The sequence below is a fragment of the Dicentrarchus labrax genome, unplaced genomic scaffold (assembly GCF_905237075.1).
Source record: "Dicentrarchus labrax unplaced genomic scaffold, dlabrax2021, whole genome shotgun sequence".
NCBI lineage: Eukaryota > Metazoa > Chordata > Actinopteri > Moronidae > Dicentrarchus > Dicentrarchus labrax.
In genome coordinates, this window is record NW_026136713.1 from 7,345,381 (window position 1) to 7,416,530 (window position 71,150).

Consider the following 71,150-nt stretch of genomic DNA (forward strand, 5'->3'; position numbering starts at 1 on the left):
TAACTTTTAATGTTTTGCACAGATTTCACTTCTAAAAACAAAAAAGTCACAAAATATCCCAGTTAAAAAAATGTAAAAGCGACAATATCTTTGTTGTAAACTGTTCTATGCTCCAATAAATGAAGACTGAGGGGGCACCTGAGTCCTAAATGGAATGTTCTGGAATGTTCTGGAATGTTCCAGAATGTTCTGGAATGTTATCGCCATTGTTTTTTGCTCCAGAGAACTCAGAAAGGACCCGCCCACAGGAACAACACAGTTGCCAGGTAACAAAGAAGCCTTGATAACGGCTACATTGAGGCCTGTTAACTGAGGAGTGGAATCCAGGCAGTGTGTGTGTGTGTGTGTGTGTGTGTGTGTGTGTGTGTTTGCACATTACATCTCAGCCCCACGAACACAACAAAAAGAAATAGGCTAGAAAATTGTCTTTAAGATGATTCAATTTAGGCGTTTATTTGTGAGTTTCTTGTTTTATTTCTTTAATCAGAGCCAACGTTTGTGGCACTGGTGGTTTTCATCCTTGGTGCCCTGCATGAAGCAACACAAGATGATCCAGATGCAGCTCTGACAAACAGAGCTGTGGGGCTGCCAGATCCCTTCACTCTGCTGTTATCCAGCAGATGCTAATCCTCACAGTTACATGCAATATTAATTTGGTGACACTGCTCTCCAACAAAACACAACAGCAGTGTCCATAATCATTGTCAGGCTCACTAAGCAGACATTTCCTAGGCAATATACTAAACAACGTGTTTGTGAACAAAGAGAAACAAGTCTTTTTCAGCCAGACACACCCTGCCAACAAACTAATTACGGCTTCTAACCAGGGCTAAATTATCAGTGCATGTGTTGAGCTGTTACTGCATTCCCTCAGTAAAATGAAACCATTTTTCCACTGCTCACCTCTTTCCCCCCAGATATCTACTACAGGGCTTTTTATGATCTTAACTCTGCCAGCGCTGTGCAAGTGAATGAGGAGCTGAGCAAGCCAAAATACTGCACTGGGAGGTTTTCATGGTTTCTGAAAAAAAAGAAGAAGGAAGAGAACGTGGCTTTTCGTGCTGCATTCTTTCCTTCATCAGGAATTCACTGAGGTTTGGCCATGCACTTTTTACTGGAGCCTTTTCCTCTTCGCCTGGGAATAACAAGGCCATCCATTTGTTGTCCCTGTGCTCTTTGAACAGAGAAGCCACAATCTGGGCTTCAGAGCTGTCCAAGTGCTCAGGGCTGCCCACACACACACACACACACACACACACACACACACACACACACACACACACACACAGTTTAATCCTTTAAACATAGCATATCACACAGAAACAAGCCCCCACTCCCAGTGTCCAAAACAGACCCCTGAAAGCCATGCAGTTCATTTTACTGCGAATAATACTCTTTATGTAGATCAGCCACAAGCTCAGGTTCAGGGCTTTGCCCCCCCCGACTGGTTTTCTTTTCAGTTGCGGACAGATTGATGAAGCAATGACGCTCATAATTAGATTCCAGCATGGCACATCTCTGCTCCTTGCTCAGCTGGAGCTTATTGTTTCTGAGCAGCATTTAATCCACGGGTGATTGGGGTCTATACATTCAACAGACAGGAGATGGCACAGGGATTTACAGCTCCAAAAAGACATCAGAGCTATGACAAAACATTCCAAGCGACAACTGTTTAATTGTAAACGTATCTAAAGGTTATCCACAGCCAGATGAACAAAAAGCCCACAGGACATGAGTGCCTGAGAATCTTGGATGATCACAAAAGCTTTGCAAACGCATGTCTGTTTATAATAAGCGGTAGAATCCAAAACACCCCATGCAATGCCAAGGAAAACTTGGAGAAAAACATCAACTGTGTCTGACACCAGGGATCCAGTTGGAGGAGACCTAGAAAGAGACGTTCTATAACAGGAAAAAAACCCCAGTAAAAACAGTTCATGAATGTCTCGGTCGTCTCCACCTGTCCTTTTTTTCTTGACTCATAAACAACTTTTCTTTAATACACTTACATCTGCTTTCACTGCCCTCTCTTATCTGACTCATTAACTTAACAACTAATATTGATCGTGTAACCCTGATAAAAAATTACAACCTGTTATAACCACTTTAGACATGCTGACATCTTACAACAATTGTTCTGGTTCTTCCCTGAAGCATGCAAGGCAGAACAGACCTGTGGTGGCTCAGTGCAGACAGTGGGACGAGTGACAACGACGAGAGAGAGAGAGAGAGAGAGAGAGAGAGAGAGAGAGAGAGAGAGAGAGAGAAGCACATGAGGCGGCTGAGATGGCCAAAGTCTGATCTCAGTACAGACAAGGCTGGGCTGCAGCTGTGTGTCCTCACGTTCAACTCCCATCTAGATCCAGATTAGTAACACCATTACTCAGCCAAGACCTGCTCCCACTGACACTTGGGGATAAGTACACTTTATCTATTCTATCTATCGATTTACAATTCATAAACAGCTGTATCCTTTGCAGTGACAACATTTAAAGGTACCTAGTAGAGTTTTCAACCACTAGTGGTACTTTAAAGGCAACGTTTTGATGAAAGCATACCCTTGTTGTTTTGTTCTTTGAGTTTTACCACCACATGAGGATGCACAGTTAGACCGCAAGCATGGGGCTTAATGCGATACACTCTCCTGCTGAACAGTAATCCATGTTGAGAATTGGTGACGCAGTAATGTAGTGTAACAGGTAGAAAAGCATCAACAAAAGAGGAAAAGAAGAAGACCACAAGCCATAGCTGGGTAAAAAATCTATATTATCAATTACTGACCTTCAGTTGATCTGTTTCATGATATTGTAATATTCCATACCATAAATGGGCAATATATATATATAATGTGCAATATTTATATATATTTAACACTGTATATAGCACCATATTTATTTGCAAATGTACATACTCCTCAGGACTGTGCATCTTACCTTTGTACTATTACTTTATGTCCTATGTTTATATTGTATATATTTTGATAATTGTACTGTTTTTTGCACTGCTATTGGAGTTGGCTTTCTAATCTCATCGTACATTTGTACTGTGATAATAAAGGCATTCTATTCTATTCTATTCTATTCTATATTGTGTTTGTGTTTTATAAAACTCTGTTTAATATAAAAAAATTAAAAATGATTTCATCAAAATAGCTGAAGGTTTTGTTTACGTATGTTAAAAGTTTGGTCTAATGTTATTCATAGCACATTCCACTGCAGTGTATCAGTTTGGTTTGATAGTTCATTCAAATAATAATAATCATAATAAACAACTGAAAGCTTTTGTAAGTAAGTGGACTTGTGATTTATATTTATATTAAAACATTAAACAACTTAAAAAACATTCAAAATGAGGTTTTGCAAATGTTTTATGAGGAATTGAATCTCATTCAGCAAAATGCTGAAAGTTTTCACTTTGCTGAACTGAAGTGGTTTAATTTCCCACCTAAAGTGTACTCCAGGGTGTGTCAGTACACTGTTGGGTAGTTACAGGTGCAACAGAGGGCAGTCAAATACTGCTGGTCACTGTTTGTGATGATCAGTATGTTGAATGTAAAAAAGGTTTCAATAAGAACTATACCTTTAATTTAGTGTGTGTATATTTTCTCTGTTATGTTGCCCATCGTGTGAAGGCCATTTTATGTCTCCACTATCTTCTTTCCTGCGTACAGTATGTGTTGCTGTCACTGCGCTCATGCAGGGGGCGTGTAGACAGAAGGTGTTGTTAAATTATGACCTGGCAGGGTGTTGAATGACCGTCAGCTTATAGAGGCGCCGGTTCACCAACTCCAACGCAGAAACCAAAGGAACTCCACTCAGCCGCCAAAGTCCCAAATGCCCTCTCGTCACCCACAACAAACCCCCCGAGGACACATGAAAACCTCAGAGGTTTTAACTTGAGCTCTGCTGTCATTAGGTTCCCTAATATTTAGATTTTTTTTTACCCCTTGGCACATAATGCATAACTATTATTGCATTTTGCACGAAATCACCCCATAAAAACAAGAATGTGCACTCTTTTCCAGCACAGTTACAGTATTTTCACAGTTGACAGCTGCCGATTACAGCTCCCAAGAGGAATAATGAGTTTCACTAGAGCTGTGTGAAGGTAGGTGCCTTACACAAGGTCATTTCACGTCATATTCCCAGTGACTATGAGGTAATAAAGCAGAAGCTCTGACATAAGAAACCTGGTCCTCTACCTTGTACACAGAGTTAAAACCATTAGTTGATTCACTGATTCAATGATTACTATTTTATAGTTACTATTACTATTTTGATAACAATAATTTTCAAATCAATGCCAAACATCTTTGCCAATGTGATGATTTGCTGGTTGTCTGTTAAATTTAATGTTTTTTTGGATGGGATTATTGTGACTTTTTTCTGATATTATATAAGCAGCTCAATTAAGGAAAAAACTACTGACAAATTAATCGATGATGGAAAATAACTGTGATTTGCAGCCCTATATGCTGCAGTGTCTTCAGATTTACAGCAGGAAGAGAAGCAGAAGCAGCGGACACTGTGCAGAACACAGTGATCTAAATCATATCTTTCTCTTCCTGTATATAAAACAAAAATATGGAAACAGTGAGTGAGTTAAGGCACCACAAACAGTGTGAACCTGCTGCCCATAAATCTTAGACCTGACAGCTCTATAACAATGGACTCCACCTGACCTTTCCTTGTTGCTGCTCTCAGCACCAGAGCGGCTGCTGCTGTTGTTACTGCTGCACGGTGGTGTGAGTCTGTACGACTCCAGCAGGGCTGCAGAAAAGAGCACCGCTGTTTCAACACATAACAAGGAGAAAAAACAAATAGCAATCAATTCTAACTAAATGTCGGAGTATGGTTTATCACATCTGGCTGCTCAAGTTGTCATTATCAAAGACAGGACACAGGAAATCTCTTCCTCTTGTCACCAGAGGTTTAAAAAGCTTGATGAATAACATGGAAACAAACAAGCTGAAGGCGTGTGGAGGCAGCAGCAGAGGTGGTGGCGGAGTTGATTTCATGTGGTTTCTGAGCTGTGTTTCTTTTAAAGAGTCGCCCAGACGCCATGTGACAGACAGATTGAGCGTTAAGTCGTGACTCACACAGACACTCAGTTCCAGTGACCAGTGATGAAGGTTTAAAATACAAAAGGGAGCACAGAGACAAGCTCAGAACACTGCCTGCTATAATATCTCGATAAAAAGACAGATTTTCTCAGCCAGCCCCTCCTTCACAGCTTTTTCTCACTCCTCTCTTTGTGAGGCCTACACAAAGAGACGTGGGACTTTTTCCACCCTCAACTCTTTATTCATCCTCCAACTTCAGGTTTTCTCACTCCGTCCTCTTTCTTCTACTTTGGCTGTAACGCCGGGAAACTCCAAAGCATATCCAACTATGTCATTTAAGTCAAGCAGGGTAGAAAGTTAACATTCAGTGTTGTCTCTGCGGCCTGAGCGGCTCCCAGCTCTCCATCATCTGATACTCTCTCATTGAGTTGCAAACGGTGTCAGATTCAACTGGGTCAAGGCTGAAATGCTGCAACTGGAGGGTGAACACAAGACAGATCCCTGACAATTTGGGTGTGAATGCAGACGCATCAACCTCCAAACATTGATTTCTGTGGTTTTTTTGTGTATCTACAGATATAAACGTTGCTGCAGCAGCCTCGGCATGTGCAACATATTTGCTGCGCCCCACATGGTAAACGGCGCGTGGGAGCGAGGCCAGGTATCTTAATCCCCATCACCCTTGGGATTCCCCACCAAGAGATCCCATTAGTGAGGATAAAAGCTGTAATGTAGTCCGGAGAGGCTCGGTGGACTTGTGGTGCCGGCAACCCCCACAGGCCAGCGGTGACCTCCATCTGATCCCTCACTAACTGGAATTACAGCTCCGGCTCCAGCAGGCAGTGTAAAAGAGCAATGAACTGTAAAGCATTTTGATGTCTTAATGAACAACATACACACAGCAACAAATCCAATAAAGGGCACCTATAAATTTGAAAAGAGCAGCAGTATTTGCAGGTACCGTAGAAACCGCTCCAAACATTTGAAAGCCAGCAGTGTGGGGGATAGGAGGGATTTTAACACTCAGAAACACTAAATTACAAAATAATGTCAGCTGTTTGGAATGACGCTGCACAATGCCACAGAGTTATAAAATGGCAGAAATAGCAGCTATGTTTGCCCAAATGTGTTTTTAAGTGAGAAAAGCTGAATCTTGGTTGTTGAAACTGAGGAATCTGAAGGGAGAAAATGTGTCTACATTCTTCTGAGACATACAGTACAGCACATAGCCTTGGGTCAGCATCTGGTGTCACTGAGCAATAATCACACACAATATGAACACGTGAAATAATTCAATGACTAGATCCGGAGAAATTTATTCACTTTAATGATGTCTGGAGAGCGATCAGAGCGGGTGTCGGAGCGTGAAAATGAAGAAATCTGAGACACCTGAACATGAATTGCAACCTTCATTCCAAATGTAAACAGGGATGAAAAGAACAGGTCTGATCACGAGTAATACAGACGAAGCAAATGGAGTCAGTTAATGATCAATTGTCTCTATTGCCAAAATGTAAAAGATTGTAGAGTTACATTAATCAACATGAGAGGGAAATAACTTGAGGCCTTTAGCAGGAGGACGCTGATTACACAAAATATAATGACCGCTGTAATAATAAGTAGATTCAGAGATCCAAGTTGTTGTATCATCACAGGTAAACAAACAACACAGTTCTGGAGGAGGTTGTGTGTAATTCTCTGGACCACATTCACCGTGTTTTGGCCTCAGTTCTGTGTGTAATTACTTTAGTATGTTTCCCTTCATTTTGTGCTTTTCACTTTAAGTGGAACTAGAGGAAGAAAGTTTGCTCAGAAGCCAGTGCCCTCCAGAGACACTTATCGTAACTAAACAATGAGCACACGGTCGCCTGAGCCAAGAAATCACAGAAAAATGTTACTGTAAAAGAAACGATATGTTTATGCATCACCTGCCTGAGCTGAGGTTACTAAAATCATACGTACTGGGACAAATGTGTAAATACCAGGGGGAAGAAGATGGAAGATTAGGGAATAAAGAGGTAACAATTTTAACTTATATTACTTACTAAAATTAGACTTTAATTACTCAGTATATTTAATTATTACACAGTGCAGCAGTACTGTTGCAGGAAAATAGATCAACTGTGCTCAACTGTGCTCAAAGTTACAATATACTAAAAACTTCTTTTTGATTGTAATGTGAAGCATTCATGTACACTGTAATGATTTAATATGTACTATATACTTAATACTATATTTCATATTAATGATTTAATTTAACTTACAGTTTCAGTAATATAGAACTGAAGTTGTTACCCTCTTATTACTTGTATTCCACCCTTGTACCTACCAGTAAGTATTTCATTGGTACCTTTTTATCTAATTAGTGTGTATGGAGGCTCTAAAAAGTTATCTTATTTTAAAATTCTTTGTACAGGACAATGCAGAGGACTGATAAAGCCAGTACTCAGAGTTAATCATCCTCTCTGTGCTGGACTTACAGACTCGTTGGCCAGAGTACAGATAGAAGCTGGAACAGTCTATTGTTGAGATGGTGAAGTGACATAAATTATTAATACTTTATGACTATAATGTAGTAGAGGATACACTTCTGGTCATTTCCTGTTCCTCTGCTAGCAGTAAATATTTCATCCTCTGAGAATATCCAGGTCTTCATTGTGAACGAGCTCTGGATGTTTCTTTTCCATCTCTCTCATTTTAATGTGCACAGAGATGATATTGTTGTCAAAGCTCTGGCCCTTTACAGCGACAAGTTACAAGGACCTGGGGAACATCTGGTAAAACAACAGTCAAATAAAAAGAGGTTAACAGACCCCGCCCTCAGTCCGACACACCTCTTGTACAGCTCGGTTATGGACAGCTATAACACCTCCTCCTCCTCTACAAACAAACACACACCTGGTCAAAAGTCCCCGGCCCTCCCGGTTATGATCCCTTCATGTGGAAACAAACAGCCACATAAACCAGTGTCGTTTTCCCAATTAGCAGAAGAAAGGAGGTCTGGAGATGAAGAGAGACAGCAGCAGCTTCTGGAGTCAGCATGAAAACTGCTCATTTGCGAACACCCTGCTGGTTTAATTCAACCCCTGCATGAGTGTGTATGTTTTCACACTGGCCTACTGAACTCTTTCATTTCATGCCATCAGAGGATCTCTGGTGCGGATGAACAGACTTAAGGGAACGCCGCATGATAACACACATGTAGAGTCACTCTTTATCGTGAATGTTGAATTAAGAAGCTCCTTTCTAACGACAACACTCATTTCTTTATTTAAGAGTCAAGAGGTATTAGTAGCCTCCTACTACTGTATGTGCTCGCCTTGTGTGTGTGTGTGTGTGTGTGTGTGTGTGTGTGTGTGTGTGTGTGTGTGTGTGTGTGTGTGTGTGTGTGTGTGTGTGTGTCTGTGTTCACAGCTGGTTTTAATACAGCAGTAACTGGCAGATAAGAAATGGTCAGAAGCAGTGAAGGGAAAAGGGGATTTAGAGAGCTAAATGCCATATATCACAACCCCGCTGACTCAGGCATTCACTTACTTTACTGTAATCAATCTATTCAAAACAGAGCAGAGGAGACCAGCAGAATTAGATTTTAAAACACAATACCAAGGCTAAGCTCTGTGACCACAAATTACATTTGTTCTGAGCATTTTTGACTGAAATGTTGTGATTTTGTCTGAACAGTTTGAAAATAGTGGACTCTCAAAACTTGCTTGAGTCATGTAACTCACCACAATGAACACTGAGTCTGCATTAAAGCAATAGTTTGACATAATGAGAAATAGTATTTGCTTTCTTGACGAGATAGTTTCCTCTCACAGATGCTAAATACACAGCCAGCAGCCTCTTAGCTCAGCATAAAGACTGGAAACAGGGAAACTGCTAGCCTGGTTCTGTCTAAAGGTAACAAAATCAGTCTACAAGCACTGCTAATGCTCACTGATTATCACATGATATCTTGTTTGTTTGTTTGACCCAGATTAGCCATTTCCCCTCCTGATCTGGTCTTCATGCTAAGCTAAGCTAAGCTAACAGCTTGTAGCTTTATAAACATTAAAGTGGTATCAATCTTCTCATCTAACTTAACTAAACTTATCTGAAAGCTTGTTGTGTTTTGTGAAATGTAACATTGTGTGTTGACCCTCAGAGCCACCGTACTAGTCCTTTAAATCTGAGCTTCAGATCCTGTTTTCAACACAAGCAACCCTACTTCTGTTTAACTCATGTAACAGTACGTCTACTTGAGCAGGATTCTTACACTCTAAGTACATCTCTGTGGGACGTACTGCTGCCAAAGTGGGAGTTAAGCCCTCCATATCAGGACCAAAGGGAGGCAGCTGAGAGTGCAGACCCACCAGGGACAGACAGACCAGCAGTCAATGCTGGATGGACTGCAGCCCACTGCAGCACACCCAGAAAAACTGGCTGCACGCGTGCTTTGAGTCATGTCGACCACAGAAAGCAATTCATCCTGCACCAGCTCTGAATGTGGTGCACTTAAGTAGCAAATATTTCAACAGATTTCTTCCCTGGACTCTCATTTAAACACTGCTTATCACCTCTGTGGTCAGCTGGACGCTCCTGTTTAGACATTACTTTCCACTGAAATCTGTCAAACCCCACTGGTGGCAAAAAGCACATCAGATAAGAGCAAGTGGAAAATGTGAAGAGATGTAAAATGACAAGTCGTTTCAACACAATAGCAGGTTTGAAAGTACAGTATGTTGAGAAAGATGTGGGTTGACTGCACTTTTCCTAAGGTACGGTGCCAGTGTCAACTGGAAACCTGGACGTCTTGCAGCTACACGTCAGGAGCAGATTCCTGAGGCAGACAGGAAGAAAGCTGCTGAAAATCAGCTCAACGCAAAGTTATGACCCAATTACAACAACCGAATGACTGAATATGAGCTGAAGTGACTTCATATATCACCAAACTGTCTACAGATAAATGCTGTTTCCTTTAAGTCTGTACAGTTGGGTTGTTTCTGTCAGACTCATCTTGTAAATACCAAGTGGCCCATTGTAAAGCAGTTTTATTGATTCATTGTGCTGCTTTAAGTAACATTAAGTACAGCCAGAATAAAGATATATACTTCCATCCACTTTATATAGTATTTATAAAACAGTTCATCAGTCCTTGATAACCCTCAATGACCAGGCTTACAGAGGAACACTGCCACCTAGAGGTACATGACTAAAACTACAGGGCAGTTGGATCATTAGTATGACATAAGAGTCTTAGTACACTTATTATTGGTACTAATTTCTTACTGAACCTGAGGGGTTTATGATCCACCTCCTCACAGTTTATGACCTCCTGCTATCATGTGACTGAAATTCCATACTTAGGTCATGTGATAGCCAATGAACCATCACCATGACGACTGAGGGTATTCAAACTACTGAGAGCTACCACGAGATGTGGCTGAAATCTCTGTCAATGTACAGTAAGTGGGTCTTTAGCTGTGTGTAGATTATGTGAGCTGTGTTTCAGACACATGATCATTCTGAGCAGGTTTTGAGTTTGTTGTGTCCTCTTCCATTTAAAAATGTGTTTTACTTATTGTTACTTCACTTTGATGTTGAATGTTTTCATGTGTTGTACAATTTTGTGACATTGCAACCAATTTGGAAACCAATATGCAACTTACACAAGTGTTATGTGGAAACCTGAAATTTCCACTCCACATATACTGAGAATAAGGACGTCTTGTGTCCAGCATTTAAACTTTTTAAATTAACAATATTTGCATATATAGATTCTCCGTTGAGGGAGGAGTGCATGATGTAATTTTAACTATATAATTAAACTTTTTCTTAAAGGCAAAACCATGTGACCTAAATAATTATTGAAAGCAGAGTATTTCCTACAACATGTGTGGGGAAGGTCTTGGTTTTTGAGAAAACACTATTCTCCCAGAATACTCTCTGCAGAGGAAATGGAGCGAGTTGATAATGCTGCAAAAACCTAAATAAATTGTGGACGGTAGTGAGAAAAGATTTTGAAAGTAGTAAATCTTTACAAACATCCACTGGTGCATTTATTGTATTATTATATATTGTTGATGTCCTGTATAACTGCAGAGAGTACACTATGAACACTATAGTACATAAGAATGTAGTATGGAAAAGAAACAATAATCAAATCAATAAACAATGTATCTGCAAGTATTTTAATCAGATTAATCATTTATCAATGTATTTAAGTAAAAAGATGTAACATTCTCTGGTTCCAGACTCTTAAATGTGTGTTTTGTTGGTCTTCTTAATCTTGCATGACAGTGATTTAAATATCTTTGGGTTTTGTATAATGACCTGAAAATAACAATTATCTTTTTGTTACCATAGAAGGAGTCTTTCATATTTACAGACATAGTAGATTACCCTCTATAGAGACCACCATGTTGAACAACCATATTTCTACAGTAGCCCAGAAGGAACAAACCAAACACTGACTCTCGATACAGCCGTTTGTGTTGTTTCTTCATTTTTGCAGCCACCATAGTTTCCCCTTGGTGCTATGAAGGAGAGGGTGAAGTGAGGGAATTGCAATCTGCCATTGTACCACTAGATGTCACTACACACTGGTCCTTTAAAAGACCAAACATCAAAATATGAATCAAGATTAAATGATAATTAAAACAATTGTTAGTCTTTTGTTGCCATTTGAGAAATAGTGAAGAATCAAAAGAAGTTGACTTATTTAAAGATTTATTAATTTATAATACAAGCTTTTATGTAGACCACATTGCATTTTTAGTTTTTACATTTATTCATACTGAGCTAAACTTCATAGCAGTGACACTGATTGACAAAACAAAAACCAAAGGACACTCAATGGAAGGAATCAAAAGGTTTCCGACTGTTTCTGAAGAAACCGCAGCCCATCAACACTCCCAGTTCACCACCTTTTTGTTTTAAAGACCACATGCCCTCACTAGTCCTCATACAGTATGCCACGTGCATCACACACCCTCAGACACGCTCACACACAAACTCAGCCACACTAAAATTGAACAAATACCTATACACAAGATAAAAATTGATATATTTAAATTTCAATATTAATGATATTACTGAATTCCACAATAAAAGGCAAACAAGAAGTAAAGACAGCATCCAAATGAAAAGGAGGTGAAACACCACCAAATATTTTCCTTTTAACTCTTCATCCAAGTGGGAGAAACTCTCCCCCCTTCCTCGTTCTCAGTGTCCAGTAGAGGGAGGTCTCACGGCCACGCCACTCCTCCCTCTCATCTTCAACCGCTTCTTCTGTCTGCGTTTAACTGGCCTGCTGCGTCAGCTCCCGTTTGCGGGAAAGCATCGACAGTCTAGTCCATAAAGTCAAAGCCAGAGGTGCAAACAAGACACCTGATGGCACACAAGCGAATACTCAGACTCTTTACAAGCCTCGCAGGGAGTCTGTTCCTGTTTCTCGTGGACCTGTACGCCCCCCTCAGGTGTTTACACTGCTCTTCTTAATAAAAGTATTTTCTCCAGTTGTCCACTGCCAGGAACAAACGGGTGTAACGTAATGGCACAAACGCCACTGGTGCTGATACAGACCGGTCGGTTCAGTTAGTAAGAGGCAGAAACAGTCTCATGTGGAGGATGGCACATTTTCTACCATGTGGGGAATTTGGGGTCTGTTCCTCTGACCAAAAAAACAACAAAAAAAACAGTCATTGGGGGAAAGAAAATGAAGATGAAACACAATAAACACTTCTGAATGAACAGACTGGTTAAGTGCAATGAGAGGGTTAACACCATTCAGTAAGACCTGGGGAAACATCCATGTGACTAGTAGGGAAGAGTAATAGCCCACACATCCTTAATAGCAATTCTGTGTCCATGAAGAGTTCCTGCGTCTTTTTCACGACATACGATGGCTCTTTAAAACTTGTCCAACAGCAAACACATCCGGTAGAGGGGCGTAGGTACTGTTTAATGTTATGATCTTCAAATAAAAAGGAATAACAACAACAAGTTCTGTCAATACAATAAAAGATTGGGGGCAAAAAGTGACTATATTGGCACAAAAGAAGCCTCAGATTGGACAAGTGTTCAACCAAAGCGGGTGACAGCCCCAACCAGACTTCCTGTGATTTAGTACAAATCCACAGCTGACAGGATGACAGGCAGGAGAGAACAGAGTGTATGCATGTTTATATGTGTGTGTTATGTGTGTATGTATGTGTGAGGTTAGAGTAGAGGGTGGGGGGGGGGCAGCTTCTGTTGCTTTACAAGAGGAGACAGCAGTTGCTCTCTGTGGTTTTTTCTCTGTTCCTTTGACCTGTAAATATAGAAGAGCAGAAACATGAGGTGAGATAAAAACAACCAGCTGAAACTAGAAGAAAGCATGTATCGCTCTACAGACAGTCTGTGTGGGATGAGGTTGAGCAGCAGTAGCAACAAAAGGCCCACTGCACTATGTATGCTAAAGGTTAAACAAAGTGAACCTGAGAAAGCAGAGCTGGGTCATAAAATCTACTTATTTTTGACTCCTTTTGTTCCATTTTACTTAAAGACCACAAAGCTGTATTATTAATTAATGAGCTACATAGCAAAGTAGAGATACAGACATATGACACATTAAATCATCATCATCTGCTCACCACATCTTATCTCAGCCACAAGACACAGGCAACTATTGTTTTTTATACGGGCTGAAAGAAATCTATATCGTGCCAACCTAAATGAAACAGTTTCCTGTTGCTGTAACTTCAAATGTTGCTTTAACTGAGCTTCAGTGACGTACAACTTTTCTAAAGTGAGCTTAACTACTTCAGCTTTGTTCTTATCCCTGCGGTGTTTGCAGGCCAGTACCAATATTATATATATTAAAAAAAAAAGAAACAAAGAAACGGATACTCACCATGAGAGTTCGGCTCCGGAAGAGTCTCTCTGGCAACCAAGTGCATGACAGTCGTTCGGCCTGGTGGCAGCTTTAGAGCTTTAAACAAAGAAATTACTCATCATTTATCAGCTGCTTTTATAGAACAATCCTATGGTGGCAAATCCTGTAAAATGATCAATTTTGAACGATTCATGCCTATAACAGAGCAGACAGTAAATTGTGGTGTTACTGAAAAGATAATACTTAAAGTTCTGGCAAATTCCAGATAAGCAGACCCACAAGATGAAGCAGTCAGACTGAAAGTAAATGACAGTGAAATGTCTGATAGAAAACTGTATAATTAACAACTTTATCCCGTTAGCTCCAGCAGTTAATGGAGTTTATGTTTACAGCCCTACCCACAATGTTTCCTATTTATAAGAAGGCCGTGAGGTGAAAGGAAATAACCTGACTCCTCTAGGAACTGTCACTATGACAACCAAACTGTTAACTTTGTCATATCCTGCTTCTGTGACACTGAATGAGGCCTTTGAATACAGTTTTGTTTGAGGTTAAGCTCTGTGAGCACAGTTAGTGCTCCAGTGCATCTGCAGGAGTGTATTTAGTAAGATTGAGATATAAAAGGTGGCATTCACCGCGGTCAGGATAGTCTTGGTGATGGTGTCTTACCTCCCAGGGTAACGTTGCCATGAAGGAAGCGTCCCTGGAAGATAAGGCGCAGTATACTGGGACTGCTCACCCTCTCCTCCTCCCAGCCTGTCATAGAGCAGAGACACAAGTGCATCACTTCAATGGTCCAACTCATACTGGACCGATACCAATATCAATATATGACAGCTTTAAAAATCTGACTAAATAAATAACAATCTTGATCTTGATACAGGTGTTTTTACAGTTAAAAATAATTATAAAAATGTCATATGGAGATAAACATTGATACCAACATATCTGCAATAATCTAATATTGGTTGATATATCAGACTGGATGATTTAGTGGTCTATTGTCTTCTGTCTATCTTACACCATAAATACTGTTATTAGCAAACCAAATCACTTGAGAATTTTTAAATTTGTGGTAAAATTAGCTCAAGTTCATTTTAATATGAACAGTGTATACAAGGTTTTCATTTAGTAGTAGTGCCACAGTGGCAAGATGACTGCTACAGCAAAGGAAACTGAACAATTAACAGTTAATCATTCTATTAAAATTAAATACAATATTGTTATTATTCATAATGATTTGCAGAAACTGACAGTGACTGAATCAGATGGACAACTGTGTGCAAAGTAATACAATCTGTGAAATATATAAACTGAAACTTAAAACTAAAAAGAATCAATCATATAAAAATGTACCTGCAGGCCAGTTCTCAAACACATGCTTGGCGATGTCTGTGGCCGAGTCATTTGGGGAGAAAGTAAAGTCTTGTGTTTTCCCACTGACCAGGATAAGGCGGAGGTGCACCTAAAACAACAAACAAAAACAGCTTAATTTTAGTCCCCAGAAACGTCGCCCTGGCCCGACACAAACACCACACTTCCTTTAACGTTCTTCTTAATTAGTCGTGGTGGAATCTCTTCCTCTAACCTCTCCAGACATGAGATGACCTTCAGAAGGCTGTGAAGAGAGGGGCATTCCAGTCTAATTAGATTTATCCACACCAGATCTCCACCCCTTGACTGGGCGACTTCATTCACTGAGGGCTTACACTGAAGTGAGCCCCTGTTACCAGAGACGACAACAGATAAGGGTGGGGCTGAGGGGGGAACACTGGCCCTTTAGTTCCAGGGCGCCGCGAGCTCCTCTCCGGGCTGTTGGCCTAATGCGATAACCCCAGGTGTCCCAGACAGCTCTGGGCCATGTTATTAAATTTACATGGCCAGTGCGTAGCCCCGAGGGGGGACTGTGCATGTATGTGTGTGTGTGTGTGTGTGTGTGTGTGTGTGTGTGTGTGTGTGGGAGGGTCTTTAACAGTGGGGCTTCCTTCAAATGTTATCCTCTGGCAACTACACACACCAATCTGTTAAAACTAAAAAGAAGTTGCTTGTCTAACATCGCTCGAAGGCCTAAATATTACACTATAGACCCAATCTATTACTTCTTGTGTGTATGGAAGGAACAAAACCTTTAAAAAAACTAATTGTTATTAATCTATTATCAACTATTTTGATAATTAACTTATCATTATTTTTTATGTAGAAAGTGCCAAACATTACATGATATAACGAGGACCGGCTGCATTTCTTTGTCTTATGTGGACTTTTCGCTGGATTAAAACAAAGCAACATCGGTGCAAACCAGTAGCTCACTTCACGCCCCGTTTAGGGACTTCTTACAGCAGCGACCCGGGTTTAATTCCAGCCTGTGGCCCTTTGTTGCATGTCCTCTCCTCTCTCCCCGCTTTCCTGTCTACCTTCAGCTGTCTTTACCCATTAAAGACCCGGGAAAATTTTTGCTTTGTTTGATTCAAAACACTGACAATGAGTTTGAGGTGCAGACTGTCAGCTTTAAGGGTGTGTGAGGGCGGTCACATCCCTAAGTGAACAGTGGGAGATTCTATATATAGTCCACCAACTTTAGGACAATGATCCTACAGATAACACAACAGAGGAGTGGCACGCCGAACCAATCACCTAACCTCAGCCCAGACCAGCTAAAGTCTGAAGATAACATTCCCCTCAAACGTGAAACAATAACTCAACTCAATTAACGACAGTGGAGCGTCACCAGGGAAGTGGATGTCGATGAGTGACAGACTTCAGACGTCTGCACACTGACCAAATGTCAAATGTCTAAAAATGGATAACACAACGATTACATGCGTATTTTGGAGCAATAGGCTGACAAACTGTCGGTGGGGTTAACCATAAACATCATAATGTAATGTTAACAGAACAATATTATGTATGTAAGTGGAGTTTTTCTGGTAAAATATGTTTTATTTCTTGTAATCATGTACAATATTTGAATGTTTCCTCTCACCTAACAACTATTTTGGATATATAAAGGATCTTTTTAATATACTTCATAGATGTCTATTTAAATAAATTGTGGTTTGGAGTGAGTGTGCAAAGGTAACTCTTTTTATTGATGCCGATTTCCAATAATGTGAATAGGTCATCAATAGTGAAGCATTTGCAATCATGATTTTACTTTTATATTAAATATTATAGTCAGCTCATGGTCAGGTTTGAAACATCACTTTGATCTGAATTATTGATCAACTTTGACCGTAGTCTTTTAGTTTATGCTGCAGTAAGTATTGTTCCTTATTAATACATTAATCCAGCACCTCTAATCAATGATGATACAACTAAAAAAACATCCTATCAACTAAATCTTTGTACTGGGACGTCTCTACTCAAGAGTCTGAATTGACAGGAGGGATTAATTTTCCCTGACATTTGCCCTTCTTCAAAAGGTGGCACATGAACTTTCTTTGGTTCACAAATCACAGAGGCGAGAACAAAGAGACTTAACCACGAGGTGTGACGTCAGGGAGGGACGACCCCACTCTCTGATCTGTTTACAAATACAATCCTCCCGCGGTGGTCCTCTGCCCTCCCCTCCCCCCTCTGAACTGAATAACCTCAATGTGGGGTTACATACCCATGTCATCATTAACATGCTTTGTCCCCATCCCCTCCACTAGCCCTTTCATCCCCAACAAAATAACAACAAAGTCAAATCTGCCTTGTTACCCGTGGCAACATCCTGCATCACAAACGTCCTTGAGGTTCTCCAATCGAAAGCAGGACATGACATCCTTGAAACACTGTAGTAAATTACTTTCACAGGGTACACAGAGCAACCAAAGGCTGATCTATTTTTGACGTTGGTCAAGATTCCTAAAAACATAACCAACAGTCGAATGCCCCACAGTAGCTGCCAAGAGAGATGATCCATTAAACCTCACTCTGCCTCGCTGTGGCTATTTACCTGATGCAGGTGTCCTGGATGGACAACGATTTATAAAAATGTTCTGACGGGAAGGACGTGTGCTACAAATAAAAACAACGAGTGTTTCAAAGGCTGCAACAAATAAATATTTTTTATATTGAGAACAATCTGCTTATTATTTTCTCAATTAAACAAATGTTTGGTTTAAGAAATGTCCGGAAAATAATTAAAAACAATTTCCAAAAGCCCAAGTTGACGTATTACAATGTCTTGTTCTGTCTGATCAACAAATCAGTTAATAAATTTAGACATCAACAGATGGAGATACGGACTGGAAAGGCTGAAATAACACACAGCAAAGTGCCTGGGCGGCCGGGCCGCAGCAGTAAGGACTTCATTCATGGGGGTGCACGCTCCACCAGGTGAGCCCCAAAACTGTTGCTCATTAATTTCTTGTCAATAGATTAATTGACTAATTATTCCAGCACTAAATGCCTGCAGGTTAGACAGCCGACAGCCAGGCATCATTAACAGTTAACAGATCTATATAACTTCTACTATCATTTCTGATCTGTCTCTCAATAAGTGTGGTCCATCACTCTGGGGGGGGGGGGACTGGGGTCCAAATTCATTAAGAGGCTACAATCAATTGGCATCTAAACCTTGAAAGGAAAGTAGGGCAACGTTTTAACTGAGATTAGACAGATGGTGTTCACAGGAGCAGCAGTCACTGTCCCAGCTAAGTGTTTGTGGACGCTGGCTAATCCGTGACCCCCCCCTTTCCTACCCTCACTCCCAAACCCCGAGATTATTTCAATTTAGGGGGGAAAATCTTTGTAATGTTGTCACTATGACAATCAAATATTATCATCTATATATCATGCAGCAGCAATATATGTGACAAACTACAGTGCAGAGAAGAAACAAACAAAGATTATAACCTAAGCACTGTGTTGCTGTTGGACAATAAGTTCAGAAATAAGTGGCAGACCCTCACTCACCATATCAAGATCCCTCTGGGTGGTCATGGCTCAGACAGGAGGAAGGCCGTGGACGTGGAGCAGAGAGGACAGGACTGGTGTGCTTCAGCTGCTGGAGACGGGGCCAGAGCCCTTAACACAAACAACACAAACAACACAAACACTGTGAGGGGCTGCTGCTGCTTCCCACCGCCTGGCACCGTAACTGCACTGCACACCATCCATTATCCACCGAGCAAACATGTCGCTAACGCTACAGCTAACACACCCAAACACCATTAATCAAACCTCACACCTGCACGTGATTGACGACGTTACCTGAAATCATATCGGCATCCCGCAAACAGACTCACTTCACCACTGGTTGGTATTATTTTAAAATAATAAAGTTAGCTTGTCAGGCTACGGCAGCGTCGAGCTTAATAGCTTAGCGTTAAGTCTCCTCCTGTGTTAGCTAACATCCTCCATCGCTGCTGACTGCTACTGAAACAGTCGATGTTGTTACACAAGTACAACATTTATCTCGCTCGACCACATCAACTAGCACCGAGTTTCGTCCTGACAGTCGTGGAAACCGAGATCCTGCGGAACAGGAAGGCTTCTGCTACAGTTAGCATTAGCTGCTACCGCTGGCTATCTGCGTGCTAACTGGCTAACTACAGCTCACGTCGTCTCGAGCTCACCTGCATCTGATGGTGACGATGAACTTTTGCATTCAGGTGAATTGAGGAATCAGCGGGTTGCGGTTTTCATGAGGAAAATATCGAGTGTCGATGGATATCGTTGACTGTGGATGTCTGTGGCTAATGGACGGGAAGACGCCGGATGTCAGCTGGTTGTAAACACAGACAACGACCGCAAACGCTGCTGGGAGTTGAAGTCCAGAACGGGTGAATCAATCACTGTGATGTTATCTCATACTAGAGATGTTGCAGGGACGTTTCTGCTGCTTGGTGGAGGTCTACTGCATTCAGAGTGAAACCTGATTATTAATCTGATGCATCCCTCGTGTATTTATATATTTATATATATTTAAATATACAGACAGTTTAGATAAATGTTAAGTTAAAACATCTCACAATAATTGCACAAATAACGTCATGCTTTGGCAAACAAAGGAACAAAATAAAATGTTGCAGTTCAAAGATGTAAACTCACCAGGTAAGAAGACTGATAACGTAATTAATAAAATAAAAACATCAATAACACGACTATGAATTAGTCCCGGTACTAAAGTCAGTGTTCATGAATTTTCATAATAGTACCAACTTCAGGTCAACTTACTGGCTTTTTCCCCAGAACCATACCACACAGTTTTCATCAGCAGGTTGAGTCTGCTCAGTTGTCATGAAGATCATCACCATGACAACTGAGCAAACTCCTTGGAGACGGTGAAATTTCCTGCTCAACCAGTTTATCAAATGTGAAGCTTGTGCAATACGGACGGTGGCAGTGGACCAAGTGACTGAGACAGAAATGGATTTTTAAGTCAATTTAAGCAACTCAGTTATCATCGATTTTAACAGCAACTCAACATTAAAAGAAAAGGTTAACATGAATTAAAACAGATCTTTGTCTATTCACCGTCTGCCTGTAGTTAATCACATCTTAAAGCCTCTCAAGATGAAGATCCAACCAGTGGTGAAGATGTTTGAACTCACTGATCCAGCTTTTGGGGGAACATGAGGGCAAAAGCCGCAGATAGCACATGATACGTGGTTCCTGATGCTGATCCCATGAGCCATCAGGTGAGTCATGGCAGCTATAAGACACCTGGAATCTCAGTAGCATTTACACAGGAAGCCATGTTTCCGCTTAGCCATGACTCAACTAATGAGGAACAGCGTAAGTAAATAACACTTCAGAGATGGAGTCAGATATGGGTGTATTTGGTATCACAAGAATACAATAAAATCAGTTTTACGATCTGACAGATGCTGTTTGTTAGGTTCCTCTCATCCAAATGTTCACGCAACAAAAGACCATTCACAGAAAATCCTCTAAAACCCTGCAGCTCTCTATCAGTATCCAGTAAAATGATTAACAGAGTCATAAGTATTAAGAAAAAAAGTCTCCTATCAAGTTGTAAATCTTAATGTTATCATCTAAATCCAGGTCAATCTAAATTATACCTTGAAACAATGAGAGCAGCTCCAAGTTATCAATAAAAAAAAAACCCATAAAACAAAATGTTCATCAAGAGACTAAACACTTTCTACTGGGATATAATTTATCTTAAGTAATAACTTTAGTAAATGTATTCTACATAAGTCTATAACCACAGAAACATTTTCAAGTTTAAAGAGTTCCTTTCTTGTTCTGTGACACTAGTACAACCCACGTCATGTTTAGAGGGAAAAGACAATACAAATATATAGTAGACAGCTGAAAATATATTATTATGATTAAATTACATAATTACTACTGAATAATGTTGTACCAGGCTTCAGCCACTTCAGCAGACAGGCGTGGAGGCACTTGGGGAAGAGTGGATTTTCATGGACATGCACATTGTGGATGTGGTTGCCACTGTTTCCTCTCCACTCCTGATCCAGATGATGATCCAGATGATGATCCAGATGCGGACCAGTAGACGTGATCATCGATGATCTTTTGCCACAATTTGATCTGCTGTTCTTCTCTTTGGGGATGACGTCCACCTGCTGAGAAACAGTTTGAAAATATGTCATGTCAGGATTAGCTGTGCTATAAATAATCAATAAACTACATTTTCCTAATGAGCCTACCATTAATAAATACTGGTCCAGTATACAACTTATACAACTGTGATGTAGAAACTTGAAGTCACCAGTGCACAGACACTGAGAATGGACTTTACAGTGAAGTAGAAGACATCTTGTGTCCAGCAGGAAAACTTTAGAAATGAACAACATTTGCATATTTATGTACAGGACTTTTCAATGAAGTAGATGAGGAGTAGATAGAAGTCATTTTTAAGGATTTCAATGTGGAAATTAAACTTTCTTGGCAGAAAAAACATGTCAGAAACACATTTTTGTTTCAAACAGACTCTTTGTATAAATGTCTTAATATGTCTGGAGGGGATCTTTATTCCAGACTCCAGATCATTCCTTCCTTTTCAGACGATGCTTCCCACTGTACAAACTACAAGTCAAGATGTAATACTCAGACTGTCCCAAGAGTTTCCCTGTTGCAGTGTTTGGACACAACCTTGTCCCTTGTGACATAACTGCACTGAGACAATCAAGAAACTAATCAATCATTGGTGAAGCTCATGTGTACTTCATTCCTGTAATGTAAAATCAGAAAGTACCTCTATAACATGTACATCCTACTCTAGTGATGTGGGATGCCCTGGCCCTAGACATGGAAATGTAAGTAGAGTAGATTGTACCAAGGAAAAAAACCTGTTTGAGACAACAGACTTTTCTATATTATGTCATTATTGGACGAAAGACGAGCCTGTGTAGTAGACAGTGACAGAGTCCCTGCTGGAGAGCTGCCCAGAAGAGGCTGACTCTCCCATTTTCTGGTGTATAAGCTACTGTAGTAGAGACACTTCTGGGTCACAGACAGGAGTGTTCTCTTGAGCAGGTGGGGCAGATTTTAAAAAGCTCAAGCAGGCCCTCCTCGTACAGCCAGTAGCCTATTTCACTGACAGTGTGTCGGTTGGTGCTTGACAAAGAAAACCACAGGCAACAAATAAAGCTTGTTACTATGTCTACTATATTTATATCACACCTGCAATTTCTGGTGCCCCCGGTGGTTTCACACCGCCCTGTTTAATTGATTTCAAGGGGGAATCCAACCGAATCTCACCTGGCTGATGGTCTTGTGTGCTTATGTAGGTCAGACATATAGAGGCATTAAATTGAGGCCGTTTCATAACTATTACTAACTATTATTTATTCTCTGAAATGTGACAGGAAGTGACAGAGTACACATACAATGCACAGAGGGCAGTGTTTTTGGGGTGGTCTATAGGGCCCAAAGAGGAACCCTTAACATGTTAAACACAGCATGCAGTAGAGGACGTGGACAAACAAAACATGAACTCTGTTGTCGTAGCTTCTTTATTAGGAATAACCTCATGAGATGTACCAACAACAAAAAGTACACAATTACACAAACAAACTGACAAAGAAAACAGCATACAATTAAACCAAATTTGATGAAGAGACTACACAGAGACAAAACAACAAAAAGGAAAAAGAAAAACAGAAAAGGAACAAACGGTAAATGTCAGGACAAGATCAGATCAAGTAGAACATTAAAATGAATCAATTGATTCATAGTTTTTCATTTAGTGAATGAATTATGTAATAGAGTTAGAAACCAGGATTACAACATTATAAAGGTGTTATTATAGACAACTGACGTTAACGTGTACAATTGTATTGTTGTAATTAATTCTTGACACATGTTGTTTTGTAGTTTAAGTAGTTGTAGTCTATTACTAGTATCAGTGCTCTAATTATCTCTGATACCTTAAAAAGTGTATCTGGGACTTAACACACTTTCACACACACTGTTACATAATGCACCATTACAAGTACATGTCGCCCCCCTTTAGCTGCTGTTTACGCCTGTGCTGTCAGATGAACGACTCGGTTTCCCAGAAGGCCACTCCGCGCAGGCGCAGAACGCGTTGCTTGACAGTGGTAAACAGACGTCAGAAGGGAGTCTTCGCCTCGAGTCAAAACAAAACAAAACAAAACAAGTCAAAAAGACAGTGAAGGAGCTGATATTTGGACAGACACACCGACAGGAACTTTTACAAAAGTCGTCTCTGAATAAAAGCCGCTACTTGGTGGAAGTTACCGGAGGCATTTCACGGACTTTTCCCCGGATTGTAAACTCTGGAGTAGCAGGAGCTTAACCAGCTAACGTTACGGAGGCTATCGTGCTGTTTTCAAAGTGCGGCGAGTGGGAGACCGACAGACCTCCGAAACCACACAACTTCACACAACACCCGGGAAATCGTTTTTGTACTTAGTTTACCGAGACCCACCGGCGGGGATCGTCCGAGCTCCGGGCCCCGGTCGAGGGGGTTTTATAGCCGCCTCTCCGAGCATCGTGTGCCGCGGCAGCAGTGTGGAGAAACATGGCAGATGGTGACATGCGCCTGGCCGCAATGTGGCGGATCGTGCAGACCTGAAGGCAACACGGACCTTTTCTCACGTACATTTCTCTCATCTTTAGACTTTGTTTTTCTACGTTTTTTTTTTTATTAATGAACTTAAACACTATTTAACACTTGAACCCACTCTGCCTCCTCCTCCTCCTCCTCTTCCTCCTCACCCGACCTTCCTCTGGTTCAGTCACAGCGGCTTTAAACAGGCCAAAGGGACCCGGACAACGTCTCCACACTCAGTTTATACTTTGTTTTTGGGGGCGAATAAACCCGTTGCTGGGACAATCTTCTGTTTCCACACTTTGCTTTCGTTTATCCGGACTGTGTTGTGACTGTTTGAGGGACCTTTGTGTTGTTTTTTTTAAACTTTGGGTCGAGTTGTTTGGCTTGTGGAGCTCCCAGACATCACGTTGTTTACAAGTGTAGACGGACAGGGGCTCTCCTGAGTAGATCCTTTGTAACAGTAGACAGCTAATCCCTGTTTGTAGTCTTCATAGCTTTACAGTAAAACAAATCCCCAGTTTGACTGTTTTACATAATGATTCATTGGACACGTTTGGTACGAATTAACCTTTAATTTAGATTTATTCTCAGACACATTGCCTTAAATTGTCTTACACCTTTTACAACATTAGACTGATATTGTTTGTTAAACAGGAATGTCTTTATTTTGTGTCCGTATACCTTTGAGTTTTTATCATTCATGTCCAGGTGAGCCAGAACCTCTGTAGATCCAGATGTTTTGGTGCTCATTGCCACTCACTCTTTGTTTTTATTTCATTCAAACAAAGGGACTCTCCTCCCAGCCCTCCTTCATTCTATATAAATCGGAAGGTTTATGATAGTTACTATTAAGGAGATTATTTGGGTTCCCTAATCTCCAATCTGAGGATTAACCGAGGCTATTGGTGTGTCCAGATTATTACGTCTCCTCTCCAGGCCCCTCTGTTTACACCCCCGCGGTGGGTCAACCATATTGTTTTTGTGTCAGTAACTTGTTGTTTTGGGGTTTTTTTTTAACGCCTCACTCGCTCAAAGTTACCTTTAAAATTTAAAGGTAGATGTTTTAAGAGGTCCCATATTTTCTTTGGTTGAGTGGACGTTCAGAGGACCGCCATGGAGGAGTCGTCTGTGCCCCCCATTGACCCAGATTTCGAGCCTCAGAGCAGACCCCGCTCCTGCACGTGGCCCCTGCCGAGACCGGACATCTCGGTTGTCAAACCGGAGGGCGCGGATGGCACCGAGTCCGCCGCCGGGACCCCGCCCGCCGACGAGGACAAGCCCGAGCCGCAGCAAATCACGTCCGAGCCAGAGAAGGCTGCTGCGGCGGCCGAGGGTGGGGTCGGGGCCGGCGTGGGCGGAGCCGGAGCGACGCCCCGCAAAGGATCATCCAGGCGCAACGCGTGGGGGAACCAGAGCTACGCTGATCTGATTAGTCAGGCCATCGAAAACTCACCTGAGAAGAGACTGACACTGGCGCAGATCTACGAGTGGATGGTGAAAACAGTGCCTTACTTCAGAGACAAAGGAGACAGCAACAGCTCAGCCGGCTGGAAGGTGAGTGAACTTTTGTGTAGTGTGTATATATATATATTTATATATATTATATATATATTATATAATGTAGATTTAGAGCTCAACAGTTCATGTTAGGCCACAGAAGAAAATATCACAGCAATCAGAGGAACTTATTACTTATTATTTTAGGTGTAAAGAATCTGATGTTCACATTGACTGATGATGAGATGTTAATCAATCAGCAGACAATGATTTATTAACTTTACTTGTTGTAAAGATAATTTCCTGTTGCAGGACAGTTAAGATCTGTGATAAATCTGAGTTAGTAAATACTTTTGTAGTATTAGTTCAGTGTTCGCCAACCTTTTCTGGTTTGTAACTCTTTGAAACAAAGTGAATAAATAACTACTTACGACCATCAACAGTTTGAATTTGTCTATAAGTTTTGACCCTTTTAAAAATATTAAAACAGGCAAAGGAAAATAATATATACTGAATTAAGATTATTATTTTTTTATTCTGTTATTTGTCACGTGAGCCCACAGAAGTATCCTTTGACCTATTTCCAGGTGCTTTAGTCTCAGTAGGATAATTTAAACGTTGGCAGTGACACATTATTTACTGTTAGTGATTAATAATAAAAATAAATCCACTTTTAATCTGCATAATTTACATTTCTCATAATTAAATGATCTTACTCTGTTTCCTTCAGAATTCAATTCGCCACAATTTATCACTCCACAACAAGTTCCTGAGGGTTCACAATGAGTCCACAGGCAAGAGCTCCTGGTGGATGCTCAACCCGGAAGGAGGGAAGACCGGGAAAGCTCCTCGCCGCCGGGCTGCCTCCATGGACAACAGCAGCAAACTGCTGAAGAGCCGCATGAGGGCCAAGCAGACCAAGAAGCAGGCGGGAGCAGCCGGCCTGGCGGGCGCTGGAGGGGTGCAGGGTGACGGCAGCACGGGCTCAGCGGGCGCAGACAGCCCAAATTCGTCCCAGCAGTTTCCCAAATGGGGGGTTAACAGCAGCAGCCCCTCGTCCCGCGGCAGCCTGGATGACACCGACATGTGGACCACGTTCCGCCCACGCACGAGCTCCAACGCCAGCACTCTGAGTGGACGCCTGTCCCCCATCGCCCCTGGACAGGAGGACGATGACAACCTGCCCGAGGACTCACTGCTGGGGAGATACACTGCCAGCAGCTTGACCCCCACCCTCACCGAGACACTCATGGAGGAGCTGGATCTGATCGACGGCCTTACATTGATGACGGGGCAGCAGGGAGGGGCCAGTCCCAGTACAGCCCCACCTGCACCTCCCACTCCGCTACCCTCCGCCTCCACTCTGCTGCCTCGCGGCTCCAGCTTCTCCTCCTTCCACCAGCTGCAGTCATCCAACCTCCCGCAGGCCCCCGCTCACACCGGGACCCAGGCCTCCATCTCTCAGTGTGGTCCCAGCAGCAAAGAGCCGTCGACCTTCAGCAACTCCCTCTTCAACCCCATGTCCGGCTCCGGCTCTCGTGGGAGCGGCCATTACAGCACCCACGTGCCTTCCAGCCTGGAGGCGCTGCTCACCTCCGACTCCCCTCCTCCGAGCGACGTCATGATGACCCAGGTGGATCCCCTCATGCCCAGTCCTGGAGGGGTGGGCATGATGGGCATGGGCACGTCCGTGGTGGGTGTGAGGTCCAAACCCAATCAGCTGCTGTTGGGTAAAGGACTGGAGCCGAACACGGTGGCACCGATGGCGCTGCAGCAGCATCACCTTCACCAGCAGCAGCCGCACCAGCAGCAGCAACAGCAGCCGCAGCAACAACACCAGCATCACTCTCAGATGGGGTTGGGGATGATCCTCTCAGGTATGTCTCAGGACCCATCACAGCTCTCTGCTCTCAAGGCCCAGCATGCCACGGTGCCAGCGGTGGGCTCTCACCACGTCGCCTCAGCCAATCCCAGCGTGAGCCTGCAGGGGATGAGTCAGTTCGGAGCTCCGTCCTGCTTCCCGACCGGTCAGGACCGACTGCCCACAGACTTGGACATTGACATGTTCACCGAAAACCTGGATTGTGACGTGGACTACATCATCAACAGTGACCTCATGGACGGAGATGGCATTGACTTCAACTTTGACCCCATACTGCCTGGAGGCCAAGGCTATGCAGGCCCAGCCACCACACAGGGCTCCGCTCACAGCTGGGTACCCAGCTAATTCCTCCGCTGACCACACGCAGTTAGCCAGGTACACTGACGTTATTGATCAATTGGGAAACGTTTCTAAGGTGACAACTTGAAATGTCTGTTATTGTATTCAACTGACAAACATAAAGTAAAATATTAGCAAATCCTCACATTCAGGTCGGTGGAATAAGAACATGTTTTGTCTCAATAGACAATTGTTAATTGATTAGTTGATTGATTTTCATTCATTTTCAATCATTTTGATGAAAAAGTGAAACATTTGTTAAATGTGAGAATTTGATTCCTTTCTCTTTTTTATATAGTTGTAAATTAAATATATTTTGGTTTTAGACTGTTTGTGGGACAAAATAAGACATTTGAAGACGTCACGTTGGGTCCTGATGAGCATTTTTTTCTTTTACTGTTTTCTGTCATTTTTTAGACCAAACAATCAATTTGCTGAACAATTGATAGTTTAAGAGATTATTCAAAAATTGTTGCTGATTGATTTAGTTCTACAGTCCATGCACAGCACTGCACATGGATTGTGTGTATGTGTACATTGATGCCAATGTATGACCTAATCACTTACATAACCTGTGTTAATGAGCTAGTAAACAACAACACAAATGAACTTTATATCTTCTTGTCTTGCAGGAACTGATCACCAATCAAGATAACCTCACAGAACGATAAAGCGACCGGTGCATTACTCCTCCCTGCTGGCTGGAGATACTATTTTCAAATACGATGCTTCACTTTAAAGACAAAACCAGACCTCACCCATGTCATGTGCCAAGACATGCAGAGGACAGGGAGGAGATTCAGGCTACTATGCACAATTTTTCTCCCTTTTTGTTTTTTGAAAAAAAAAAAATAACACTTGCAACGATTTGGCTGCTAGCCGTTTTTTTTCTTTCTTTTAATCTGAACTGATGATTTTTAAAAACGTGTGACATAAAGTTTTTAGAGTGAAAAGACAAATCATTAACTTCCCTCTGCTGGGAGTTTATATTTCAGTTACACCAGAATAGCTTTAGGGTGGATACGGTACTCAATGGCTTTGGTATTGAAGACTCAATGGACTGTGTGTTTTTGGAGAAATGGCCAGTTTTCCTCTGACACTTGCCTCGCATGAACTTGCCAGACCAAATGCTGTTTGATCTTCTGAATAAAGGTGCCCCCAACTCTGCCGCACCACGACAAAAAGGGCTTCATCGCAGGAGTCGGAGAAAACGTTGAGGATTGTGAACAGGTGGAAGATAAAGACCGGACGACTGGAGGTATAAAAAGATTCAGCATTGGCTACACATCTCCCCCAATTGTGTCCTCGGACTACAGTAACATGTTTGATTTTAAGATTTCTCACTTTAGAGGAAAAAGAAAAAAGATAACGCAGTTTTTTTTCTCCAATGAAATTTGGTGATTCAACAGTTAAGAGGGTATGTATTTGCAGTTTGGCATTTTTGGTGTTAAGGTAGATGTCAGTTAGAGGGTGTGTGTTTGTTGTTGTTGTTTTTTTTTTTTTTTAGAAATCCCTGATGTGCAGTTAAACTAACAAGATGAAGAAATGTGATTTGTGAATTTATTACACAGGGCATTCAAGGGTAAATTTATTTGCCAACAAGTGATTGGTTGGCCAAGTATTATATTGTCTCAGACAGCAGTATGCCTCCATTGTCAAATGGTCTAACTGTTCTTTTCATCGAGCCTGTGCGTTTTCAAAGCACTTAGGTTCCTGCGACACGGGGACCCAGAACGAGGAGAATACATCCACATTAGGTTTTACCATTTCATAAAAAGAGTTTAAATCCTGTAAAGAAAACAACAATTTGAATGTACACGTTGCACACGTACACAACGACACGCTATGCAGATTTATCAGGAGAACTAGATGAAATCTTGAAGGAAATCTGAAAAAGAAAAAATCACTTCTTGAAGGGTTTTGCTATTTAACATTTTCCTGATATCTTGTCGGGGGGGTTCGAGGGGGGCTGCGGGTGTCAGAATATCCTCTCACACTTTTATATATTCAGTACTTCAATTATTCAGTTCAAGGAATTAATTCACTGTGTGAGAAGTACAAAAAAAAAAGAATATATTTGATTATAGTTTTAATATACAATTTAGATGGAGGTAATAAATGAGATATTAATACATATGAATATATTACTAATGACAAGTGATGTTTTTTTACATTGGAAGAAGCATTTTCAGATAATTTCTAACGGTAATTTTCTATACTTTTATTTTTGTAAAGGATGAGATGCATGTAGATTTTTTTACATAACCAAAGGAACACTAATATTTGCATTTGCATGGCATTTAGGGAGCGCTTGGGCCTGACACAGTATCTCGGTGTACATAAGCTTTGCAAATGATGCCTGTAACATGAAATCTGACTTTGAAAGACGAGCGATGCAAAGTGCATCTATACTTGACCGTTTGAACTCAAATTCCCAATGATCTGCCTCATTATCTTCTGCATTAGTTGTGAATCCAAGTTTAAAAAGATCAGCGCTGAAATGTGGCACAATGGAAAGAGAAACCTTCACTGTCCCACTTTTCAACATGCCGCCAGAATTCTCATCTCAAAACGAGACTAATACAACCGTTACCTCTCAGGGTTGCTCGCAAGAAAACCGACGGGAAAACAATTCTGCTCAGACGTTATCAGATCACGAAACAAACAACAGCAAAAAAGTATATTTATTCTACACATTTTCTCTGTTACTACAGACTGGAAACCATCAACATTACGTCTTTGTTTTGTTTTCCTGGACACGTTTCTGTCGAGTTGATCTCAAATTTGACTTCCCTTTGTTAGAGAAATGTATTCTAGCTCTCCAGCCATGTATATCAGTACTAGCCTTTCCCTTAGTTTATTTTTTTTTTGACTGCCAATATTTAAAACACTATAGCATGATGTTACTCTGTAGCAAGATGGACTTTATTTTGTCATCTACCCCCCCTTTAAAATTTTGTGTTTTGTGTTTGTATTTAATTTCTTTGTTTATAACCGTCAACGTTTTTGTGATCAGAAATAACATCCCTGCAGTTTAAAATCCTAATATTCATCATTTCACTGTAGTTATGTCGATATGTTAGTCTCTGATTTGTAAAGCACTCTTCTACTACTTCTTCTTTTTGTTCCACAGATGTTTTTTTTTCTCTTTTCGAATGGTGCTAGATGTCATTTGTGACGTATCCTGTACGCCATGATACAATGGGTGCATATCAGGACCTTTTTGAATTTTCTGTATACGGCACAAGGATCTTGATTTGGTGTTATCAATCCACAGTCCTTACCCCTCTTTGTTTTTATGTTCATATATATATATATATATATATATACATACATACATACACATATATATGTATATATGTATATGACCCCCCTTCCCAAACTGGTCACTTAAGTAATTCTGGAAACTGAAGACCAGCTCGTTGAAAATGCATGATTTTCTTATTATTTTAAATCATAACGTAATAATTTTTAGGAAAGTTGTATATGCAACAAATCCCCCAGTCCCTCTGAACTAATGTCCAGGTGTTGGAGATGTTATGAACAGTTGTTAGGATGCACAGCAGCATGTAAGAGGAGGAGTGGTGGTCGGTTTGTGAGAACCTGCTGCACCAGACTTGATGTCTCTAGTTTACTGTTGCCTCCTAAAAGAAAAGGGCAGGTGTGGTGTTATTACTTCCCTTGTATCTCCCCCTCTATGTAATTACAACTATCTACATATTGTTTTCTTTAAACTAGCAATTAGTCCCTGTATGTTTGTTTTTAAATTTTAAATTGCCCCATTTGATGCAACATTTTAGTATTCAGCGAGGGTGGGTTTTTTATTTTATTTTTTTTACTTACTAATTTTCCCATAGGGGCGGGTGGGGTTGACAGGTTATGATGAGTTGTGCATAAGCCAATTATGTTTATGATTTTTGATTAATGTTGATAGAAAAACTCCCCCCCTTTCACCCCTTCAGTCTTTTTCTTTCTTTACACATTGTAAAGTCAGCCAGAGATGACAAACAGTTCTGAACAGCAGAAATAAATTCAATAAACTGTTTAACCCACTTTGTCTGAAGTGTTGGTGCAAACTTTGTGACTTTCATTTATTCTGGAACAAGTTTCTTTTAAGTCAGACTGTCAGTTGTGCAGGTCTGCCACTAGGGGATGCTGTTGTCCAGTTATACAACTACTCCTACCAGAGATCCTGTACCTACATGTAGTGGCAGATATAAATGTACATCACAATATACTGTTGGTGAATGAGACAGAGTAATAATGATCTCATATAAAAGTGATTCCTTTGTTAAGTTTCCTACCTGCTACATGTGTGCTGTACAGACCATAACAATTCTATACATTATTTAGTTTTTGCTCTGTAATAAATCCCACCATGTATTTTACCAATCACGGTGTGTTTTTAAAGGATCGGTTCACTTTTCTATCTGTCTATAAATAACAATCCCATGCCGATGTGTATTTTTGGACACTAATCTTTCCTCTTCTCCACACTGGATGTGACGAGATCGCTTCCTAATGTGATTCCAGTGCAAGTGATGGACACAAAATCCACAGTTCTCAAAGTTCTACCGAACCTATAACAGTTTAACTTATGGTTTACTATCCCTCCACCACAGCTCAGCCACAAAAAGCTGTCCAAGGAAACAAAAAGACAAAGTTTTGCATTAAAAAGACTTTTGAAAGAAACCTCTTGATATCACAGACAGTTGAAGTCTGTTTGATTTGACTTGAGAATAAACAGAATTAAGACTGTGGATTTAAATTACATTAGGAAAGCGTCTCTTCACTGTCAACATGGACAATTATTAATTAAGGGAGTGTGCGCTTAAAACAGACGTGAAAAAATGTGAACCTGTCCTTTAATTAAATTTCTTCCCTCGCTGGCAGCTACAGGTTTCATTTCATTCTAGGGTTTGAAATCAGCTTTCAGCCTTCAAACATGATTGAGATACATTTTAAAATCACCTTAGAACTGCAACTATATTTCCTGTTTCACCCTGTGTCAATCCTGCCTTGGAGGCCAGTTGAACTGATGAGCTAATTCACATTTCCATGTAATTTTCATGTAGTCAATTAACTGAAACTGGAGTCTATAATCAGAGGGAGACAAAGGTGATCAGGTAAGTTCAGGTTCTTTGAGACATCCTGTGGAACAAAGTGAAACACAACAGTAGCCGGATCTTATTTTCATATAACATCTTTATAGAAAACATTTCTTCACATTTTCAAAAAAACATTTTTTTGTCTTTTCACTTGTTCTTTTTTTTAAGGTTGTTTTTTATTTTAAATAATTGTCCTTTTTTTTAAAATCAGCTCAAGTTGAACATTTTTTAAACATCCATCTGTGTCAAAGGCTCTTGCTGTGTTGCTGGGGCTCGTAGAAGGTGTCTGATAGAGAACACGGGCACTCACAGCCGTAATATTCATCAGAAACGGTGCTGACCGACACCAAGAAATAACGGTTCCCATTCATGCGGGAAAAGCCACAAGTTTTAGAGTTGTCAGTCGGGGGTGTTTCCCAGCTGCAAGTGAAGCCCACATTCAGCCTCCAGTAGTCACATCCCTCCACTTCAGCAGCACTCCAGTTTTAGCCTGAAGGCACCTGTGTTAACAGCGCTTTTGCTTTTGTCGATATGCACTTTTGTTTCTTTTCTACATCCTGCAGTTACTAATGTCTAACTCTAAACAGTCTGTCACACCTCTACGTCTACCCAGGCTGCAGCACAACAAGCAGGTCCTACCGTCACACCCAGAAACAACACAAAAAAAAGTACTCTAGAGTTTACAAAAACTGTAAAAATAAAAATGAAAAACAAAAAAAAAAAGATACAAGAGTTTTAACAACTAGTTTGCACATTGTTCTGCTTCGTAAATTGTACCATGGATTTTGACTTGATAATCAGCTTTGATACAGCTCACAAAAAAAGCTTTAACACAAAGCTTTGAGCAAAAAGAAAATCTGAACCCAACCTCAACTCATGACCAGTACAGATCTACTTCAGGGTGTTTTTCATCTTTCCAATTCATCACTTCACTTGTGTGAACAGTTGAGTTTTTTAACGACCGTTGGTCTGAAATTCAGTCTCTGATTTGATCATTTCTGAAGCTCGTCAGTACAAATAACAAAATAATCGTTCAGCAAATGGCTCAGCTTCATCTTCACCGTAGGAAAGAGCTCACTGACCTCTTTAGATACAAATTTTTCTTAACATCAGGTGTAAATTTGGCATTTTGCGAACATCATTACCTTCAAAATCCTTTTCAGTAATTCACTGGCATGTTTTGGATCAAATCACTTCACTCGCAAATCTGGGGTTGAGAACAAAAGCAAAGTCTGAAAGCTTGAAGACAACCAGTCTAAAAATCTTCATTACATGTTGTACAGTGGAGAAGAAAGGCGTCAGACCCCACACTGTGCGGCTCAATGTCTACTAATGAGCTACCTTGCGTTATAAATATATAAAGTTTAAAAAAGTGCTTATTAAAAGAAACTATAGTGATGTGATAACTTCCAGCAGTGTCACTGTTGTGTTTGTTCTTGACCAGCATTAATACGAAATGTTAGGGAGAGAAAAACTGACGTCCTTCACGGTCCACTTAATGTCCTCCTCCAACACTGACAAGGATTGTCCAAAAAAACAAAAACAACAAAAGGCCCTGGTCTCCCGTTAACATTCAACTTGTACAAAAAGATTTTTCTTTTTTTTTTGGGAAAGCATAGTTAATACAAAAGGAGACTGATCAAACTAAAAAGGAGAGTATTAGCCACTGTAACACACTGCTACAAACAAGCAGTTTCTCACAGACTGAGCTGGAACAAAAAACAACAGGTAAAAATTAAAACAACCCTAGTAATAATTGCACATAACCTTTGAGAGCCGAGATGTTTGATGAAAGGACTTCACAAAGAAATAATCTGCAGAAGGGGCGAGGAGGTGTGGCACACTGGTATAAATACATTAAATCTGAGAAAAAGAAAAGCACATTCATGAGGCACAGCTACAAAACGACGGAGCTCTGTGTCCTTAAGAGTGTCGCTCTTGTCCCACGTCACCATCTGCTGTTGAGATTTCTTCATCCTTGCGTCTCTGGGTCTCTCTGTACCGGCGGAAAGTTTTAGCTTTGTGCCTCTCCGAGCACTTAGGCAATCATGTACTGAGTGATGGCTCTCAGAGCGTATAGCAACTCAGCCTGTAGGCGGGCCTCCATGATTAGTAAATTCACGTGTATCTGAGGGAAAGGAAATAAAAGAAATGATTCAGACTGCCGAGAGAGGATTGAAGGTTAACCAGTGGAACGTGAAGGTCTTCTTACCCGTTCTGAAGTCTTAAGTGGAGCCCAGCTCAGAGGACACACTGGAGTTTTGGTGGCATCGGGAAAACAGGCCACAGCCTTGATGTACAGTTTCAAATCCCGCTCCAGCAACTGGTTCACTTCTCCGTAATCGTAATCATCATACCTGTGACCACAAAGAAACATTTATTTATCTACCAAACACAAAGAGAAGTAGGGCTCTTATAGGAGTAAAATAAAGAAGGTATAGTCGCTCACCGTATTCCTAACACACAATGGATGTAATTCCAGATCGACCTCTTCAAGTCGGGGCTGTGCAGCGAGGGGAGAGTGGTCACACTCCTGAACCGGTCGTCCAAGAGGTGCCCGATGTCCGAATACAACCTGTTGACTAAGGAGAAGCCGTGGTCCTCCCATGAATAGTCCTGCAGAGCAAATACAACACATCCTCACAGTCAGTGTTGTAGGGTTTGGATACGCAGTCACAATTAACTCATCAAATATTAAAGTACAGCAGTGAATTCCATTTGTGACCAGTTCAACCAAAGAATTGTATTTATTTTAATGGTTTTTAGTGGCCTGAAGTGGGAAGGTTACAATCTAATACAGACATCAAGAGTATTGATTTAAAACTGTGTTAAGCTATTTGAGGTGTCCCATTACCAGTATTTCCTCCGGCAGCAACACATACAGATGTACTGACATCCTCACCTGAACTCTAAATACTTGAAAGTGGTCCTCCTCCCTTCGAGCAAACTCCTGATAGCAGAAGTCAGGGTCTGTGATAAAACGCGTGGGGTCTGCGAAGAAAATTATCTCCTCCTCTTCTTCCATATCTAAAAACAGACACGATGACAGCAAAGGAGGTGGAAAGGAGGCAGAGAGAGAGAGGGAGAGAGAGAGAGAGTGCGTCAATAAGTGTGGTAATTGCTCAAGTTTCACACCATGTGACCTAAATTTAATGCTCGAGATAACGATCAGATGTGAGTGGGAACAACTGTACAGTTTGTTTGTGTGCATGTCTGCGTATTATGTGCCAAGTAGGTTACCCGTTTGCTGGTGTGTTTGGGTCTGCAGCAGACGCTCTTCTCTTTTCTCGCGCTCCTCCTGGGACTTCTGAATCCTCTCCTTTAGACACACTATGTCACAGCTGGAGTCCAGAGACTGTGAACAGAAAGGCCAGGAGAGGTACTGATGAAGTATCTCACAAAGAACAGACACAACCTACTGCAGAGCGACGAGAAACAATCTCCCACCTTCATCTCACACGTCAGTTAGTATTTAATGCAGACACATGATGGTTTATTTGATCTTTATTATCTTTTATGGAAGAAATCATGTTTACTGTGTCTACATAAACGTCATATTCTCATTTCCCTAAATGATAAAATCCTCCTGAAATGTCTCCAAGAAATCACACAGGAATTATCAATTAATTAACTGATAAACGTCTCAAAACTAACCATGAATCATTTTTATAATCAATTCATCACTTTAAAAGTAAAATGTGAGAATTTGGTGCTTTTCTTTGTTTTTTATCTTTGTAAATTGAGCATCTTTGGTTAAAAAAAAAAAAAAAAAATAAATAATTATAATGTATTAATTGTAATTAAATGTAATTCTACAAATTAAACTATAATAAAATTAATCATTTTGTAATCTTTGTAATTATAAAACCTTATTTTATTTAAAATAGTATTTAATTAACCATAAAACATCCATTTCACTTTGGAGGTTTCTTAGCATTACAAATGTTTAAAAGACGAGAGGACTGTGACTTTTATTTTAACAAAATACAAGTCTGATTTGTTACCCGTCGGCGTGTTATGTGTTCGGTGGGAGTGGCGAGTGGCTGAGGCACGTTGGTGTTGCCGTTGGCAGCATCAAAGGGGCAGAAGGTCGGCGGGGTACCGTTAGGAGATTTGGAGAGCGGGACAAACTCTGAGTCTGTGTCGCATCCAAACACAAAGCTGCAGAGGGAGTGGCAGTGGGCCAGGATCACCACGGCCTGCACCAGCTCAGCCAAAGACCAGCACTGCTCACCCGTCTTCAGCAGAGTCTGCAGGAAACAGAGACAAGAGCTCAGGGTCAGACGAGTACAAATATGTATTATGAGTGATCTAAAGACAATAAATATTTCTGTATTATCTGTATGTGATAATCGGTTATTATCGTTATGTTTGGTTCATCTGTGTTTTGCTTCGCTGTACCTGGATGTGTGAGCAGGCAATGAGCCAGGGTTGGTGGGCCAGCACCCTGTTGATGTGGTCAAGGAGACGAAGGCGAGGGGGCGCTGCCTCCAAACCCTGCAACCACAGAGGGTCCCCGCCCACCCTCAGAAACTGGGCTGAGTGAAGGTACACCAGGTAGTTGCAGTGATGTCGTGCTGCAGCCTGGAAGTCACAGGAGAGGAAGTTGAGCAGACAAATTCAGCAAAATGGCCGACTGAAACAACAGCTTGTTATTCTTTCATTTTGAATAATACTGTTATGATCCCTGAGGAGTCGAGAACGCCTTCCAAAACTACTATCTGTTTAGCTGCATGTGCAGTAGGATGACAACTGGTGAGATCCTGGGTATTCATAAACAAGAACAGCCTGGTCACTGACCATGATGGCGATGTAATGGCGGTATGGCAGCGGTAGGGGGCCGTCCATGTGCAAGATGTAGTGCTGTGTGCGCAGGAAGCTCTCCAAGTACTGAGGGTGAGAGGCCATCTGCTGGGATACGGCGTCTATGCTTCCCGTGCTGACCAGAGCCTTCATGAACAGCAGCGACACTCGCTCCTTCTCACCGTTCACCATCACCTACAGAAACCAGGACAGAGAGGGGGGAGATGGTTGGTCTCTGATTGGAAAAGCAAAACCACTGAGCTCTTTGTCACTGCAATACAAGCTGAGGATGTTTTTTCATTGTGTTCATGTGTATGATGAGGCAGCAACAACTGGAGCTGAAAAGTTATTTAATCGATTTCTTATGCAACGAGTTAAAGTTGCTCGAATATGAGGATTTGCTGCTTTTCTCTGTATTAGATCACAGAAACTAACAATCTCTGGGTTTTGGACTGAAGACATCACATCATTGGCTGCGGGACATTTTACAGATAAAGAAATGACTCAGTTAATGGAGAAAGTAATCAGCCCAATGAATCGAGAAACAAATAAACATCAGTTGCAGAACTAGCAGCCAAGAGTCCACAGTGACGGTGTTAAATGTTTTCATTTGGGGCTGAATTATTGGAGCTCATTTAGTAGCCAAAGTAGGTTGGTTTAAGATAAGGTTGGACTTCAGTGTCCACACCATGTGATGGCTCAGACTGTGCTTTGGACCGGAGTCATGTTCCACACCTTAAATCAGCTGAAGAGAGACAGCCTTGGAAGAACAGCAGCCACGGTGCTGTGATATTGGCGCCACTGGCAAGTGAGTGCATTCCTTACATTATTCTTTCTGCAAATACAACAAGCAAACAACGGTGCTCAGCTGGGAGCTTGACCGGCACACAGACCCCAGCTCATGTTCGCCGCAGCAGGGTCTGATGCTTCATACGATTTCACTACGTTGTTATTAAACGCTGAGAACGCACCACAGATTAATAGGTATCTATTTCTGTGAACTGGAAGTGGATGCAGTGGACCAAAACTGCTAAAACCAGGAAGAAAAACACCCAAAGTTGTCCTTTGAAGAGGGGATTTACACGCTGGGAGGAACCACAGATGAAGGCACTAATGTGAAAGTCAGGTTTAGGAGGCCTTGAAGAGGGAAGCTCCGCAGCAGCAAAAAAGTGGACAAAACCAAACACACAAACATTGGAGCGACTGGGCTGAGGAGCCTGAGGCCAAGAGAAACAGATCCATGTGGAGAGGGAAGCTGGCCTGCCCTCTTAGGCTCAGCCATTTATTACGTCTCTCGCCACCATACAATGGCCTCTAGGAAAAGGTGTTCGGGAGCTCGGCCTTGAGTGAGGACTCAGCTCCCCTGTAAGTGAAACCTGAGTGTACAGCGCTGATCAAAGCCAAATGGTTCACTGTAGTTTGAACCGTACGAACGCTGGCAAACACTGTTAACAGCACAAACTGCTGTCTAGGATTCTTACTGTCCTGTCAAATCACACCTCAACTTATGTCACAGATAGCGATCCATGTTACTTAATTTTAGCCCTGAACATGTTTATCTGGCTGGTAGCTCCATGTGGTATTTCACTTCTCCCTGCAGTGGAAGAGGGTTTCCTCCTGATCCTGCAAGAGGCTCCACCTCTTGACCTATATAGAGTCCAAGCTCATATCTTAACATACTACATGTTAAACAAATCTCAAATCAGATGTTTATATTTCCTTAATCAATTGTTTATATAAAGCAAGAGAGAAAAATATCTAAAAGGGAACAGGAGGATAAATAAAACAATAAAAAATATTTAAAAAAGCAGCAAGTGAACTTAAATGAAACCCCTCGGACACAGACCCACTACATTGGAAATGGCCTGGAGGGTACGTAGAGCACACAGGTGCCTGCCAATCAAAGACCTACTGACAAGAGCACATTCAAACAAGTATCCCTCTGCAAACACAAAAGCTACTGATTAGTATTCTGAGCTGCAGAATCTAGGTTACTGCTCCATCAAGCACTAACTGGCTCAGCCAATGAAAGGAATGGGATACCATATAGAAAACATGCTCCGAGTACAACTTGTCAAGGACTTATCCTGTAGGTCGACTACATAGCATAGTTTTATTTTCCAAACTGCCACTGTTGACTCAGCTAGGATTGCAACACAAACTGGTTATGTTTCCATTTGATTATGAATGATTCAGTTCAAAATCTGCTCTCAAACATGTTGTCAGCATAGAGGTACAGACATTTCTTGTTCTTATCAGCCTACGTGCCAATAATATCAGCCGCCTGATGCATCACTTCAGTATCTCTAGTAATTAATATGCTTTTTTGGACTGTTTCAGAGTCACTGCGCAGCATACAATAAAACAACACAAATCCAAAACAATAAATGTTCTTGGCTTTCAAATTTCATCTACCAGACTTCCTAATTAACAACAGTGTATGGAAAACATTTCCGACTGGAAATAAAGCCACTACTTATGAAAAACAAGACTACTAACATCCCACCAATGTTATGACAAAACCTTATCAAAGTGGGACATCATGCACAACCAGGTGACGCAATGAGCCCTGCTGAAGTGTCTCTAAGCAAGGCAAAGGCCTCTACTGGCTTCAGTGGGGCTGCGCTGAGGCTCCCTGCCCAGAGTGTGATGGAAAACAACATTTCTGCATGAGGATTAATTCAGAAAGAGTTCACTGTTGTTGTTACACTTGTTAAAGCTGAAATGACAGGCTTGTGTATCGTACAGGGAACCCTGCGCCCACACAGGACACTGCATGTGACTCCGCTGCCCACACTGGACGTTACTGGACTGTACATTTCGGCCATAAACCCACTGCATTTTCACCAAAACACGCACATTAAATCCTTACCAGCTAGTTGGCATTTAACTGACAGACTTCAGCCTCTGTCAAATCTACAGCTGTGACAAGAACAGTTAAATAAGAATACAACACTTACTCTTATAACCACTGAGGAGATGGGATTTGCCATGAGTGGCATCGATGATCAAAGAGGAAATTGGTGTTTTGTGAAATCTCATAAAACATGTCTGGACAAATACGACTTGAAAAGTCAAATTGAAACAGGAACTACAGTTGAAGTAAGCCGTCGCGCAGCAGGAAATGACACATCCTACGGCTTTAACTGAGTCTGCTGACTGTGTAACACAAAAGCAAAAATAAACTAAGCTAAACCTACGGTTCAAGTTCAAGACACTATACAGTAAGATGATGACGTTTATTGTAAACTACTCAAATAAAAAGGTAGTTTCAGTCTTTTTTCCTGGTTGCCAGATTGAACAAGAAAGATAATTTATATTTCAGTGTGTCGACAATATTTAAATAAACATTTTTCATCAGAACTAATCAATACTTGTGACTAATTTACACTCTGGGAAGAGGGTTAAGTGAAAGCTGTATCCAGACACCATCCATGTCCAGACAACCCATCCACACTGCTTCATCTTTACTGCCTGAAAACAAGAAGCAACAAAAGCTGCACACAGCACTACTTTTGATAAGGCGATACACTACTTATTGTCCACCCACATGAAAAAAACACCCGCATGATAAGGGAAAAAAAATCTAGTAACAAGCATGTGGGGGTGGATATATAAAGCAAAAAAATGAACAAATCATCATTTAGGGGACTGTGTATGGTATTACAAAGCATATTTTGGTTTCACATAGATGCAAAACAGACTGATAGAGAACAAGCACATAAAGGCTTTGTGCAAATAAACCTATTAATTCTGCTTACAGTATGCCCAGCAGCAACTGATTTTGAAACAATGCCATTTCTTCCCAGTCAAAAACAAGCTTGAGGGTTACAGAAGCGAGACGGCAATGTTGATTTTAGAGCGCTGCTGTATTCAAATCACAAGATGGATTCAAACTTATGGCCTGGCAGCAAAAGATAGGGAAATAAATAGTGGGCCTGTTGTGGGAAAAAAATTCACAGGTGCAGATCATTTGACATTCAAAAGAAAAGAACTAAACAAAAACACAGGAGAGGTCATTTGCTTATTGATCAGAGAGGAGCAAGAGGCAGGGATGAAATGAAAAACAGGGGTGACGTCAGTGAGGGGAGGAAAGGTAAATGGAGACAAAGACGGGCTTTGATAGCCGGGCTGACAAACTAAACAGCAGCACTGTACAAGCAGGAATATGAAGGAGAGGGCTGGACTAAGATGACACACAAAGAAGTGGAAAAATTATGCCAGCCGTCCTCCAAGGGTAAATGTGTCAGCTTGAGATGAGACGTGCATGTGTTCATGTAGGTGTGTGTGTGTGTGTGTGTGTGTGTGTGTGTGTGGTGGGCTGCAGGAGGGGGGCAGCTGCAGATACAGGAGGAGGACATTCAATCTGCATTCCGATTGAGCCTGAAGGGGGTCCGTCCTTATCATGCGCCGGCGTCCTGGGGGCATTAACTCCCTTGACCCCCCAACCGCACCTCATCACCGGAAACACAGTCGGGGCAGATTTTGGCTCTGCAACCTGAACTCGGGGAGTAGCGCAAAAAAACAAACCAGCTGCAGCCCAAAGATGTTTGGAGAGGGGAGGGAAAGGAGCTGCTGGGTAGGACAACACATACAACACAACCAAGACAAACAAAACACTGTGCTGCAGGATGGGGAAGAAAAAGACATAAAAGCCGAGCCTACATACAACAAGATGAGTGATTGGAGCTGTCAGAAAACACGGCGGGCAGGTAGAACAAGGGGGAGACGCAGTTACAAAAGACTTTCACTGATAACAGGGTAATTCATTACTCAGGTGTGTGTGTGTCATGTCAAAGTGGATATCTTAATTTTAAAAACACTTTGGGATTCAAGTAGTTGCTCGTTTTCCTTTGCAAAAGCACTGGTTTCAAATCAAATACAGATTGTTTGTCCACAGTAACAGACTATTATGTAGTCAAATGGCATGTAAAGAAAAATGCCAGCTGAATGACAATGAAGACGAGGAGCAAACAGTGAGCGGGGTCGTGAAAAGTAGCACAAATTGCACTTAAAACCAGAGTTGAGGTTTTTTTTTCCCTTTTGAATCCCTTTGCTGCTCACATTCCTCCCTGTTTTGCTCCATTTCTGGACTCTAATCTGCAGCAAAAAACATGTCTTTTTTGGATTGCACTTGAGACAGCGCCCCCCTTCTGTTGCAAAATGAACAGCGACAGAGGAGAAAAACAACTTTGATTGGCAGTCCAGTTCAGCCAGCAAAAAACAGCACAATAAAAGTGGCCAACATTGAGAGGAACCGCAGGCAGGAAAACACTGCACAATCCCCACCTGTCCTCACGGAATAAACCCCTTTAACACCGCTCTGTCCTTATATATATAAATATATATATATCTCTTATTAATGCTCAATGCATTTCACTGCATTACTTCACAGCCACACAACAAGCTCACTGACACTTTTCTCCCAAATCCTCAGATGATGTCATCGTCACCTACAGCTTTCACCTCATTGCTGCAACAACGGAGCGCATTAAACCATTAAACAGTGTGTGGAGGGGGGGAAATATCAACATATATCAACATATATCAACATATATCAACATATGTGGACGCAGATAAAGTGTCTTACAGCGGACAACAAAAGGCTGAGTCTTCTCCACATTGTGTGCGGGGTTAACATCACAGCGCAGGCACAGACATTAAAGCTAAAAGAGATTTATGTTCATATTTAATATCAATTTACTGACGTTATGTTCACGTAAATGACTTTTAACGTGACATTTAACAACTAGAGACGAAGAGTATAAAAGGGTGTCTTTGTGGAGAGGGACTGAGGCAGTTTAAATCCCTAAATTAAAGCATTAAAACTATTATTTATCGCCTTTGTTAGTTGTGATTTAACTTGAACCGTTAGCTGAGTTAGCTAGCTCGGCAGTTAAGTTGCGCTAACGTTAGCTAGCTAACAGCCGCTGTTTGTGTCCGACTGTCGGTAAAAAGTTTACAGACCCAACAAACTGTTAACACTCACCTTTTATCTCTCTCGTCGACTGTAAGCTACACGAACAGGTCGTGTTTAAAGCCTTACAAACACCCCCTCCGACCCGGCGGAGAGGGAGAGCTGCTGAGGCTTTCTTTAATATAAAATAATGAATGAATGAGCGTTACAGCGCAGTTAGCCGCTAGCTTTAAAACATTAATTAAAACTAACTTCAAGTATCCTCAACCTTCTCGTCTGTTCAGGGCTTTTAACCTACCTGTTTCTGGACTCGCTGGCACTGGGTTCTCAGGGGGTACTCCATTTTATTCGCACAGATGATCATTTTCCAAAAAGAAAAGTGCTGCTACTGCATGGATGCGGCTCTTGTCTTCCTCTCGGTGCTCTCCACAGCCAGCGAACAAAGGCAGGAGAGAGAGAGAGCCTGCCGCCGGGCTGCAGCTGCGGTGGGTCGGGCTGAGAGCTGGACTGAGAGAGGGGAGAGAAACCTTCCCGGAGCCGAGCTGACAGCTCCAGTAACAGTGTGTCCAATCAAAGCACAGGAGGCGGAGCCGGCGGTGTGAATGCTAATGAACATCTGCAAACAACAGCGCAGACACAGAGGCAACAACAGGCCCGGGGGCAGACACCGGGTCGGGAGGGTTACTCTAACTAAATGTACTCAGATACAGTTAGTAACTTAATTATAGGTGTCACAGTGTCTGTAGTTTGACTGCAGGGGCACAGGAGGGGGACTGTGAGTCAGTGGTCTGAAGTAGGGTAGTTAGGGCCCCAGTGTGCAGAAATATTCAACATATATTAAATTACACATTTATACCACATAAACTGCACACAAACATGTCTGCAAAGGAGAGACTTGTAGGTACCTATAGGGCCCATTTTTATTCAGATACCCTGAGGTCAGAGGTCAAGCGATCTCTTTGAAAATGGGCATGACAGTTTTTCTGTTATTTAGCCCCCTAGATAGTATGACAGCGCTGTAACTGGGCCTCTGAAAGACAGTGTGGAGTGGAAGAGGGAAGGATAATGGGGGGACTCCCCTCTGGAAACACCCCTGACCATATCCAAGTAACATAACGTAGATTACTTTCCAGTACTTTCTGATTACGTCAACAACAAATAAACAAGTAAAAATGAATATGTGTAAGACAACAGATGAAATATGACCTCTCCTCAGTGTGATTTTTAAAGAAAAACTTGTTTTCCAGTAAGCAAATTCAGGCAGCAGCCTATAGACCATATTTCACAGCTGGAGGACGTAACTGGCACTTTGCTGTGTTGTTGTTCCTTTTTCTGCTTTATAGACTAAATAAAGATGAAATTTCCCTTCAGTGAAAGCATCTGTTTCACAAGCGGTCCTGATGATGAACTGACGACTGTAAGATAAGCAGTTGTTTCACTCCAGACCTCATGTGAGACTCATGTACATGGTGCTGTATTGATCTTTATTTTTAATAATCCTCATTTTAACTAAAATCTGATAACAGCTCTTTCCCCCCTGTAACTTTAATGGATTACAGTTACCTTTTTTATTGATTACATAACTCGGTTACATGTAATCTGTTACTGCCCAAAGCCTGCCAACGTCTGACCAACAGGATATTGGTCCGGAAGCACCTTTTCTTTGTGTTTGTGACGGCCCTGTTTGATGCGAGCTGTTTAATAAACTGCACCAGTGAGTCAGGCTGCGTTCACACTGCAGGTCAAAGAGACTCAGGTCTTTAATGACAGTGCAAACAGCACAAATCACATCCAATCCAAGCTTCTTGGTTCTGTTTTGGTCTGATTCTGTGCAGTGTGACCTCAGTGTGAACACTCATATCAGAAGTCATGTGACTCTAGATTGACATTCATCATGCGGTTCACTTCAGGACCGAGACCTGTTCAGACTGTAATCTGATATGAGCCACATGTGAAAATGTGCCCTGGTAAACACCCGTGTCTTTTAAACTTCATGTCTCCAGCTTCTCATACCACTTCTGTTTCCTTCTTATCTCAAACCCCAAACTGGGATGTACTTTCAGAGACTTGATTAAGCTCAAAAGATTAAGAACAAACCATTATTGTTATTATTTATTATCTGTCAATATTCTCTATTAAAGGACCGGTGTGTAGGATTTAATGGCAACTCCTTCACTTCACCCTCCACTTCCAAGCACAAAGCCCAAGCTACAGTGGCAGCTCTATCTAGAGCCAGTGTTTGGTTTGTCCCTTCTGGGCTCCTGTAGAAACACTGCAGACTGTATCGAAGGCCCCGCAGCGTCTGTATAAAGGGCTCCTTCTGAGATAATAAAAACATAACAATTCCTATATTCAGGTGATTATAAACTAATGAAAACATACCTATAAATGTTATTTCACATTTCTGCCAATACGTCCTCCTAAATGTTACAAACTGGACCTTTACACTTTTACAACCCCAAAGATATTCTGTTTACTGTCATAGAAGATTGAAGAAACCAGAACATTTGAGAAGCTGAAATAAACAAATTTGGTAAATTCTATTTCTATCTATCACAACAGGTATTGACAACAGTGTGCGACTAACTTTGTGGTAACAGTTTGGGGAAGTTTCAACATGTAAGAGCCTCTATACACAAAGTCAGGTCAAATAAAGAGACTGTGTCCCAGTTTTGGTGGCAGACTTGTCTTACTTTCACACGGATGAATATAATAAAAATTGGTCTTATACATCCAAGTCGTGCAAGCCTTAAAATCTCAATCATCTTGCTTTCATCAAGTCTTTTAAAAGGTCCCAAAGGCAAAGACAATATGTCTCATTCATCTAAACTAAACACACAACAAGCATTGATTACAGTCGCTCTTGTCACGTCCACAACTGACCACTGCATTCAGGCGGGTTTGATTGACCTTCTGCTTTGACCCAGTTGTTACTTCATGTATGGACTTATTCAGTCCACTCGTGTCTTGATGAATGGGACATTTGTTCTTTATCAGAAATCTCGGAATTGAATTGGTCCAAATCAGGTTGTTTTTCCGTCTGAGTGCAGGAATCATGACTTTAATATCAATCACTGAGTTATATCTGTGTTTTTGTACTTTCTTATTAACTCCTTAAGATAATTAAGATACAAGCTCATGAGTTGAGTGTGACACACATTATTTGTACAATATCACCATGTTAAATGTCACTTCCAATGTTAGTGGTTGCTCATCTTCAAGAAATTAGCTTGTTTTTTCTTTCTGAGAAGATATTTAGCTTTGCTCTCTGAAAAACGTCAGTCGTGTGAAAGTGGAACTGAAAACAAATCTGAACTCAAGAATGCAAAAACGTACTATAACTTACTCTCAGTAACAACAAGGCCTCTTATATTTCTTCTCTAAACTTACTTTTAATTTGAAAGCACCAGCTCAAACCCAGATCTAATTCTTACACTGATGAATGTATTTGCAAATGAATATCTTGATTAATGATGATATCCACTTATAGAGGATAAAACCAGATCTAATGTCTAAATGACCTGTGAGTGTTGAGGCCTTGTGCAGTCCCAGTGGGGGGAGAGGACTCATATATTAGATATATACATACATACTAGACTGTGTGAAGACAGATACACTTTCACTACAGTACGGAAAGGCTTCCTTGGCTTTGATGCGTTGAACTTTAATGCAGCGACCCTAATAACTCACGCAGTGCGTAAGTTTAAAAATAAAGCAGACTTAAAGAAGCTCTGGAGGGGAAAACAAGTGACACTAGACTTGAGTGTCACTCTCTATTAGATTAACATTCAGTTTGCACAAACATCATGTGAATCACACTGGAGAACCAGTGCAAACCAGATAACTACAGCTTAATTGATTCAGGGGAAAACACCGAAAGGTTGTGACTTTGTCCAGAATATCTGCAATCAGGACGTTTCAGTCAGGAATTAATCTTTGTCCTAGATTATAGTATTCCAGGGCTAACGGCTGTTTTCATTATTGATTAATAGTCAAAATGTCAGAAAATACTGAAAAATGTGACGTCATCAAATTGCCTCTTTTAGCCAACAGACCAGAAGATACTCCATGTTACCATCACATGAGACCAAGAAAGAACTAAATCTTCACATTTGAGAAGCTGGAACAAAACATTTTTTCTCATATTTGCTTAAAAAATGATCCAAACGATTAACTGATTATCAAAGTAGTTTCAGATTAATATTTAACAGAGATAGATAGTCAGAAACAGCCAATAAATGTATTTATTACGTGTTAATTACGTGTTGTGTCTTCATTGAATTTGACTGGTTGTGGTACTAAACAGATTATAATGCTAACATTTTTGCACTCCTCAGAAGTTGTTTTTAACCTTTTACATCAGCTGTGAAAAGGAAAAGAACTCAAAGTCATCTGTCTCCACGGGTTTCATATCACAGTCAATCTTCTTTTTCCACAGAAGTTCTTTGAGAAACAAAGAGGAGGGACTTTTTTAAGAAACAAATATGACAGTCTTCTAGTTCATTCCTCTACAATAGATTCAACACTTTATATTGTCAATATCAAGCTGCCTGAAATGCCATCTATACCTGTATATATTATATATAACTATAAGATATATAATAAATGAGCACCTACAGTATCATGACTAAATGAAATCTGTTAAACATGTTCTGCCACAGACATTATTTACTTTTTATCTGGTTTGTAAACTGATTAAACTTATCCAGCCTCTGCAGTAAAAAGTGGACAACATGTTTCTGTTGTCTGACTCACCCTTCAGAGGTTGAACAGATTAACTACGTGCTACTTTTCACTCATTTCCTGTTTAACAAAACCGTTCCTGGTGAAGAAACTGTTAACTGTAAATGATGAATCAACAGTGCTATGCCAACATCAACACTTTTCCTGAATTGTACAGTTAGTCTATACAGATAACTTAGAAGTGGTTATTCTCTACCAGCTGAACAAGACTGGAAAATGTCCTTTGTCTTTCAAAGTAAATAAATAAAAAACAACCTAATTTCAGATCTAATTTCCCAGGCTGTTCAGGCACATACAGCTTGTACCTCTGCTCTGCAGGTTAGCTGATTTATGGCTCTCATACACTGATCACTGAAGCAGATGGTGCTCTTTTCTGCAGGGATACAGGAACAGATCCACTTGATGTAAAGAGGAATTCTACTTTAAACATTAACATGACCAGATACCACATCAAAGACCTTCTGTTAAAAATGTCTTTAAGAGTTGAAAACCACCGTATGTCTGCATCTTGCCAGTTTGGACTGGGAGAAATGTGCTGGGAGGACAAATTACATTGCAAGGTCATGGATTTATACATTATCTCACCCTTGTGGCAAGAATTGGTACAACTTGCCTCACTGTGATGCAGCAAAAACAACAAAAAACAGCATTTTGTCTCCTTTTAAATAAGTGGAAATCAGAAGGAAGTGTGGTGAACTAATATTCAAAGAGTCACATTAAAGTAGGTTGAATTATTCATATTTATTTTAATATTAGACACGTTCAGCTGGATATACAGTATGACCTTTATTTACATTTATGTGTATTTTATTTTGGTTTCCTCCCTCATGTGCTCAGCTAGACAGCGTCTGTAGCACTGAGATTAACCAGAGATAGAAAGAAAAAAAGTTAGAGCTGCTAATAAGTACACCATCTGCACAGTCGACTAATGGGCAGATGAATATATAATAAAAATTTCCTGATAAGATAAACTATTTGAGCTATTTTTAGAAATGGCTGACACTTTCCATTCATACCACAAAGTCTAAAAGCGATGCCTCGTCGTAAAATGGAATCGTAAATTGTTTTGTCTAAACTTAGTAGCTTGCATTAAACGTAACCTTTCCATTCTGTCTCATTAGATTTACAAATTGGCAAAGACTTCACTACTGAGGTCAACGCTTCAGCACGGACAAAACACTCTGATCATCGTCTAGCTCAACAGTTTTTGAGGGGATCCACATCGACTAAGTGGTTCTTTGTCTTTGCTGCACTGAACTGATGCAGCCTTTGTTCTGTGTCAAAGTGCAGCTACGCCTTCAGCTGTGTATTATTTGACTCAAGCGCCTCAGGCTGGTAAAGTTTTCTCTTTCCTTCACTTGTATGAAACCTTTTTAAAAACTACATCTAGAATAAACATACAAATAATTCACAGCACACATGAGTGTCATAATCATGGGCGCCCAGTTAGCTCAGTCGGTAGAGCTGGTGACCCATGTACGGAGTTGCTGCAGCGGCCAGGGTTCGAATCTGACCCTTTGCTGCATGTCATCCCCTCTCTCTCTGCCCCCCCTTCCTGTCTATCTTTGGCTGTCACTATCAATAAAAAAAGAAAAATAATAATCATAAGCAACATCATCAAACTTTAGTGTAACAGAAAACATCCGTCCTCTAAACACCGAGAGCTTTGTCCAGGAAGTTAGCAAAGTGCTTCGGCTGTCCGGGATGAAAGGGTAGAAGAACAGAGAGATCCATGGTCCTCACAGTTTCTGTCAGGGTGCTGAAAGATTAAAAATAAAGTGTTACTGTTGTTTTACTAAATAAACTCACATGTATAAACTGTACATGTGAGAAACAAACACCTGCATGTGCAGTACAACAAGTGTGAGTCCATGTGTAGCGCCCTGGCCAGCTCCAGCTGGTGGTTGTCCATCAGCTTGTCATTGACAACGACCAGCAGAGGTTTGCCCGCACTCAGGGCCTCCAAACAACTTCCTGCCCCTGAGGAGGAAAACAAGAACCTTATTCATGACTAGAGCTAAACTCAGCCTGGGTTTCTATTCATGGAGGTGAACAACACCGTGACACAGATACGGAAGAAAAAAAGTAGCATCATCAGCACTTTTCCTTTTCTTGTTTGTTTATATGAAGTTAATGTAGCATGAATCGGAAAATTAAACTGAGAAGACAAACAATAGCAAACGTGACCAGGGACAGTGTGACAGGTCCTCTGAGACAAGCATGTTCCTGAAAGTAGTCAACAATTAATTTGTATTAAACTGGATCAAATTGCAAAATCGTTAATATGATCCTTTAGTACATATTGGTCTTCTCCTCCTCAGATAAGATTTGGCCTCGTTAACAAACACTTGCTGATCATCCTGTTCATCCTGATCAGCCTCAGACACCCTCATTTAGTCTCTGTGGAATCATTAATCATCAGTTTTCTGTGTAATGTTGGCACACTGCTGACAAACCTGTATTTGCTTTTGCTTTGAATTCAAGGCAGGCGATGAACATGGAAACTACCTGATTTGGCTGATGCTTTTAATACTTATTAATATGCATTAATTAAAACCTAATAAATAAACAGTAGTTTGACTTATGGAGCAGCATCAGTTGAGTGTGATGACATAAAAAGATAAATCAACATGTAGCCACTGTTTATACACTGAGAGGAGTAAGTGTGCTCGAGGTTTTTGATGTTTTACTCACCTGCGTGGCTGACGACGAGGTCGGCCTGCCTGATGTCTGCTGCTATAGAGTCTTTGAATCGGAAAGCCTCCAGTCTGATGTTTGGACAGCTGTCAGCCGCAGGAAGGAGAGATCCTCTCCCAACCTGGAGAACCAAACGCTCATATCCACGAGCCTTTAAAGCCTGGGGGGAGGAAAAACAATAACGTATTATTAAGCTACTATTATGTTAGTGCCAAGTGAAGTTTCCCCACTATAGAGAAAAAGCTGCACCTCTGACGACTCTCTTAATACATTTAGAGGCATCAACGTTTTTGTTTCATATTTCTTGATCTGTGGCTGTTGTCAAATCTCAGTGTTACTCAACTAGCATCTGCACAGTATAACGTTCTAACCTTTTGTCAAACACTTTTAATAATATTTAAGTAGCTTTAAGGTTTTAAATATTATCTGTGTCAGTTTGTTGCAGCTCCTCACTGAGGATGTACGATGTTCACACTGAGCGGCTGCATCACGCCATGAAATTAATATTCTGGATATCCTGTTCATCATTTTACCCTCATTTCACCCACATTTGGTATCTCCACTAAAATTTAAATGAAATGAGAGTTTGAACAATATTTTGCTTGTTAAGGTGTTACACAGTTAGAATGAGGAATTAACACAATATTTACATTTTGTTCAGAAAGAGAAACAAGACGTGTGCCAACAGGTGTCCATCAAACTGCAGCTTTCAAACAAAAACATGAGAGAGCAAAAAATGTTTATAAAAAGATTTAATTCTTTATTTTAGAGACGTTTTTACATCACTTAGTTTTTTCCACATACAAGCGGCTCCTCATTTGTCCTTGACGTGCGTACTGACAGAGCTCTCTGTAGTTGACGACGAGATTTGATTGATTGATTGATTGATTTATAGTCTGCAAGGACCTTGACCTGAACCAGGACGGGGAGACCACAGTACTCTCCTAAATCCTTGCACTGGATATGTGTCTCTATAAGGTCCTAATTTTAGTCTTTAAATATCTGTGTGACCCTGTTTGAAATAGACATTTGATCATATCCAGTCAGATCACTCAGCTTGTTGCAGGGTAACTTACCACCATGCCCATTCAGTCCAGGGTCGGTCGTCAATTACAACAGACCTGATGGACTGTAAGACAATGTCAAGGTGCTTCCTTCTGCCTATTTACTCGTACTTGTTTAACCTGGTTTAACTTTTAGTTTAAACGTATTTCACTGTGTTATTTTCCTCCATTTGAGATCATTTCCTTGAGTATTTCCATTTTATGCTACTTTATACTTGTACTACATTCCAGAGGGAAATATTGCACAACTTTTTTACTCCACTACATTTATTTTACAGCTATATTTACTTAGATTTTCCATAAAGATTACATGAACATTTTATAAAATATGATGCATTATTATTGATTTAACTACCCAACAGTATATGAGGTAGTGAAAATTAGCTAAATTAACATTAAACATTAAAATTAGAGCTGCACAATATTGTGATTCAGGATTATGTGGGAATGATCATTTTTGCACCACAAACTTAATTTTCACTAAAAGAAAAAAATCATGATGATGTGACATTTTTGGGAGACTGTACCAAACAAATATGTCATCTTAAACCAGGAGAAGATCTGTAGACCAGAGTACCTCTGCAGCACTACAGTACTTCACTATAATGCTGCTGTCAAGCTCTTGTGATTTCCATAATATTTTGATTAATTGTGCAGCCCTAATTAAAATACCACATACACATGATACATGAATCATGTTTCAATAATATAACAGTGACAGGGGCCATTCTGCATTGTGAATACTTATTTAACTTTAAGTACATTGTGTTGCTGAATGTTTTGAATGCAGGACTGTTTTTATAGTGTGGTGTTTAATTTAGGTGATTTGAATACTCATAGTGATTATATATAATTGGTCCTGTCGGGCGGTAGCAGTAGGTTTGTAGTATGGACAAGGAAGTGTGGATTAAAACCAACCTGGACGGTGTCTGAAGACGTGATGCGTTCAATGAGCTCATCAAAGCTCGTGGTGCCGACGGTCACAAACACCGTCTTCATGGCTGCTCGAGTAAACCTGTCAGTTTTATAGGTTTGTAAGTATTTTTAAACACTTTACAGCCTCCCCTCACTGCCCATCTTCACCCGACCGCCGCAGACCCTGACAGCTACTTCCGCTTCTGACCGCTGACGTCACCGCGCCGACTCTGACACACGTGCTGCCACCTAGAGGTCTGGAGCTGCCACTGTGTCTGAAAACAGGCTATCTGTTTAAATTCATTTTTTAATCCCTTTGAGCTTAATGCACAGCAGCAAAAATGCTAAGATCCTTTAATTTAAAGGTCCAGTGTGTAACATTTAGGAGGATTTGTTACCCTATCTGGTAAAGGACACGATTGTAGGGGAACATAACAGCATGTCACTGCAAACAGTGGCATACTGCAAACTGCAGCTGAGGGATAAAGTGGCAAACACACCTCAATGTCATGAGAAGGAAGTTTCTGATGTTCAGCCACTATATGAAGAATCTGTGGAGCTTTGACCTGAAGAGGAAGAGGCTCCCACTGTGGTGGAAGTTAAACTATGATGATCTGCGAGCTCTGACTGAGCTGACGGCGACTGAATATATTCACAGATCCATGATTCAGTCCATTACAAACCTGTTTCTCACAGTTTCCTGGGGCAGTGTGTCCCTCAAGATGTGCCATATGACGTCCAGAGTCGCTGGTTTCGCCCCCGGGCCACAGGACCTGCCCTCTAGCCTGGTCCCTTGAGTGACAGTGTCTCTGCTTTGTCTTTTTCAAAGGGTTGCTGTCCGTTCAATTGAAGACAAGCACGCATACAAAATACAGCATATAAATCTGGGCAGCGTGTGATGTGAAGACTTCCTGTACCTGGGACATGCAGGTGAACACCAGCAGACCTGCTGACGGAGCTCCTCAGAGGAATCAGGGCATTAAAGTTTGTACTTGACACTGACAGCTGGGCTCCGGGAGCACATTATCACTGCTGGGAATGTTTTGACTTCAGACGCCCTCGGTGATGAGCTGCCTCACATGAACCCAGTGAGGAGTCCAGGAGACTTCTTTAGATGTCCAGGCTGCATAAACTATAACTCTTTCAGCCTTTCAGTGACAACATTTACAGCTGTAGACATTTGATTTTACTTTATACTGATACTCACTGACCTATTTTAGAGGTAAATATTGATCTTAAACAATCCATGAGCTGAATTTAACTGCTGTAAAATCAATGGAGCAACAGTCAATGACCGTTCTCTTCCTTAAAGTGGCTCAAGTTATAGTTTATCCCACCTGCAATAAACACTCTAAATTTAAATACTAAAGCCTTTTAGCTATTTATCTTTTCCTTCTTCGTATTGTTGCAGTTTGCTTTTATCACATGACCCTTGTACACTGTGTTGTGTGTAGCACCAGAGCAGCACCTTTAAAGTCTGTAGTTGTCTTATTGCTTTATGGTGTTTATCATTTTTTGCTGCCTCGCTGCTATTGTCCTCAAACATATCTGAACTCAACAGTAGTTTCTGGTTACTTTTCAGACGAAGCTTAAATATACAAAACCTACAATGAGCTCACAAAATGCAATCAGTTAACTAAACAGGGTAAGTTATAAAAAGCTCCAGTTAAACCAGTTGCAACATAAAACTCATCTCATTTAATCTAATTACTAATCATTAATTAATCAGGTAATTGAACACTCTTACTTTACTTTGAATACATTTTACAACACCTCTGATGACACTGATACTAAAATATTGAGTGCAGGATCTTTATGTTAAACACATTCAACTTTTTAACCTGAAAATAACTAAAACCAAGTGTCGTGGAAATAGTTGTGGAGCAGTTTCATTAATTTAATACATGAGTTTAATTAATCAATCCATAAATAAATACACTAAATGATTTATATACTAACCATATAGTCATTGTGAGCACAGACTAACTTCCTTAGTGGTTATAATGTTTTTGTACAAGGTGAGTGTGTTTCACTGCTGCTTGCTGGTTGCTGCTGCACACTGCTGCACACTGCAGGCAGCTGATAGCCTGGTGGTCTGCGGTGGTCTTTGTTTGAAGACACCTTCATCTCTCTTGTGGTGTGGACAGAGATAAACCCAGCAGGAACCAGAATAAGACACCCAAAATGAGCTTGGAGGAGCTGTAGTGATACTGCTGATTCAGAGACGTCAACACCCACCCCGCCCCCTCCTCACAGAGCGACTGCTGCCAGCTCGGTGAAAGATGCACAGGCTCGGCGAGCACCCAGCAGCTCCACCTGACAACCGCAGAGCGAGAGGAAGAAGAGCCAGCTTTGTGCTCTGTGGGATGTGAAAACTACAGCAGTACCATTTGTGAGAAATGCAAGAAGAAAAAAAAAAACTTGCAGAAGCACACACCAACTCAACTGCACTGTGCCAGTCTGGTGCATGAGAGAAAACACACAAACACACACGGAAAGTGTAGCCTGTTTCTGAGAGCTGGTATTTTTAGATTATGTAGCTTCTGAAAAACTTTAACCCATTGTGTTGTTTGTCAGATATGACCAGAAACAACACGTTAATATGTAATAGGTTGCAGGTTGCAGTGTTCTACATATACCAGAGTCACTGTAATATATGTATAACATATATATTTCAGTCTGTAAGAGTCAAACTCAAAATTATATATTTTTTTTGTTATTTCTCTGCCTGCTCCTGAGGGAAATATCTGTTAAATACTTCAGTATGCTCACCAGCTAATCATTAACTGTCTGCTGTTTGGTGCTGAGAAGGTAGTGTACGCTGGGTTTTAGAGCTTTTTCACAGAAAATAGTGACAAGAGTGAAACAATACAAATTGGCTTCCTTTATATAAATTAAAGAATGACTTTCAATGTCTGTGTTTCTATAGAGCACTCGTTGTCAAACTATGATACCTGAGCTGCCTCTAGTGGTATGCGGAGAAATCTCTGAAATAGTTCTTTTAAAGATGAAATAAATACATATAAAAAACAAATACTATCAAAATAATAGGGTCAGCCTACGCTACTGTTTTTTAATGTTGCTCATAATGGTGGTATTTGGAGTATATTTTTTGAGGTGGTACACGGTGTAAGAAGTTTAAGAAACACTGCTATAGAAGATTGGTTTCTGAGTGTGGTGAAGCACGGCACATGACTAGTGGCAAAAATGTGCCGTGAAAACTGAACTTGGCTGATTATGTTACCAGTTAGTAAAAAGATCAAGGTCAGAAAACTAGCTTTGGTCACACAGAACTGGCTCTGCATCAATCAAAAGATAATACTGTAACTAAAAGGCCAGCATTTTTATTACCAAAAGATGACAGCTGTTTATCTTTGAAGGAAATAAAAGAGACATGAGACCAGGGTGCAACAGAAATTATTTAAGGCTCTGTTAAATCCTCAGCTTCAAAAAACAAAAACCCAAAAGAACAATGTACCATATATCCTGAAAAGTCACAAAAAGCAAAAACTAGTATAAAATTAAATGTTTAAAACTGGCTACCCATGTCATTAGTTTTTAATAAATAGGTTACTATAAGAAAAAGAAAAATACAAAGTTAAATCTGATTAACTGTGCCAGAACTTTTATCAAACCACAATGCAGCGAGTTATTTGATGACAAGAAATCAGCGTCTCCTGAATTTAAAGCGACACACGTCATGTAGTCAAACACAAATATGCACTGTGAGCTTCCTTTGGTCGTTCCAAAATCATTCTCCCACAGAGACTCCTCGAGGAAACTCAAAATGGAAGACCTGCGTCCATGTGATTCATGCCTTGTAAAGACTGACAGAATTCCGGCTAAAAACAGTAAAATGGCTCTTTCTTATCACTTCAAGTTGATTTAGTAGAACATTTTCAATTTTGAGCATGCATGTTTTCAGATGAGTTTAGCTGCTTCAGGCTACTGCGATGATAAAAAGCTGAATACTTGAACCACGGGGCGGTGGTGGTGTGGACTGGCGGATAAGGTGACCGTCCCTTGATGAAAACGGTGCCGGTTTAATCCACAAAGTCACACATCCTGTCTAAGTTTCCTGAAGCTAAAAAAAGTCAAACTGTAGCACACACTCTGCGGTTTGTGTCACTTAGAAGAACTATTTTAGACAAGATTTTCAAAATAAAGCGAGCAGTATACCTGGGCAGCCAACTGGTTGAAGTATGCATGCTTAAAAGTCAAAATGTTTCAATAATATGAAATACTTTGTCAAATTCCAAACTTTAGACATAATACAAGTAATAATAAAGTATATAATAGTGATTAAAGCAGCTTTAAAAAGAAGCTGCAACTTCACAAACACTCCTGCTTATTATTTCAGAGATACTTCCGACTAAAAGGGGAAAAAATAAAAGACTGAAATTCACAGATGGCCGTTTTCGCTCATTACAAGTCTGTCTGTTGACTCCGTCCCGGGTCATTGCAAAGGCCGTAAAGGTTGCAGCAGAAACGTCTTTGAACAGTTATGATATCAAAAATAGGGCCGACGTCTTTCCTGTCAGATGCTCTGTGACAGACAGTCAGAAACCACCTTGAACAGAAAGTTGTTACCAGTAGTGATACGTTTTTGTCAGTAGGATCAAAAGTCGTGTTGTCCCCTGGTTCATCAAAATCCTTGTGGTGATCCAGACAAATGATGTATCTTTTTTTTTTTTTTTTAAAGAAAGAGAAAGAAAAGACAAAACAGGTTATTAATACAACAAGTTTAAATGGCTAAAAGTAGCATCCTCAGTGTGAGCAGTGACTAACACAGGCAACATCTGCCACAGAATCTAAAGTGAACTTCCTGTTTTGGAACATAATTTCTTTTTCAGGATGTCACATCCTCTTTCTTCACTCACAGGACTGTCTGCTTCGTTACTAGCTACTCTTTGGGGTCTTTTCCCCTCCCGGCCCCCGAGCTGCTCATACAGTTGTGTTCTTCATGCCACATACTTTCTGCGATCTTATGATAACAAGCTAAACCAACGGTTTGTGCGGAGCAGCACCACCCACTCGTCTTTCTCACTTCCAACAAACCTCTCCTCTCCCTTACACTGCACTGAAACGCCACACAGTCATCCATGTGTCACATTTCTCCTCAGCTTGTGAACCATTTTTACACAGGCACTGCAGGGACATTTTATCACATTTTGTAAAATTAGTGAGCGGCCAACTGTGCTGTGCTCGTGAGGTCTCTGGCACAGCCCGAGTATGAATGCAACCATGCAAAAGGAAGATAGGAATGGCAGAGCTCGTACCTCTTTCCTCACTGTACCACACAGGCTGTGCAGCACTGTTCCTGCTTCTCTGGCAGTGTGGAATAATTCATCTGTCGGACGATCTCTGCAAACAGCTCGTCCACCATAGTCTTGCTCTTGGCAGAAGTTTCAATAAAAGGGCAGCCCCACTCTTGAGCCAGAGCTCGTCCATCCGACCCCGGAACCTCGCGCTCAGATTCCAGGTCGACTTTGTTCCCGACCAGGATCAACGGCACCTTCTCGAAGCGCTTCACTCGCACTATTTGGTCTCGCATTGGTCTGATGTCCTGAAGATGAAGAGGGAGAGGATCTTAGTGTGTGGTTTGCCAATAATCAGTATGCTAATATTTCCATACTACAAACTTTATCGTAGTAGATTGTCAATGCAGAGCAGTTTGATAAAGTTATAAACAATCAGTATGCTTACTTGTATTAAGTTTGTAGAGCGCTATTGATGACAGAATATAAAAACTAAATGCAGACGTACAACAATAAAAAGTTTTAATAAACAAGTATGGTGGTCAAACAGCTGATTTTAGTTTACAAATAAAGAATCATTTTCCTTTTCCTTTATAAACTTTAAGTGGCAATGACACTACAAAGTCCCTGTTTCATTTTTGGTATTGCATCATTTCCTGTTAGTAGAAAACATTCAAGCACTTTCAACTTTTTTTTTTTTAAATGTATACCAACAGTAAACAATTACAATACAATACATTACATTATTATATATATAATTATATGTAGTATGGAAATTAGGATTACAGCATATATTGTGATACACTGTCTTGCATCATAAGTAATGCTGCCTTTATTAAACCTGTAGATTATGGTAATTTTCTAGTTTCAACTTTAATTTGCTGTTAATTTAAGTTTTCTATTACATAGTTTGGTCAGATTGAAAAGTTTTGGTAAAGATGAGTCAAAGATGTGTCCGATAGTTCAGGCTGTTATCTTCCTATTTTAGAGGCACTGTTTTCCTCTACTGTCACAAACACAGTGCAGCGTGGACTCAATGATTGTTTAACAATCCAGTTCCCACAGAACAATTCAACACCAAGCTCACTACAGCAGCACTGACTTTAATGTCGCAGGGCTCTGGAGAAAGCAGCACACACTACATGAACCACAGCTCAAAAACCAACACATTCAAACGCCCTGATTAAGTAAAGGTGTGTTCAGGTACCTGGAACGACTGCTGGTTGACCAGGCTGTAGACCAGGATGAACCCCTGTCCGTTCTTTATGTACAGGTCTCTCATGGAGGCGAACTGCTCCGTCCCCGCTGTGTCGAGGATCTCCAGCACAGAGGGCGACGAGTCCACCTCGATCTCCTTTCGGTAGAAGTCCTCGATGGTGGGGTCGTATTTCTCGATGAAGGTGCCGGTGACAAACTGGACGGTCAGCGCGGACTTGCCGACGCCGCCGCTGCCCAGTACGACCACTTTATATTCTTTCATTGGGGCTGTCGAGGCAGGCTAACGTAGCAGCTAAACACTTAGCTACACAGCTATACTCGCTCCACACACATTCATCGGGCCTTTTTTTTTTTTTAAAGAGCTAAACAAGCGAAGTGACAAACGTAAGGCGATATAAAATAACTCCTATTCATTCACACGAACCCGAGCGCTCATGCTCGTTGTTTTTCGTGCGTTGCCTAGCGTTAGCTAAAGTTGACGTTCACGTTAACTCCGGTGTTAGCTAGCGTTGAAGCTAACGTTAGCTCGCGTCTGGCTGAATTCACGCCGTCCCATCCTCTCGAGCCTTTTCACGTCCCACCTGACAGACCGGGACCGGGACCGGGACCGGGACCGGGACCGTGGACCGCGTACAGACCTGCTGTCCAGCTACAGACAGCAAGTCAGAGTAATACACATTACACTTCCCCTGCAGACAGCATGCCAGTTCACACACACACACACACACACACACACACACACACACACACACACACACACCGGTGTCGCAAAACGCAGCGTTGATTCTGTCCGTCTGGGTCCGGGCCTGGTTCTGGTTCTGGTTCTGGTTCTGGTTCCGTGCTGTCGATGGACAACCCGCGGGTCCACTGGCTGCAGTTTGATACAGAAAGAAAAGCTTTTTCCACCAACTGATTTCCTGAAGCTAACAGCCTCGTTTCCGCCAACGACAACAAGACTTCCGGTGGGTCTGTTTTCAGAATAAAAGCCTTTTCTCTACAGAAAGGATCTCTAAATGCCGGAGACGCTGCACAAGTGCTGTAAACAGTTTAATTTGACCCCATGCAAAAGTTAATCTCATGATAGTCCGTATTTGGATATGTTAATTAGCTACTTCAGAATATCAGGAACTGTAAAACTTTTAATTTCAAATGTATGTATTTTACCATTTACTGGTCAGATGTTTTGATCGACTTCATGCAATAAAATACAACTGTTGTTGTAACTGCAATGTTCCTGCTTGGATTACACGGATACAATCCTTTCTCTCTCTCTCTCTATGTTCCCTGTTTGTATCTTTACTGTCACCAATAAACAAAGGCAGAGTACTAATCTTAAAAAAATATGTAAAATGTATTATTATAATATATTATGATAAGTGGTAAATGTATTTCTCTATTTTGCTTAATGATAATAATTAGTGATTCTGCCTTTACCTCATTTATGAAAGTTTAAATCATCTCATTTCGGTGACCAGATGTGTCACAGGAAGTGATATAATTTACCTCTCCATTGTAGCCATTCTCAAACATGAGCTGAAATCATATTTTTGCTGTCCCCAGCAGATTACCTTCTCTCACCTTGTTACAGTGATGAAGACACGTACTCCAGGGTACACCGTGACATTGAGTGTGGTTACAGATGCAACAGACATGAAACTTTGAAACTGCAATCAGTGATTTTCAACATGTTATTAAGTTACTCTACAAAATGTATTAAATATATATTTTATGTTTTTGTTTCGTTTTGTTTTCTTTGAGGATGTAAAAAAGTACTTTTAAAATGAAAAAACAGTTGTTTGATTTAGTCTCATACATAATCATCATACCAAAATCTCTCCTTTTACAAGTCATGCGCAGGTAAAAAACCTCACAGTTCAGGAAATAAAATATTGTTTTAAAGTGATAACGGACAACAAAACACACCACAAGAGGATCACAATTATGAGTTTTATTAAAGGTCAAACAGAAATCGCAGAACTCATCATAGGCACAGTAACTTACTTTTAATAGCTATACACGGCAAAATAAATTGGCATGTAGCACAGCAGCACATACAAGCACCACAAGCAGAAAACAGAGTGAAACGATAGATGACTAAGAAACAGCAGTCACTTTCAAGTCTGTCCTAGAGTGTCAGAGAGAGTTTTTCATATGGCTTAGTCCTGAACAGTCTTTGGCCCTCATCATCTTCCACAGGTTATCATTCAGTCAGTCATTGTACCCAATTTAATAATGAGTCACCAATGAAGGATTTTAAATAAAGGGATAAGTTTTACACACACTCAATACATGTGCTATTTTATGTCAATCTAAATGTAGAACATAAACAGGAAAACTACACCTTGCATGATAAAGGCACAATTACAACAGAAATGTTTTAAAAATAATGGTAACAATGAATCAATTTCAAAACAAAATCACAATCTTATTCACTTGTTGGTGACTGGAAACCCGCAGTATGTTAAGTCCACCCCACATGTACTTTTCACCACATGTGGAGTCAGAGGGCTGTGAACCGATTCACCAGAATGACTCAGTCAATCCACCACTAGGACAAGTGCCATGGCAACAAAATCGCTGGCTTTAATAGCAATTGAAGAGCATCACATGTCCAAATCTGAAGGAACAGCGTTGCGTACGGATGTTGCTGCTGCTGCAAGAATAACATCGGAAAACCAGGTTGTTTGCAATTTGGACTAAAATCCTGAGGAGAATTCAGATTTATTGTTGTTTTGGATAATGACAACAGAGAGGCAAAGAATAACTCATTTTACAAAATGACAAAATGAAGGTGAATTTAAAACCCTGTGAACACATCTCACGTCCATGTCCTTCTATAGTCTGATTTGTATATCTGCTCCTCCTTTTGCCTTTCAGCCTGCAGGTGGAGCTACTCTGTGCTTTATTTTGGTGCATTACTGGAGAGAAGACTGCACCTGCACTTGTGTATTCATGATGAACATTACAGGTTAGTACTGGCTTATTACATTTGTTCCAGACTGACTATTTCTTCTAATCCACCTCTCTTGTTTGATATCATATCACTGAACCGAAAATGTCCCACTAAATAAACAGAAAAAAGCTTTTTTAAAGCAAACCATTTATGGTTTACAGCTAGGCAATGTCATGCTTGGCAAAGAACAGGGCTCTAGCAAACAAACAAAAGACAGATCCCTCAAAGCAATCTTTTTATACAGTAATAAAATTATAGACATACTTATATCATTAACAATACATTGATTTGATTTTTTAATCAACTCTTTTATCTATATTTATTCAAAATAAATTTTGAGTATTTTGACATAGTTATGTACATAAGTGCAAACAAGGTGAACATCACACATTCGTATACACCTCAGCAAGGATCGACATCACCCAGCACAGCTGGGCAGGAAGAGGCCTCTGGACCACCTTCTTGGCCAAAACTGAAACAGAACTCACTAATGAAAGCTCACCTCTACGTACAGAGGAAACTGAGCGAGGGCCGTCCAGTCTGCAAGAGGTGAGCAGTGAGGATTACTGACTAGTTTGATTTTACAGAAAAAGATGAAGATCTTTCAATTAGTCCAAAAGCCTCTTTACCTCCCTGACAGATAGGTGTTAGCTTTTAAAAGCCAAAGTCCATTCTTATTTCTCAAAAACACCATGTACAAGAACAAAAAACAAACAATTAAGGTCAAATAAACAAAACAAAATAAACACCTGATCTCCCCTAAGGACCTTTGGATATTACAAGGTTTTATGTTTTCCATACAAAATATTTAATCACGTCGCAATAACAAGACAAACTAAGACATTCCCTTTTTGAATAAGTTAGTGTTGTATGTTATTTCAATGAATGTGAAAAAATTCACAATTAGGATAATAGAAAGGTAGCCATGTTGTCATTTTGTTGCCACAGCAACAGCAACTATTACCATTAACAATGACTCCATCATTGTATACAAATGATTTTCATATATATTTTTTCTTGTTGGTCTACACAAACTATTAACTATGTATAAATGAGTTTTTTTATTTTCATGCTGTGTTTTTTTTTTTAATGTCAGATTAAAAAAAAAAAAGCTTAACTTACCATTAATACATGTCACTTTCATACACAGCTATCACATCTTTATACAGTGATCGAGAAATAAGGCCCTTTGTTTGCGCCCCGGACAACAGAAGTATGCTCAGGACTGAATTAACTGTCCACATGCTAAAGGATCTGGTCACTGCTCACAATGATCAGAGCATTTTGCATATTCCAGAGAAAATGATTCCTGACTGTATGGGAAAAATACAATGAGGCCTAAAGGAAATCAAGTGCAAGAGAACGAGAAAGGGAAAGAGGTAAGACCTAATTTTTCTCGCACCACACCACAAATCCCCTAACTAACATGCTCTTGTGCATCAATACACGGTGTACATTGAAATGTACTTAAAAATTCAAATGCCCTCAAGAGGCACAATTTATTAATCAAGTATTCTGTTTTTTTTCCCAGCTGGACAACAGTTAGTGAAGGCATAATGATGTAAAGGGGGGAGGAGACGAAGGCTAGAGAGAGGGGTTTTTTTCTTGGCTGGACAAAGCTAGTCTTTCAAAGCTGTAAGATTTAGACAAACTCATTTGTCTGGACATTCTAATCATCAATTTCATCGAGTAGGAGAGGAACATTTCTGTTCAAATTCTTCAAAGAAAATGTAGCTGCTCAACACACTCAAAAGGTAAAGGAGAAGTACGTGTCTATACCAAAAAGTAAATTTCTTTACAGATGTATTATAAATGGCATATAATGGGTTATGTACTATTTAATCCACCATGTAGTGTAAAAATTTATATACTTCAACATTTTTGGAAACAATTATTTTGAGGGTTAGATAGAAGACTGATCACTCTCATGTCTGTACGGTAAATATGACGCTTGAGCCAGGAGACAGTTATCTTAGCTTAACATAAAGACTGGAAACAAACTGATGTAAGAGATCCGTATCTATATATGTATATAAGATTCTTTGGTTAATGTTATGTGTTTATAAAAATTACTTATTATTGGCCGATAAATTAATAAATTAGGCTGATAAACACCCAGAATCTCTACTGAAGGTTGCCTGGCAACCTCACCACGAAGATTCCAGAATGTAACTGCTCACAGTTCCAATACGGAACTCACGCTGAAGCTACAAACTGTCATTTTTACTTTTTCTGTGTTCTGATTAAACAAACAAGATACAATGTCTATTAACTAGTGAGCTTAGGAAGTGTTGATTAGTGTTTTAGACAATTCCAGGGTAGCTGTTTCCCTGTTTTCAGTCTTTGTGCTAAGCTAATTGGTTGCTGGTTCGAGCTTCAAATCACACACTCACACACCACAAAAACATAAGAGCAGTATCAATCTCTCTTCTAACTGGGAAAGAAAGTGAATAAGCATACTGTTCCTTTAAGGGACACATTTATACCAATTCAACGTGAACTTAAGGTACAATTGCTACAGTTAGGGTAGCACATTGATTGGGGCACCCAGATTGTAACAGGTAAAAACACATTAATCCATCCAATCTCAGGGTAAATCCCAGGAGGTGCTGCTTCCAACTTGCCTCTATTGAACACAGTTTGCAGTGTTAATGGTTGGAAGCCGATTACATCCATGTTGCAGCACTAGCATCTCCTACTGGATGGCCTGTCTACACTGTTACGTCTGTATACAGCCTCCCCAGACCAAGACATTGGAGTTAAAGATAGATTAGTTTGATATTTTTAAACGTAGACCCTATTTTCCCTTTGTTTCTGTGTCCAAGTGACTAATAGGGACAACAATTTTTGGAATTGGTCCAGTATGGAGTGAGGCGGCTGCAACGTTATCCTTATGGGAAATTGGGCACCATTAATGTACAACCACTAAACGTGCTTGTATTTGCCACTGATAGGCTCCGATTGTTATTATTAAACAATTAGATGTTAAAATATTCCTCTCCTGATCTCCCTCCTACGTGGAGTTATATTTTGACATATAACTCTATAGTTAATTAAGAATGTATTCAACCAAACCAGACTTGTTTTCACTGTTTGAACAATGGAAAGACAATGTGGTCTGGTCACTTTGAACAGAGTGATATAACTGCTGTTTCTGGTAAAACAAAAAGGATCTGACTCTTTCACCAAAAGGTCTATTTCTATAGGGTCCTTTCTATATTATTGTCAGACACCTATAATAATATCTGAGACTGTAAGTGGCAAAAACAAGCACTTTTAGTGGACGTACTTTGAGGGTGCTCAATTGCCCATAAGGATTACGTTGTAGCCAGTTTTGTGGCTGCAGTCCCCTCACTCCATACTAGACCAATTTCAAAAAGTGTTGTCTCCGTTAGTCACTTAGACACAAAAACATGGGAAAATAGGGTTCAGGCGGAAAGATACCAAAGTTTTTCTTTAACAGAAACAAGGACTGCAGTACAGGAGAGAACTGGCCGATCCACGTCATGTGAAAAAGGAAAGAATGCCAAAAAAAAAAGCAAAACATGCAGATTTTCTCAATATTTCCGAATGTTTATATTTACCATTGTTTGCATTTTGAGCACTTTGGGTACTTTTAAAAGAAGGGGGACAAAAACTGACTAACAAGAGATGGTACTGTAATGTACTTGTATGGTGTACATTTGTACTTCAAGAAGCACAATTCTGCTCTACCCTTTCTGAGAGTGAAAGACATTTCTAAAAGTAGTCACACCACCCATTGACATTAAATATAAATCTATATAACAATACACATACTTTAATATGTCTTAACACAGCATCAGCATGGTACCTATGTGACCTCAGAAATAGTCTATATATAGTGAATCATTACATTTCAACATGCCAGTCTTTTAGAGGGGCATGTGTTGAGTTTTTGCATTAGATACATTCACGACACAATAACATTATTTAAAATGAATAATGCTCAGTGGGAGATGCCATAATATCTGCAGCATTTACAACTAACCAAATGTGTGATTCATTTTCTCTTTCAACACACTTATGTATGCACACAACTCACTGATTTATTTCTTTACATAAACGATCAGACAGCACAGCTGTCTCAGAGAAGAAACTACAGATGTGATTTACTATTATAATAATGTACCAAATAACACATCTATCTTTGAGCACTGGTCTGTTCTTACAGTGTATTGACAGTGGTGGTTTGAGGAGACTTGAAAGAGGCACATTTGAATTTGGATAAAAGTGATTTCAGTCCAGTTTCCAAAGCTGTTATGTTCAATTTTATACGCCTACAGAGAGGTTCCTTACAGACATTTGGACATCCAACTGGTTTATAATTTTTTTTTTTTCCATCAGACATCAAACGAGTGATTTATTCCCCCATCTCCTGGCTTTACCATAACTCAGTTCTGGTTATAACAACTGTGGCTGCCATATTCAGACTCTGGCTTTTGACAAAAAGGGCACATCAGTAGAAAAAACGACACATTATAAAGTCAGACAGGACATTTTCAAGTTCTAAGCTTTCTCCCTGAAGAGCCATAAAACATAAAAATCTTGTGCCACTTATTCAATCGGCTTTTGGATTATTAAAGGAGACAATTACAGAAAGAAACTGCCTTTCTAAAATACATCTCTGCGTTTGAGAGGGAGATACTTATTTGGAGGAATTATTCATGTATTGCATTAAATGGGGCATCTCCTTGCATATACCACCACTTGGCACACAGACTTTAGGCACAACATCAGAAAACAAATCCTGCTTCCAGCTTGTGCAGTAACTCTGACATCAGGTGTAAAAGTTTGAGAGATGCCAATTATAAAAGTCTGTAATCTTAGATCTGACCCTCAGACATATTGTTTTGTGGCAGGGTTGTAATAAGAAATCAACATGAGTCCGCCTGTAGATTGTCATTCTTTTACACCATGTTTGGATATCAAATCATGGAGGAAACAGGACAAACAAAAATCTTCCTTTTCAATCATTAGACAATCACCCTTCACAACCACGAAACAATCACTGATCAGACATCATGGCTAAAGATACCTCATCACTCAGATTCAACAGTTTTAATAATTTCAGCTGTCTGGTTTATGACTGGTAGAGTTTTACAGAGACAGGCCTTCACATAGAGAACAATGACCTCACCTGCTTTAAGGCAGTTTGTTTCTTAAATCAAGAAATTGAGAGCCACATTCTTAAAAATCTATCAGCTCAGCCCCTTTAGTGTAGAAGTGACTGTATCCTAATTGTATGTCACTCTGTAGATTTGTATCTTTTAAGGTTGTTGCATTACATGAAAATTATCCAGTCAGTATCAGAAACTGACTATGAAACCGGGGACAAAAACTGATTCAATCATACTGAACATTTACGAAACAATATAAATTTAAAGTTGCAATCACTGTAATTACTAGATTTTTTTTTTTTTTACAATAATAGGCTAATACACAGTATTTTTGTAACAACAGATATTGCCTTTGATCGCAAACAAGAAAATCTTTCAACGTATGCTATTAAGTGTTTTGAATTCTTTTGGGAAACGTAGTCTCCTCTGCAGCTGAGCAGATAAATCAAAGGCACAAACAAATTAACAACAACTCATTGACGTTTCATCAGGCAAGATGAGACCATGAGAACAAACTGAATGGTAGACGTAGAACAACACAAATGTTACATTTTTAGCCATCTTGAAACGTAAACATGACAAGATATGAAACACTCTTTCATTTTGACAACATGTACTGCTTGTAGACCAGCAGCGGGTCTGAATTTCCAGAATTTGCTTTTCAGAGTTTCTGACTTTGGAACAGTCAAATGTGTTGGATCGCCTCATGTGATGGCTCCAACCCATAAAGGGCATGTAGTCTTAAATGTGTGTGTATGCGTGTGTGTGGTTGTGTGTGTGTGTGTGTGCACTTTTAAGGTGTTGGCATGTATGGCTGTAAGAATGAGGGAGCTCTATTGCTCAGCCTGATCAAGTCAGTATGCATCAGGATGGCTGCTTTAAAGCAACAGTAATACGTCCAGGCTTGTATTGCGTGAACCATCGCAGCTTTCCTACTTTCATTCTATCTTATTAAGAAGTTTCACATTGCCACTCAGTCAGTGTGCACTGTAGGTGAGGCACATGTTTGCTGCATTCAGAAAGTTGACCGCCCTTGTAGTGCGCAGGCTTCAGGGACTTTAACTGGGGTTTCGGGAAAGGCTTACTGAGTTTAGCGCCACTGGAGCCGCCACCAGCAGTTTGGGGACTGGACAGAAATGGGTTTCCATGGGAACGCACTGAAGCTCCACTGGATCAGGAGTCAGAAGCTCAGAGGGGTCTACTGGAAGAGAGAAAGGGAGGGGTGAGAGGAGGAACAGTGAATTCCCAATGATACAAAGATCTTCAAAATAGTAACCTGCAGTAGAGGACTCTGCAAAATATTTATAATAAAGACATTTTTTTCTTAGAATAAAAGTCAAATAACTACCACTTTGCAAGCTGCAACGTATTCTGAATAACTATCATGGAAAATAGCTGCCAGCAGCCATTATATTACCAGAGCTGTACAAGATTTGACAGTTAAAAAAAAAGCTGACAAATTATGTGGAATAAGATTTTCCTTCTAAATTTCCTTCTTTAGTCCAGGTAAATAAATAAAAAACACTCACGCCATAATAGGACAGTGAAACTCTCCATTTCATTGCAAAACCATGTTGCAATGAAATTTGATCGGTGGTTCCTTAAACTCCTTAAAGTAAATACAAATTATAGAAACTAAGTATTTTTTCCTATATAGCTCAGCCAGAGGCCCAATCTATGTGATAGAAGGCAAATAAAGACTGTATGTGAAGGGGAAATCCGTAAAAAGAAGACGAAAAGCATTTAAGGGAGGGAAGGTTGTCGATACCAGACCACAAACTGTATGTCCATAGACGAAGAAGACTGTGACAGACGGTGGTTCTACACCAAACTACAACTTTTAGATGAAAACAGTTACCTATTTTGAGATTCCTCTCAGAATAAATTCTGTTTTCATTTGCTCACATCACAACAGACTGAAAAGTGAAGACGGATGAAATGCGAACATAATACATCTGACACTACAGGCAGGTGTTTCTTTAACCTGATGAAAGAAGACTATGAACAGGACTCAGAACCTCTTGAGCTAAAATAAAAGAGAACTGAAATGAAAGAGCAAACCTGATTCGAGGCGGCAGATTCAGCGAAAGGAACATTGGTGACTGGGGTCGAAGCCGACGAAACAGTGGAGGTGGTGGCACCGTGCATCATGGGAACTTTTATTCGGGCGAGTCAGACGAAAGACAGAGGACGAGGATGTGGGCGGGGAGGAGGGGGGACAGGAATGATATGGTTACCATGGCAAAATGTGTAGGATCAAAAGTCATGGCACAAGTCAAGTGATATTGCCAGGATGAATTTGAACAAGTATCAAGACACATGCAAACGAAATGAGAGATAAAGAAAAATCACATATTTAATCAGCCAACCGGTTACAACATAAAAGAAAATAAACTGTTTCACCAACAAATGGTAGTTAAACAAACAAGGCAATACACAGTCATACAATCTAATCAGACTGGAGTATCTGATAATTGTATTCAAATGGACAGGGCATGTGTATGGAGGGAGCATATGATCCATTAGAGAAAAAAACCCCAAGACGTTTTCAATAATGTCACAGCTATAATGTGTCGTTTATCTCTTCTTCAGAAACAGTCCTGTAAGTTGACTTACAAAATTGTATCTGAACTCTACAGATACAATTTTACTTATTTTCAGTGATAATTTTGTGATTATTTCAGATTTAGTAACTGACCAGCTTTGCAAGATAAACATCTCACTTTCACTTTAAATTCAACTGATAAATGTATGATGATGATATTTAAATGCACATTAATCGCAATATAAAATATCTGTACAATTATACATTTGTGTGATGTGCTTTTTCTCACCATCAACGTTTATTACTATCCAAAACAGGTTAGCAAAGGAGGTCACAAGGATAACATCTCATTTTAGGACAAATAAACTGTCAGTTTACTACTCATTAACTATTATTAACTGTCATTAACTACTATTGACGGTTGTATACTGTATGTCTTCATCAAGTCTGAGAAAATAACACCTGATGATGTCTGCAGTGGTTATCTTGGTTTACACACTACAGGTATATATTTATCAAAGCCCCTCTTGGTTCACCCATATGGACGTTTTCACTTAGATAGATAGATAGATAGATAGATAGATAGATAGATAGATAGATAGATATACTTTATTGATCCCAAGCTGGGAAATTGCAGAAAATATGCTGTCTTCTCCGGACGGCATACAATCGCGCTTAATGTAAATCTTGTCTCTTATGTCTTCTGCTGAATTCTGATATGTGCGTTTAACAGGGGAGGGAGGGTCTAATGAAATGATGCCTTGGGAAATGATCGGAAAAAAGTAGCATCTAGTGTTTCTGGACCTCTGCTGCTTTGATTTTGACCACATTTATTTCAATCGATCTCTTGTGAGTCACTCGACATTACGGAAATGCAATACTAAACTACTGGAGAACTGCTTCAGGGCACAGTCACACATACGCTACTGCAGGCGAGTGACCTTTGCCTACCTTGAAATGTGGGCAGTGAAGGATGTGCTGCACGCAGAAATCAGTTTTCTGGTTCGTAGTCGGTTTTAGAGGTCTACCACAGGCTGTGCTGATCAAAGCTAACCAGATTTGAACTCCACATGAAGCAAAGATGTTTTTCCACTGGAAGAGAAGGTTTAATTATCTTCTTCACTCACATAGAATGAACGGGGGGAACTGTTGATTTT

General features: G+C 40.5%; 6 protein-coding genes and 1 long non-coding RNA gene across 19 annotated transcripts in view; 2 read left to right on the forward strand and 5 right to left on the reverse strand.

Annotated features, from left to right (window-relative positions):
• Window positions 1-11,753: 11,753 nt before the first annotated feature.
• Window positions 11,754-19,644, reverse strand: ubl3b (ubiquitin-like 3b). 2 transcript variants are annotated; one of them, XM_051420491.1, is made up of 6 exons: window positions 19,481-19,644; window positions 18,819-18,929; window positions 15,273-15,381; window positions 14,586-14,672; window positions 13,935-14,012; window positions 11,754-13,352 (listed from the first exon to the last, which is right to left on the reverse strand). In XM_051420491.1, the coding sequence occupies exons 2-6, from the start codon at window positions 18,843-18,845 to the stop codon at window positions 13,300-13,302; spliced, it is 354 nt and encodes a 117-aa protein (XP_051276451.1). In that variant the 5' UTR covers window positions 18,846-18,929; window positions 19,481-19,644; the 3' UTR covers window positions 11,754-13,299. The 2 variants fall into 2 exon arrangements, with proteins under 2 accessions (XP_051276451.1, XP_051276452.1); XM_051420492.1 differs by lacking the exon at window positions 19,481-19,644 and adding an exon at window positions 19,116-19,265.
• A 147-nt stretch (window positions 19,645-19,791) lies between these two features.
• On the forward strand, window positions 19,792-22,043 carry LOC127374850 (uncharacterized). The gene is made up of 2 exons (XR_007887281.1): window positions 19,792-20,545; window positions 21,241-22,043. It is a non-coding gene; the product is annotated as an uncharacterized LOC127374850 (long non-coding RNA).
• Window positions 22,044-23,431: 1,388 nt separating this feature from the next.
• foxo4 (forkhead box O4) lies at window positions 23,432-31,686 on the forward strand. Its single transcript, XM_051419148.1, has 3 exons — window positions 23,432-25,470; window positions 26,144-27,670; window positions 28,267-31,686. The coding sequence occupies exons 1-2, from the start codon at window positions 25,030-25,032 to the stop codon at window positions 27,638-27,640; spliced, it is 1,938 nt and encodes a 645-aa protein (XP_051275108.1). The 5' UTR covers window positions 23,432-25,029; the 3' UTR covers window positions 27,641-27,670; window positions 28,267-31,686.
• Window positions 31,687-32,821: 1,135 nt separating this feature from the next.
• sesn4 (sestrin 4) lies at window positions 32,822-43,986 on the reverse strand. Of its 2 annotated transcripts, none has more exons than XM_051419149.1 (9): window positions 43,761-43,986; window positions 37,543-37,740; window positions 37,144-37,326; window positions 36,747-36,992; window positions 35,983-36,097; window positions 35,645-35,769; window positions 35,192-35,358; window positions 34,955-35,099; window positions 32,822-34,870 (listed from the first exon to the last, which is right to left on the reverse strand). In XM_051419149.1, exons 1-9 carry the CDS (start codon window positions 43,824-43,826, stop codon window positions 34,781-34,783), a joined length of 1,335 nt encoding a protein of 444 aa, XP_051275109.1. In that variant the 5' UTR covers window positions 43,827-43,986; the 3' UTR covers window positions 32,822-34,780. The 2 variants fall into 2 exon arrangements, with proteins under 2 accessions (XP_051275109.1, XP_051275111.1); XM_051419151.1 differs by lacking the exon at window positions 43,761-43,986 and adding an exon at window positions 40,506-40,668.
• Window positions 43,987-48,927: 4,941 nt separating this feature from the next.
• On the reverse strand, window positions 48,928-53,089 carry zgc:92907 (uncharacterized protein LOC436733 homolog). Its single transcript, XM_051420683.1, has 4 exons — window positions 52,885-53,089; window positions 50,900-51,062; window positions 50,047-50,185; window positions 48,928-49,964 (listed from the first exon to the last, which is right to left on the reverse strand). The coding sequence occupies exons 1-4, from the start codon at window positions 52,963-52,965 to the stop codon at window positions 49,856-49,858; spliced, it is 492 nt and encodes a 163-aa protein (XP_051276643.1). The 5' UTR covers window positions 52,966-53,089; the 3' UTR covers window positions 48,928-49,855.
• A 3,198-nt stretch (window positions 53,090-56,287) lies between these two features.
• Window positions 56,288-60,311, reverse strand: rap2c (RAP2C, member of RAS oncogene family). The gene is made up of 3 exons (XM_051420488.1): window positions 59,347-60,311; window positions 58,161-58,447; window positions 56,288-57,562 (listed from the first exon to the last, which is right to left on the reverse strand). Exons 1-2 carry the CDS (start codon window positions 59,617-59,619, stop codon window positions 58,169-58,171), a joined length of 552 nt encoding a protein of 183 aa, XP_051276448.1. The 5' UTR covers window positions 59,620-60,311; the 3' UTR covers window positions 56,288-57,562; window positions 58,161-58,168.
• A 979-nt stretch (window positions 60,312-61,290) lies between these two features.
• mbnl3 (muscleblind-like splicing regulator 3) overlaps window positions 61,291-71,150 on the reverse strand; it is a 33,751-nt gene continuing 23,891 nt past the window's right edge. For 5 of the 11 annotated variants that reach the window (XM_051421132.1, XM_051421131.1, XM_051421135.1 and 2 more), the window contains one exon: window positions 61,291-68,649. In XM_051421132.1, coding sequence (XP_051277092.1) covers window positions 68,507-68,649 — 143 coding nt within the window. In that variant the 3' untranslated portion in view covers window positions 61,291-68,506. The other 6 variants (XM_051421139.1, XM_051421134.1, XM_051421138.1 and 3 more) reach the window with 4 other exon arrangements.

Bases quoted from the DNA above. Each gene is read 5' to 3' on its own strand.
- foxo4 (XM_051419148.1), top strand. From the start codon at position 25,030: ATGGAGGAGTCGTCTGTGCCCCCCATTGACCCAGATTTCGAGCCTCAG. The intron at 25,471-26,143 runs GTGAGTGAACTT...TGTTTCCTTCAG, and splicing joins ACAGCTCAGCCGGCTGGAAG to AATTCAATTCGCCACAATTT.
- rap2c (XM_051420488.1), bottom strand. From the start codon at position 59,619: ATGAAAGAATATAAAGTGGTCGTACTGGGCAGCGGCGGCGTCGGCAAG. The intron at 58,448-59,346 runs GTACCTGAACAC...CTTCATCTTCAG, and splicing joins TCAACCAGCAGTCGTTCCAG to GACATCAGACCAATGCGAGA.
- ubl3b (XM_051420491.1), bottom strand. From the start codon at position 18,845: ATGACCACCCAGAGGGATCTTGATATG. The intron at 15,382-18,818 runs GTGAGTGAGGGT...TTGTTGTTTTAG, and splicing joins CCCAGAGGGATCTTGATATG to GTGCACCTCCGCCTTATCCT. The intron at 13,353-13,934 runs GTGAGTATCCGT...CTATATTTACAG, and splicing joins TCCGGAGCCGAACTCTCATG to GTCAAAGGAACAGAGAAAAA.
- sesn4 (XM_051419149.1), bottom strand. From the start codon at position 43,826: ATGATCATCTGTGCGAATAAAATGGAGTACCCCCTGAGAACCCAGTGC. The intron at 36,098-36,746 runs GTAACAAATCAG...TTCTGTTCACAG, and splicing joins AACACATAACACGCCGACGG to TCTCTGGACTCCAGCTGTGA. The intron at 35,359-35,644 runs GTGAGGATGTCA...TTTGCTCTGCAG, and splicing joins TTCAAGTATTTAGAGTTCAG to GACTATTCATGGGAGGACCA.
- zgc:92907 (XM_051420683.1), bottom strand. From the start codon at position 52,965: ATGAAGACGGTGTTTGTGACCGTCGGCACCACGAGCTTTGATGAGCTC. The intron at 51,063-52,884 runs GTTGGTTTTAAT...TCCTCCCCCCAG, and splicing joins CGTCTTCAGACACCGTCCAG to GCTTTAAAGGCTCGTGGATA. The intron at 49,965-50,046 runs GTGTTTGTTTCT...TTAATCTTTCAG, and splicing joins TTGTTGTACTGCACATGCAG to CACCCTGACAGAAACTGTGA.